Raw genomic sequence first — 72,089 nt, 5'->3', positions numbered from 1 at the left:
AACCACCCCCTTATTTTTTCATGTTTTGCCAGGTCAGTCTGTGTTAACGGTGTTATTAACTGCATTCTTCAACTAAAGAAGTGAGAACAAATGATGTGGGGTCTTGTTTTTTTGCAATAGGCTGCAAGTAAATGTGTAAAGATACAATTTCAAATTGGTTCTTTGTTAAGTTTTCTGGTCCTTTCCGTGACTTAGGTGTCTGTTTATGTTTGAATGTTTCAGAGATTAGTGTGAAGGGTCTTAACAGACAAAAACTGGTCAAATACAAGCCCTGGATTAAAAATCAGAAACACTTTAAAAAGCCTGGAGAGCTATTCCTTAATACCACTTTAAAGATTACAGGGAAGTCCGGATCCCTGGAAGCAAATGAGGGATGGCTCAAGACTTTTGCACAGTGCTGTACATGTCATGTTCCCTGTTTTATAGCTCAGCTCAAACTGACACGTTCTCACTAACTGCTTCTCATTTTCTCCACAGTAAACTTTGACCACTTCCAGATACTGCGGGCCATCGGGAAAGGAAGCTTTGGAAAGGTAATGCGGCCTCCATTTTTCACGCGACTTGTATATTGTTTGCCCTTAATTACCCACCACAGTCGTCATCTCTAAAGAATCGGTGCAAGCGAAGCGAAATGTGCTGGGATTACACTTTAGTTCTCGTGTGCTGCTGTTATTTAATAACAGTTATAAATGCAGCTTATGTAATTATTTCTATAAAGTCAGTTAGAGGAGAGCCGATTTATATTTCATCTCACTCAATCTAGGTGGGAATTTTGACCCCACGTCTCAATTTAATTACACAGCAGCAAAATTCTGCGGCTCTATTTGTCATCGCGCTCAACGGTTGGGCTGAAGGCAGGAGGAGAACTTAGTGTGTGTGTGTGTGTGTGTGTGCGCGCTGCATTTTGTGAGACCAAATTACCCACAGCTCTTTTCAACCTTGTCACAGGTGCCAAAATCACCGCTGGTGGCCATTGTTGATAAAACCGTCATTTTGGATTAACTTGTGGGCCATTTTCTTTCACCTCCTGCCGAAGAATTCCTTTATGTACACATTGAACGTCTGGATGAGACTTCAGTAATGAATTCAGGACTGTGTGTGTGTGAGATACACAATTGGGGCTCCAGAGATTGGAATAGTTTACCTTCATTTTAAATATCACTGCCCTGTGCACATTGTCGGCTTTAAAATTCAAACTTAAAGAGTTTGTAAGTAAACTGGCTGAGATGAGACAGACGATGCACCGGGTCCTCGTCTGAGTGCTGGCTTTCAGTTGTGCTGTCTCTCTTCCCCAGCCATGCACACACAGACACTGTGCTACACTTACACAGTGAGACAGATGCTCACAGAGACGTCCAGATACATTTTGTCCTTGCTGGAGGTCATCTTGTGTGTGTTTTTTGGCCCACTGTGGCCTCACACCGAGCTCCTGCTGTTTTTTGAACACTTTAACAGCACCAGTCTTTAGCTTCCTGTTGAACACACAGTGTGGGGTGGGGGGGGTAGGAGGTAATAAATCAAGTTTGATTATCCTAATGTATAGCTGTCTTTATGTTAAGGATTAAAATGAAATTCACAAGAGGAAGGTGTTGGTGTGTGTGGTTGGGAAGAGAAGGGAGAAGCTAGAATGAAGCACAAACAGAGGGAGGTGTTTGCCTCTCGCTGTAGCGCTGTGAAACATGATCTGTATATTGCAGCTTGTGTAGGTGCTCCAAGAAAATGGGTTCATCGGCATGCAGCACTGTAGATGTGCACGTATGCACTCGCGAAAGAGAGAGGATGCTTGTGTTGCTGAGCTCGTTCTTGCACAGCGGGGAGATGTGGGTGTGGCGGAGGTGTGGTCCCGGGCGCGGCTGCAGGGGAGGAGTGGTGTGGTGAGCTCAACGGGGCCGTGCTGGAGACGCAGGTGAGAACAGCTGATGGCGTTTTGGACTGATGATGGTTTCCTTCCCTTTTATAGTGAGACGGGAGAGGAGCGGGAAATCAGCTGAGACCGACAGCTGTCAGACTGTGGTCGGTCATAACACAGGAAACTATAAATAAACGTGGCATCTGGAGACAAAGACCTGTGCGTGTGTGTACCTGTGTGTAGTGCATTTCACAGTGAGGTAGGTTGGGGCTACCTCATAACTCCCCACTGTGAGGCTGCCAGATGGGAAAAAGAGGAAACCGCCTCGTTCTCCTGAAACGCTCATTTTCCTCTGCTCACTTTTCATCTTTACAATCTCAGCACTTGGGTGTGTATCTTCTTGCAGTGGGCCTCTCAGTTTCATTCTTATTCATAAGAGCTCCTCTTTGTGTTATTTAGTTTGTACCTGAAAAGTCTAATTTATGCCTGAGTACACAAGTACAAATAAAAGGAGTACCACGTAATTTAATGGGTCAGCTTGGGTCCAGAACTGAATTAGAGATAATGTAGGGCTGTTTTAGGTCTGAGCCACTAACCTGACGAAAACGCAACACAACTGCTGGTAAGTGCGTGTTGTTTAAAACAGATAGTTGGAGAGGCAGGTCAGTGCTTTTAAAGGTTTATCAGGTGCCAAATCATTTTATAGATGTGAAATGTAGGACTGTGCAAAAGTTGGAGCCACACCTTAATTCTAACATATAACTTGCTGGGTAATGGGAAACGGGTGCAACAGTTTAAATTTGAAAAGTTTACATGAAAATACAGTATAAAAGGCGTCATATAGAGTTGATATAATGAGCTTGAGCATCTTTATCTTCAGCACGCCCTGAACTCTCTTAGGCACATTTCTTTGGAATTCCTTTAAGTAGTCTTCAGGAATAGTTCTCCGGGCTTCTTTAAGGACATTCAGAGCTCTTCTTTCGATATTAGCTGCCTTTTTGTTCCATTCTCTGCCGAGATGATCCCACACGGCTCAGGTCAGTCCATGAATGATGGTGTTTCGATGTGTTTAGTAAGCTGCTGCCGATCAGACGCTTTCCAGATGGTATTGCATGGTGCATCAAAGTCTGGTGGTACTTTTCATAATTCCATCAATTTTGACGAAATCCCCAACACCCTGGCTGAAATGCAGACCCAAACTATGACAGAGCTGTACAGTAGTTTACAGGTGGTTGTAGACATATTACCAGCAATTTCAACCAGAAATGTCAGATTTTGGTTCATCACTCCACCAGACCTGCTGCCACTGATTTTCAGTCCAGTTCTTGTGTAATTTGGCATCCCTCAGCCTTTTCTCCCTGTTCCCTTCCTTAATAATGGCTTCTTGACAGCCACCCTTCACTGACACCATGAGATGAGGCTTTGGGTAACACTAGATGGATCAACTGAAGGACCAAGTGCATCTTTCAGGTCCTGTGTCAGGTGTTTGCTGAATTTTTTTTGACATGACTTTCAGGTACTGTTCCTCCACTGTAGATAGATTTTTCAGCCTGTCCCCTTTTTTTCTGTCTCCTACTTTCCCAATCCAAAGAAATCAAATGGTGTGTTTCTGTGACAGGTTGCTAGTAACAAAGTACCTAAAGATAATATTTAAAATTGGTTCTTTACTAAATTGTGTGTTTTGTATTGTATTTGACAACTCGGGTTTGTCCCCTTGAGTTAGGTTAAGTGGTTTAACCCCCCAAACAACAAAAATATCGCTCTGAAAGTGATCAGGTACAAGGACTGGACTGAAAATGGGTGAAAAAGCAGTTAATGTCCAAAGAAAAACTCTAAATGACCTTCAGAAAGTCTAAAGAAAGGAAGAAGAAGAACATCTGGCTCAGTACAGGCAAAATATAAAGAACCGAGGAGAGGCTCAAGACTTATTCACAGATAATCAATCAAATTAATCAAGCGTCATCTGGAAGCAGCCTCCTGGCTGTAAGAGCGTCTCGTTTTTGTCTCATTAACTGTCTGGTGGCGCTCACAGTAGTCTGCTGTGACGGGGTCCTCGAGGACTAATGTTACAGGGAAATCATTAGGAAAGTGCTTTGGACTGAGCTTTACTGAAATCTCAGTTTTCCCCCTGTCGGAGAGCTCCACCACCTCCACCCCCCTCCTCCTCCTCCTCCTATTCCTTCTTTTTAAACGTCAGTACAGGTACCGTCTCCCTCCCATCCCTGTATTTTTGTTACATAGTACTTAGTGGCTGTGCTCACTGTTCAATTCAAGTTGGTTTAAGAGAGATGGTAGTTTAAAAAACACAAAAACAAGCTGTTTTGGTAAAGCAATATATATGATTATTAAAGATAAAATATAGTGTTAATTTTGTTTGAGTTCCTGCCGTCTCTCTTTACTTCTCACTCTGTTTTGAAGCATCTGCCTTCCAGCAGATGGGGGAGACTGTAATGGCAGCTGCTTTCCAGGAGGATGTAGCTCATCTGTACCATTTCCTGCTCTCTCTTTTCCTCTCTAACTTTTCCCTGTGTGCATCAGACTTTTGCCCCCCTCTTCTTTGTCACTCCAATGTTCTCAGCTCAGGCTGCATAGGAAGCTGGCATTTCTCTTTCCGGGCTTATTAAAGCCTGTGCTTTAGAGCTCTGGAGGGGGGCTAACACTCGAGGGGGACATGACAGTCATTGGCAGTGACAGCAGTTTAGTGACAGCTTCCTAATGTCAACAGTCACATGGACAGGTAAACATCTAAACGGATAGAAGAGAGGTGGATGGAGAGAGACAGGGAAGGTCAGAAGTTGTGGATGACTCAGCGTGCGGTTCCTGCGTCTTCTTTCCCTGCGCCGTGCAGCTGCTTCAGTGGGAATAAAGCCTCATTAGGATGGAAATGGGAAGGCAGACTAACAGAGACGGCTGCTGGAAATGAGTGGGAGTAAAAACGAGATGGAGATGAGGGAGTAGATGATCAAGCCTTCTACGTTTTCAACTTTTTTTTCTTTTTTTTAACATCCGTTGGGCTCCCAGACGGCCAATCAGTCCTTCTGTCTCTAAAGACTGACAGTAGCTGCTTTTTACTTCTCATCCCTCCCTTCTTTGCACCTCTCAAAACCAACTCTCGTCTTTACTTGATGAAAGTTGGTTTTGCAGAGTTAATCTTGCAGCTCAGCCACAGCATAGCCCTCGGCAACCAAGAGCATGCTAGCGGGCCGTTGTTATTATGTTATTACTGTGTTTTTCGGAAAATAAGGCACTCTAAAAATCAGTCCTTTGATTTTTCTGGAAATCGACAGTGCTCCTTATAATCCGGTTCGCCTTATGTCTCTACCAGCTTTGCACATCTACAGACTGAAATCTTTGCCCATTCTTCCTTCCAAAACAGCTCCAGCTCAGTCAGATTAGATGGGCAGCGTTTGTGAACAGCAGTTTTCAGATCTTGCCACAGATTCTCGATTGGATTTAGATCTGGACTTTGACTGGGCCATTCTAACACATGGATATGTTTTGTTTTAAACCACTCCATTGTTGCCCTGGCTTTATGTTTAGGGTCGTTGTCCTGCTGGAAGGTGAACCTCCGCCCCAGTCTCAAGTCTTTTGCAGACTCCAAGAGGTTTTCTTCCAAGGTTGCCCTCTATTTGGCTCCATCCATCTTCCCATCAACTCTGACCAGCTTCCCTGTCCCTGCTGAAGAGAAGCCCCCCCAGAGCATGATGCTGCCACCACCATATTTGACAGTGGGGATGGTGTGTTCAGAGTGATGTGCAGTGTTAGTTTTCCACACATAGCGTTTTGCATTTTGTCCAAAAAGTTCCATTTTGGTCTCATCTGACCAGAGCAGCTTCTTCCACATGTTTGCTGTGTCCCCCACATGGCTTGTGGCAAACTGCAAACGGGACTTCTTATGGTTTTCTGTTAACAATGGCTTTCTTCTTGCCACTCTTCCATAAAGGCCAACTTTGTGCAGTGCACGACTAATAGTTGTCCTATGGACAGATTCCCCCACCTGAGCTGTAGATCTCTGCAGCTCGTCCAGAGTCACCGTGGGCCTCTTGGCTGCATTTCTGATCAGCGCTCTCCTTGTTCGGCCTGTGAGTTTAGGTGGACGGCCTTGTCTTGGTAGGTTTACAGTTGTGCCATACTCCTTCCATTTCTGAATGATGGCTTGAACAGTGCTCCGTGGGATGTTCAAGGCTTGGGAAATCTTTTTGTAGCCTAAGCCTGCTTTACATTTCTCAGTAACTTTATCCCTGACCTGTCTGGTGTGTTCTTTGGACTTCATGGTGTTGTTGCTCCCAATATTCTCTTAGACAACCTCTGAGGCGTCACAGAGCAGCTGTATTTGTACTGACATTAGATTACACACAGGTGCACTCTGTTTAGTCATTAGCACTCATCAGGCAACGTCTATGGGCAACTGACTGCACTCAGACCAAAGGGGGCTGAATAATTACGCACACCCCACTTTGCAGTTATTTATTTGTACAAAATGTTTGGAATCATGTATGATCTTCGTTCCACTTCTCACGTGTGCACCACTTTGTGTTGGTCTTTCACGTGGAATTCCAATAAAATTGATTCATGTTTGTGGCTGTAATGTGACAAAATGTGGAAAAGTTCAAGGGGGCCGAATACTTTTGCAAGCCACTGTATGAATTCTGGTTGTGTTTACTGACCTCGAAACGATTTTATGTACACGGCGCTCGAAAATCTGTCAAATGTTTTAGTACGACTTTGCTAAGCTACAAACCCGCACCGTTTAATGGATTGTCGGAGCATTACGGCTATCGTAGTCAGGAGCCTCGCGGAGTGATACGTACTGTGCTTCAACATAATATTACCGTATTGTGTGTTTGTTTAACCTCTTTTTAAGTTTTGTGGATATTTACATGGTTATGCTGAGGATATGTCGGCCAATTTCCACTGGAAATGCCTTTTGGTTAAACTGTCAGCAAGGAATTTGCATTTGCACCGTTACATTTTTATATAACTTTAATGCACATGAAAAACAGCTGCTTGTTTAAGTGAAAATACATTGATGGGTTTTTTTGCACAAATGAAGTGGAGTTGTAAAGTATTTTGTCTCGTGTCAGTTATATCGTTATCACACATTTTCAAATTTATATCGTGATGAATATTTTTGGCCATATCGCCCTGCTCTACTTCTACAACACGCCTTGTGTAGATGAGTTAGTGAGGCAAACTGACCAGCTGTCTTATTGTGTCTGTTGAGTGTTTGGTTTTGTGAACGGCCTCTTTAATGCACGAGGGTGTGACCATCCACATCCTTGTATCTGTCCACTGTCAGCCATTTCACTTTGTGCAAATTTGGCCAAGTCTTCCAAGTGTGCGTGTTTTTTTCCTTCTGACCAGATGCAGCTTTCTGCAACATCACTTTCATGTCCTTATACTGATCACCACACAGTGTATGTGCGCTAAAACAGAAATCATTTCACTGCTCCTTCGTAGTGGCAGGTTACAAAACGTCATTAGATGCTGCGTGGCCGTACAAGATAGACTTTGGTTAGCAACAACTCTCTGAGGCCTTTACTGTGAAACAGAACGCTGTCTTATCCGGCTAACTTCAAGGTTTAATGTGGGATTTTTTTATAATCCAAGACATAATGCCAGGTCAACTCATGCTTTGAACCTAATCTGCTCCAGAGCAAATCATGTTCAAATGTGAGATCAACAGGTAGAAAATCACAACCTACTAACCAGGAAGACCAAAAAGAACAAAATAAATAAAATCCCCGATCCTGGAAGATCCCTCAGACCGCTGTGTGCAGAGAGTAGGAGGGTGTAAAATTTTTCAGCAGAGTCTGATGTCTTTGTCTTTCCATGATGAGCAACAATAATGAATATAGATTCTCTACAACAACTTTATTGTTTTGGAAGTATTAATATATGATCCTAAAACTTCTACATTTAACCTTTTAATCAGACCAGCAAAAATCTAGTATTGAATTTTAGCGCAGTCATAAAAAATTGTTTGCTAAAAGCATTTTTGTAGCTGAATATTTTAAATTACAATTAACTTTACTTTTTGGCTGTTTCACCTGTAAGACATTAAAATAACATGCTAAGGTTTAATAGTCTATAAGGAATACACTCTGAGCCCTGGGCAGTGTTGTGCTAATAAGAGAAGGTTTGTGTGTGCAGTGAAACAGTAATTTTTGTATTTCACAATTTATTGATATGTTTGATCCTTTCTGACCTGCGTTAATGAAGCAGCCATTAGAGCACCATGTCCGCTACAATAGTTCTGTAGTTTGATGCTTGAGTCGTTGCAGACTTGTTGAAACTCCCTCACCCGTCAAAGCAGCGTCTGTGTTATTCGAGTCCAGCAGATGGCAGTGTTTCACTGTCATATGACGGCTGTCTGAAGCTTCAGCTGGATTATTCGTTTAAATTAGATCGTTTTATAAAAATTACAACAACAGGCCTGAACCTGCTTAGCTCCAAAGAGCTGGCTAAACAATGGGGCGTGTTCAGAATCTTCCTGAAGTTTAACAATTCCCCAAAAAGCTACACAAAGTGAATTTCCATATAAGACAAGAAAGAAAGAACAGGGTGTGACGTGGAAGGGGCACTCTGGCAAACAAATTACTGCTTTTATTAAGTTACAAAACTCGCAGTCTTGTTCACGAGTGATCGGAGAAGGGAACAGGAGATCGACAGATGGATTGGTGCTGCGGCTGCAGACTCTTTACCAGTCCGTCTTTACCAGTCGATTTACGTCCTTACCCTCTGTCACAACGGGACTGAACGGACTCACGCGTAGGCTCTGAGTAGGGAACAATAAAGGGTTTTTATTTACAGAAGCACCAGGTGATCTATTTACAAAGTGGGGAAAAGACGGGTTCTGGGACTCCACACACGAACAGGAGGGGGGAAAGACACTTGCAGTCCACACACGCTCCAAAGTCCTCACTCCATCCACGCTCCACGCTCGGCTTCACACTCCACAAGAAACACAAAAGCTCGCTCCAATCCTCACACACTTGATCGCTCAGGTAACACAGGGGCAGGTCCAGGGAAATCTATTCACAGAGATGCAAAAGGTTACTGTAAGAAGATCGCTAGGGAAACACGAGAATGAACTGAGCTGGGGTTAACACTGACGAGAGTCGGCAACGGTCCAGCGACGAGAAATACAGGGCTGCCATCTTATAAGGGGACAGGAACACTGTTGGGTGATGAGCCACAGGTGTGACCAGGTGCGTGGGCCAAGGGCAGGAGCCCACAGATGAGCTCCGCCCAGGCAGTGAGAGAAGGAGGGACAGAGAGGGAGGGAGAGAGCGGGGACAAAATCAAAACAAAAAAACACATGTAGCCACACTGAGGCGACCGGGTATACACAGGGACCCTGACACCTCCACAGGACAAGACTCAGCAGTCCATCTTGTCAGATTATAATATTATTTTATGCCATGTTAGACCCTTAATTAAAGATGGTGAATTATTATGTAGTTTTAGTTTGCATTATTCTCCTGAATTAGAAGAAGGTGATAACTATTGCATTTGTTAAGCTGAGTTGCATTACATTAGACTGCTGGTTTATTGTGAATGAATGATATTGTTTTATGATGCATTATACTGCTGAGTTATGAGAAATACTGTTTGCAGAAAGTCATCGCCTTATTTGTCTGATTAGAAGAGAACAGAACATACTGGAGTTTTCTGCCCCATCTCAGCAGGAGCAGATAAACAGGGAGCCAAGGTCGTAGCTTAGGCACTGTGTGAGAGAAAGAATGTGAATGTTTAGGCTTTTATGATTAGGTGGGGGCCACTAGAGGCTATAAGAGTTTGATCAATGCTCCACCATTTTGAGATCTGATGCTGTCTGCGTACGGTGTCCATCTCCCACGCGTGTGATCATTAAAATCATCGTTTGACTCAACCCGGCCGGACCAGTGTTGTTATTGTGGTTTTTCCTCTTGTATCCATCCCCAATATTTGAATCCGTAACAGTTTGGGGGCTCGTCCTGTGGTATTGGGGTGGAATTTTGGAGGTTTGGACGGTCCGAGGTTGTCGAACGGACAGGCACAAGCCAGTGGTCTGACGTGAGTGGGCATAAGCCGGCTTAAACAAAGGTAAGGCACTACCTGTTGAATTATTTCCAAAGTGTGCCAAATTGGACATGACAAAATTGAAGTCTACTCACTGAAAGTACTGGTAAATGTCTGTTTTGATTTTGATGAAAAAATCTCATGAAGCAGTTAGAGGCTGCTAAGAAATTAAATGCAGTTAGAGGCTGCTAAGAAATTAAATGCAGTTAGAGGCTGCTAAGAAATTAATGCAGTTAGAAATTGAGTTAGAGGCTCAAGTAGTTTGATAGGGAATTGGTCATTTAGTGAGTTAGAGGCTCCGTTGGTTATATGGTGGACCTGAGTTGGTCATGTTGTGAGTTAGAGGCTCCATTGACCACTAGGTTGCACCTGCCTCAGTCAGACTCTTGTTTTGGGGTGCTGACTGTTGTTTCAAAGTGTTATAAATTATTATAGGACGGCAGTTAGAGGCTGCTAAGAAGCGCATAGCTCGGAGTTTACGCTCCCTCCTGGCCGTGGACGCGCGACCTTGACCTGTCGGCGAACAGGGTTAGTTCAGTTTGGCTTAACTGTGGGGTACGGGGCATCCTGGAATAAGCTAGGAGTTAGAGGCTCCTTACCGTGTTAAACGGTATCTGCGCTTTTTTGGACACTGTTAAATTGAGTTAGGGACTTTAGAGATGAGGCCAGATACAGTTAGAGGCAGATACCGGTTAATTGATCACAAAAAAGTTGGACTTTCTTCGGTTGGACCCGTTAACTTAAATTTGTCAAAATTGTGTAGGCGCTAAATCTGCCAGGCCTGACAGTGGTTGTAAATATAAGACGTCTTTGTAATATAAAATAATAGAGCTGTGTGTGAGACGAGACTGTGTGTGACGAGAGCGCGCTGCAGCGCTGCGAGCTATTTTTAGACGGTGTGTGAACATGCAAATGAGGTGGCTGCTGTGAAGCGCACAGAGGACTTTTGCTTCCGGTTTAGCGTGTTTTTTGAGTTTTATAATTATGATTTGCAAATACTGTTAAAGACCTGTAAATAAGACGCTGATTTTGCTGATTATAATATTACAAATAAGGTTTTGAATGACTAGGGTGAATGTTTGATGTTTGGCTGGGTTTTGATATAGAAAAGACAAATCGTGCATGATTTAGACCGACACTTCAGTCGGCAGAGTAAGACTGAGTGATAAATACAGCTGTGATTTGTTTCAGTTTTATGGTGTGAAGCAGGATTTATAAGATTTTTAAAGTGACTCTTGGTTCAGCCCAATAATATAAGCGGTTACATTTGATTTACTGTTGGTTTGATCATAATATAGGGTGTGATCAAGCACGAATTTCAGCTGTGTGTGTGACAGGAACTCTGCATGCCCATAAAAGGCAACGGCCAGACTGTGAGAAGTATGCATGGTTTTCAGAAAAGAAATAGTAAGTGAATGTTTTCAGAAAAGAAATACTAAGTAAATGTTTTAGTGTGTTAATACAGGTGGATTTCTCCCAACCTGGAAACCTGAGTACAGCAGCAAAAGCATAAACAGAATTGGGACGACAGACAGGCCAAGCTTTGGCTCAAAAGTTTACAGCTTGACCTCACTTTGTCCCCACCCTGAAAAGAAACTTAAAGGACATCTTCTCCTCCAGTTATCGGTTACCATCACTGGAAATTTGCAGGCAAGTTTTTGACTGAATTGTTATTGGCACCATGTGTCCCTGAATCTCACAAGCAAGCTCTAACTCCTGGCTGAAGACATGGAAAGCTGTTATTTAAGGTGGGGAATCAAAATTTGGGAAACAAAATAAAAACACACACACAACCAGAGAAATGTATGAGAAAGGCACGTGTTAGAGAAATGCCTCGTTTGAGAAAAAGTTAAATTAACCCACCTACAAACGCACACACACGCAATGAAGAAACAGCTTACATTCATGAACACGTGAAGATTTTCCAGCAAGGTTAAAGCAGCGAAATTTAACATACACCTGTTGTTGAATGATAAAGTTTATCCACTACTAACAAATAAACTCTCTGGGTTGCAGGACAACAACTTATCTTCAAAAAAAAAAGACACTGGTCTGACCAACCAGTGATGACACGACAAATTTAGTGGTTAGAAGATTCAAATTGTGACATGTTTTCTGCTGATTGATTAATACAAGTGATTACTGAATGAAAGAAAATTCTTTTTTGGGCTTTTAAACATGATCTTAACAATTTTAACATGTACCTGTGTTGTCCTGTCAGCTTGGTGGGTTATGAGTTGATTATATAGTGAGAAAAAAAAACAAAAAAGGGGGAGAGAAGGCTGACACAGGGCCTGGCCCCGTTGTTTCTCCCCTCTCTGAATAACACAGCCAACACAACATCATTTTCCTGTTCGTCTGTTTTTGTTTTGTTTTTGTTTTTTCTCTTTATGCTTGATTACAGGCTGCTTTGCCGAGGCTGACCTGGACTCCTGCTCTCCCCTCTACCATCTTTGCTCTCTCCTCTACCATCTTTGATGTGACCCTGACCAAATGCTACAGCAGCTGGACCCACAACAACAACCTGAAAATGTCAACAGAGCTGCAGGAAAACGATCTCATGCAGCGGAGACGGAGAGCATTAAATCCAAGGCCCGTTTCACTACACGGGGGAGATTTCCAGACAGCTTCAGCTAACAGAGCTCTGACGAGACGCCCATTAAGCCCAGAGGAAAAGTGAGGCCGAGCAAAAGAATGCTGACCTTAACAACTCTGCATTAAAACTGTGCAGGACAGTGACTGACCAACACGGATGATCGGGCAGCAAAAAGGGCGTGCCAGAGACAGGAGGAGTAACTGAGGTCAGGAGGCACCTCAGAATGGACAAAAGCACCAGAAGAAAATAAGCTGAAGGCACAGGTGTCGGGGCTCGGCCAGGAGCTGACCTCTGAGAAGAGCCGGACAGCAGAGCTGCAGAAGGCCGTGGAGCAAAGCAAGGAAAACATCAATAAACTTCAATCTGACGTGTATGGAAAAGACTCTGAGGTTTCTGCCCTCAGTAAGAGCTCAAGGCATCAGAGCAGAAACTGAGCATGGCTCAGGAGGAGCTGGCTGATAATCGAACCCATCAGTCAGGCTTGGAGTCCCAGACACAGGACTTGAAACCAGGCTGGAGCTTGCTGGAGCAGGAGGTCGCCAAACCTGACAAGAAGCTCCTACAGCAGGAGCAAGCCCTGAGGGAGCTACAGAAGCAAAAGGGTCAAGTTAAGGAGGAGCTGGACAAGGAGAAGATGCAGGACACTGGAGAAAAGGACTGCCTCAATTGGGGCCAGAACCAGTATGGACAGAACTTTGAGCAGCAGCACCAATGGATGCAAACAGACTGAAATGGAGGAGGGCAGGACCCCAGGGCACGCCTCAGGCCGTGGTTTACCCAGAACACCAGAACAGGAAAGTGATGAACACAAACACACACAAACACACACACATCTACATGCACTGACTCAGAATGAAGAGAAACACACATATGAACACATATGCACTCGTTGATTCACTGCACACACACACACACACACACGCGCTGAGTCAATTGAGTGAGAAATGACACACACACATGCACACGCTTGTGCAATGAAGAGTGATACACACACACGCTGCTGCAATGAAGAATGCTTTACTAACAAATGCTTATGCTGACACGCAAAATGCTGCACACAAACATCCAAATACAGAATCTGTTACAACAACAAGAAGCCATTGATTGTTTATTGGTTAAATGCATTTCATGTCACCCAGAGGGCGTTTGTGTAGATTTAGGGGACAGGGTCTAAGGCAGTTTGGTTATGAAAACAATGTCTGTGCGTGATGTCTGTTTATGGCTCAAGGCCTCGACTGAATTGTTTACTGTGCTTCACACAGCCTGATAAGGAGCAGTGGTACAGAGTGAAAATGATGAATTAACGGAGTGAGATTTATATCGGAGCGCCACATTTTTTGTGATTGAGACTTAATTGAAGGAGGAACACACTGAAAAAAAAATAAATAAATAAATAAAATCCAACAACTCAATTTGTTCTCATTGAGATGACACGATACAATCTAATAAGAGTGGTTAGCTGCTGAACTCACGGAATCCACAACACCGCATAAGATTTCAAACTACAGGAAAATCACTGGAGTTATAAGAGGCAGACAGCGACACACACACCACATGCATGCTATTGCTATTTATTGTGGATTAACCTGTCAAGGACAAGAACAAAATAATTCTGCATCAAATACAGGAAATCATAGCTTTCCTGTATTTCCTACATTGTTGGCATGCTGGTTGGTGCTGTTGCTCCACAGTAAGAAGGTCCTGGGTGCAAATCCACAGTCTGGCTAGTTTGCAGTGGTTTCTCTCTGGGTGTTCTGGTTTCCTGCCACAGTGAAAAGTCATGCAGCTATTAGAGCTAGGTTAATTGATGATTCTAAATTATCCATGAATGTGAGTGTGAATGGCTGTTTGTTTCTATCTGATAGACTGGTCAGCTGTCCGGGGTGTACCCTGCCTGATAACCTATCACTTCAGGGTTATTTCCCGGCCCTGCTGCAACCAGGATAAAGATAGGAGGATGGTAGTTGTTGTAGACCCATTCAATTTTTATGGTAACCAGGATCTAGACTTTGTTGAACCGCATGCAATATGAAGACAACATGTAGTATTTAAGTGAGCAAGTAGAATTTGAATAAAAGTTATTGAATAGTGTTGAAATAAACTGACAGAATTGAAGGATCAAAATATTCCAGGATCTCAACTTACTCCATCTGAACATGTTTCAATCGTGTTTTATGAACACAAAATGCAGGTTTACTGAATATGAAAAGGTTGTGTTGATTTAACTCAGTTGTTTAAGTTTCTGTCGGAGCAAAACATTTGTGTGCAACCAGTGTCCACTATTGAATCAAGTAAATCCAACACGTTTTTTGTCAGGGCAAAAAGGAGTTACGGTCCCTGTATTCCTACACAATATTGTCCCAGGAGGGAGAAAAACCTTCTGGCGAAGTTTTGGTTGATTTTTGGGTTTTGCTTAACACTAGGTTGATTTCATCAGTGAGGTTTGGATTGTTTTCTTTCTCTAAGAGAGAGAAAGATGGTTTTATGCTTGGACATGTTTGCAATGGGCCCCAGTATTTGTTATTATATGAGTATTTTATTGGTTACGTTTGTTTTTGCTTTTGTTACAGTGCACTGAAATAAGAACATCTGAGAGGTGTGATCCACCGGTGGCGATATTTTGGTATTTTGTGAGTTCCTGATTTAACAAATCAGCTCTTTAATCCAGGCCTGAGAGATTGAACTTTAAAGCGCTATAAAATATTCTTACTGAAGACAGTCGCAAAGTGTTTTTCTCCATGATTATAATGGGCTGGGGAGAAATTCACTTATATGGGACACTGATCACATGAGAAGTCCTGAGCCTAAAAGGATTGCAGCGAGTCAATCCAGTCAAAAAACAAGGAACTGTTTTCCTTTAAAATGATGACGTCATCTTGCTGGTGAGGGAGGCTTGAATAGGTTGCGCGTGAGACTCCATTATCAGCAACTTCTGGTATGAATGTGTGTGGATGTATGCATGTGGTTGGACTGTGATGGACTGACGACTAAAAGTTCTAATGGACTTGATACTGAGACAAAAACGGTGCCGACTTTAGGATTAGTAAATGTCCACAAACAATTCACCCAGCCTATAAAAAAAGGGTGGATGTTTTGTCTTGCTTTGTTTTGTTTTTACAGGAACAGAAGGATGACAGAGACTAAAGGGGGAGGCTGTAGCTTCACATGAGCGTGAACTGCAGACTTAACCCTTTGGTGGCTAATTTTGAGTTACTGATGTTTGCATTAAGAAAATTGTGTTTTAGTAGCTGTGTTTCGATTAATGTATCACATTATATTGTTGGGAAGGTTAAATGCTAAATTGAAGAAAAGGTTTGATTTCACTCATGACTGAACATGTTATTATTAACCATAGCAGCCCACTGTAAAAAGTCAATTAACTTTTATAGAGGAAAAAAAGAAAAGAAAAAAGCCAAAAAAAAAAAAAAAACCCACTCTATTGAGGTCTGTGAATAACAGGGGAATGATAGACTTGTCACATTCAAAATGGAGATATGTAAGGATAAACACTGGTCCCCATCTTTTAGGTCCTTTCATTGAAATAGTCAATAATTCAGAAAAGTAGAGATATAACCGACAGGGGCATGTGCTGAGAGGTGGTGCTGCACAGGAACAAGAGCAAAATAAAGAAAATTTTTGTGTTTAGCTTTGAGAAATTCAAATTAAAATGTACCATTACACTCAGAGGATCAATATGAAATCAAATATATGCTAATTTTGTATGAAGTACATGACTGGTGACTGTTCTGTCCTGGGCTTTTGTTTTTACAGCACCCACTTGACCACACCAACAGTTTCTCGCCACCAAAAGGGGGTACTTGCAAAGAATAGGGAGGAATATCATCAAAACTGGGAAAGGTAAGCCCCAAAAGGGGGTGATAACATCATAACTTTCACTTATGGTCAAATTCTCAAAATTTGACCACGGCTTGAAAAATTCTTCAAAACATTTAGAGACGGAGTGGAGTTTTAGATAAATATAATGTGCCAAACCACATGCGGATGGAGAGTTGGAATCGATACCATGGTGAAATAACACGCAGGAAAATATTGACCATGTTGATTATGTTTATTCAAGTGTGCAGAGATTGGCTAATCTGACCAGGAAATGTTATAAAATGAATTGTCGGAACAGTCAGCGTTAAAGTCACCTTTGACAGTCCAGAGCAAGGTTATTATCGTTAATAATTCGGTCTAAACTGCTGCAAGTGAATTGGAAACAAAATTTGAATGAATTTAGGACACTTCATACTTATAACACAAGTGATGGTAAGCCATAACTTGATTAGGTAAAGCTATTAAGATAATTATGAGCTGCCTTGACACAAAGAAAGTGGAGTCCTTCACCCTGAAAGGATGGAATGATGCTCTGCCTCTGTAGTCAAGTTCAGACATAGGCCTTAAGCAATCATGAGCCACTAATAAGCATGACAGAATTAATAAGCTTAAATAAAGCACATTGGGTGAGCGACCCTGACAAGAGAAAATCTATGAGCACGCAATGAAGTGGATTTGTTAGAGCCCGTTTAACATCTGTCTTTCAGAAAGATAAATAAATAAATTGATTTGCATTAACAGACACACATTAAAAAAAAAAAAAAAAAATCCCATTTGACACTGATCAATCCCTGTTCAAATAGAGTACATGTAAACGAAATATCGAAAACTAGAAGTGAAAAGAAAAAAAAACATTTTCATTAACAGAAATAAAAATAAGAACAAAAAAGGAAAACTAACTAAAACTGTAATGAGCGTTCACAAAACTAACTAAAATTAACTGAAGTTATAGCAAAGTGTGTTTAGTTTTCATTGAGGTGTGCGTGTCCTACCATAGTCAAGGGTGAAAATGAAGTTTAGTTTCCAGATTTTTTCTTGCCGTCTCATTATGCCAGCAGGTGGCAGCACGTTAGGCGAGTCGTCTGTGTTGCTGCTCCGTCCACGCGCAGAATCATGTCAGGAAAAGTCAGGAGAAAGCGCCAGAGTCCAATTTGGGATTACTTTGAATATGACTGTGTTTTGGATAAAGTAAGTGTCTTGTAGTGAAAAGAGACAAATTATGAGGGACACTTCTAAGGGGAAAAATCCCACTTTACAAACCTTAAAGTGCACTTGAGAAGCTCACACAAGAAGGCTGACCTGGCTTACCTTGAAAAGGTAAGGGGGAGCACACTCCCCCTTTTGTTTTTTGACTCCCCCTCCTCAGAGAGCTCCCCCCACTCAACCCTCATCCCCAGAAAACAGAAGCTAACCCCATGCAAGGCAGCGTGATGCATCCCGAGACAACAGGACTGGGACATCTACATAACTGTGTGAGTCAGTTGCCTTCTAAAAGTTTATCAATTCACTTGAACCAAAATTACGAACACCGGCGCTGCAAGAGTTTATAGTTTCAATACCCAAGGATAAGCAGAAGAGCATGACTGATATGATGAAACTGGGATTTTGTTACACTTAATTATTGCAAACACAACTAAAACTATAACTGAAACTGATCAAAACTAAACTGAAACTAAGGATTTTCAAAAAATAAAAACTAGACTGAACTAGCAAACAATTGGTAAAAACTAATTACAACTGATATAAAATTGAAAATCTGAAGTCGAAACTAAATCATAGTCAAAACTAATGAAAATTGCAAATCTATTAGAACCCTGATCCAGACTAAGATGGCATTGGACATCTTCAGGGCGGAAAAGGGTTGGTGTGACCAAGGTGTGGGTTGGCTTGGTGTATGTATATTTCGAGATGATATGGCTCTGGATGGACCAGTTACCAGGGCATGGAAGGAGGACTGACTTATTAAATGAGGAGAAGGAATTTTCTGGGATTGAAGATCCTCTGGGTGAGTGGTTGACTAAAAGCATGCATAACATAAAAGCTATTTTTCGTTATTGCTTGGTTATAGATTGATAATTGGCCACATTTACAGCTGTATTGACTTGTTGTGGACATAGTCTACTTCATGTTTAAGCACTCTAATTAACAGATTGAAAATAGAGACATTGAAGGAAGAGTATGCAGCGCCACCCTGTCAGACGCCAGTGACGATGGGGCTCAGTGATGAATCAGGTGAGCTGGATTCATGGCTGAATCAAAACATAGGTTCCCCTGCTGTGGTCAGTGAGGGAAAAACAGGGGGACATAAAATTAAAAGAGGCATGGATAAACGTTTATTTGTGAAGTTTGTAAACGGGATAAAAGGGGGTGTTTTACTGTTATTTTAGCATCAGCATTATTATTGCATCAGTATCATATAACAAGCATTGCATTAATGATTTATTGAAGCTTTTGACATTATATTAACATTTGTGTTCCGGTGATTGTCATAACCTCAGGTTAATCTTCTATTTACAGGTGTCAGGATAATCGTATGATCTTTCATTGCAGGTGTAACCATGATCATTTTTATACATATTGCAGTTTGTTGCTCATTATAGAGTTGTGCTCGAGTTAATAAGGGTTAAAAGCTACAGTCAGCGCGATGTCTGGCTGATCTATGGACTGGAGTGACTTTGAGCATAGAAGGCCGCACGCGCTTACACAACACAAATATCATGCTTTTCTTGGCTCCGGGCGGAGCCTACTGGAGCTACGACACTGGATAGGAGAAAGTCTGATACTTTCTGAGAGATGAGGTCACTGACCTTTTCTTTTAATTTTCTAGCTCCGTTGATTTGACACATTGGAATGTGTCAAAAAAGGGGGGGAAGTTGGGTTTTAACATCAAACAAGGGTTATATGAACATTTTTATGACTACATTTGTTTTAATAACTTAGGTATGGTAAAGCTTGGGCTAATAGTGACCCAAAAGGTTTCCGGACCTTTTTTAGAGAACCAGTGAGAAGCATAAATCATTTTTCCATGTTTAAGCATTAATCACTGAAATGAATTGAATAGTGTTTAGAAGATAAAATGCCTGTGTTCACGAGAAGCTGAGCACCACACTGGAGAGGAAACCGTGGGACAGTAGGCGGAAGGAAACACATGAGTGGTTTTAATAATTTTCTTACACACCTTGCAAATGTGCTTATAATGAGTTGGCACTTGGTCTTTTGAAGGTCATAAGCTTCGTCCGGCGTGATGGTCCGGACTGATATATTGCAGGTATTGACTTTGAGTGCAGAGGGCTAAATGCAAACACACTTACACACACATAGGATATGATTAGAATAAGTCCCTGGGACATTCTGAATATTCTAAACCAATTCTGAATCACCAGAAGGTCAGTAGATAACAACAGTAGATTATTAGGGCTAGGCAGAGAGGTGTTTTGGTTTTCTGTCTCTTACAGAGAAAGGAACAGACACCAGACGAGGTCACAGATATACGAGGATCCTTCGCAGCAGAGGCAGACACAGTGACTGCCGAGACACCAACTGGGTCCAAGTGTCATGGCGTTTGGGCTCTGATAAGTCACCTCAAAAGGATGGATCCCATAAACACAGCAATAACCATGAATGGGTTGGCGGAGATCCAGGAACACCAGACCAACGAGGTTCGAGAGGCTCTTGGGCAAAAGGGGGACACGTTCCTGTTCCTTTTTCTGGGGAATACACGGGATACACAGGACCCGAGGATACAGATTGTTGTTTGACATCGGGGCAGAATAATCCCCTGATCTGTGCAACGACTGAAGGGTTGTCTAACCCCTGAGGTTAAAGAAAGAAGAGCAGTGGATCACCCAACTGGAAGACACTGGTGGCTGCAGCAATAAAATAAAGGCTAAAAGCTCCTCGGACAGAGGTTCTAGTCTGAGTACGTCTGAAGGGTATAAGGTAGCACCAAAATAAAGCTGTGGGAGAACTGGGGAGTGTCATCTGTACCTGCTACTGTTGGAATAATAGTTCTTCTTGCACCTGGACTGCGCAAACACAGAGGTCATCTCACATATGGTTCGCCCAACAGGGGGACAAAGGGCCTCAGGGGTAAGAAGAAATGAACCCGGCCGCATTGGACTACAGGGTGTAGGTGTGCTCTTTATTCTAAAGAGCACAAAAGGGGGAGTGTCAGATTATAATATTATTTTATGCCATGTTAGACCCTTAATTAAAGATGGTGAATTATTATGTAGTTTTAGTTTGCATTATTCTCCCGAATTAGAAGAAGGTGATAACTATTGCATTTGTTAAGCTGATTTGCATTACATTAGACTGCTGGTTTATTGTGAATGAATGATATTGTTTTATGATGCATTATACTGCTGAGTTATGAGAAATACTGTTTGCAGAAAGTCATCGCCTTATTTGTCTGATTAGAAGAGAACAGAACATACTGGAGTTTTCTGCCCCATCTCAGCAGGAGCAGATAAACAGGGAGCCAAGGTCGTAGCTTAGGCACTGTGTGAGAGAAAGAATGTGAATGTTTAGGCTTTTATGATTAGGTGGGGGCCACTAGAGGCTATAAGAGTTTGATCAATGCTCCACCATTTTGAGATCTGATGCTGTCTGCGTACGGTGTCCATCTCCCACGCGTGTGATCATTAAAATCATCGTTTGACTCAACCCGGCCGGACCAGTGTTGTTATTGTGGTTTTTCCTCTTGTATCCATCCCCAATATTTGAATCCGTAACACTCTCCTGTTACACTTTATGGACACCTGAGCTTCACCATGAGGGCCTGTCTTTATTCACTGAAATGCACTTTTATAATGAATTCACAGTAATCACTGACACCTTCAGAGCATTACATTCATTAAAGACGTCTTCTACACCTACTCTTCCAGACGACCGACACATACTTCAACCACTGCAGGTTAACCAGCCACTCATCAGTAAAGCAAAAACTAAATGTAAATGTCCTCATGTGGAAAAGACTGAAACACAACTCCCATATATCACTAATGTAACAGATCCATTTAGGGAGAGTGAGAACACTAGGCTGGATGTGTTTTAATGCAGGAACATTCATCATGTCTTGAGTTCAACAAATCATTTACATTTAATATGTGAGCTGGATGGTTACACGATACAATATGATTGTCAACAATAACTGCAATGAACGCTGGTTTGAGGGCGGAGTCAAGGAGGCCATTTACGTGAAAAGGGAAAGACCCTCTCTGAATCGAGGAGGGGGCCTAAGGGTACATCTGTCACCATCTTACAATGCTGTGATTGCAGCTGTTCTCCAACTCTCTGTGAATGGTACTCAAGACCATTGATCAGTGGTTGTTGATCAATGGTCATGAGAATTTGCATAATCATGATTAAGGAACTGACCTCCCAGCCCATTGTTCCTTCAGTCGGCTGGTTTCTCTGACTGAAAACGCTACGTCCAGAAGAACAGAATCAACTTTTGGAGAGTTACTTCCCTGGATGATTGAGCACGCATCAAGACCTTTTAATCAGGCCAACAAATATCTTGTACTCAATTTTAGCAGCAGCCATTGTGACACTGATGATAAAACTTGTGTAAAAGTGCGAAGCTGTAAAAAAGTAATGATAAAAAAGCATTTTTGTAGCTGAATGTTACTGGATAGCTGTTTCATCTGTAACACATCAAAATAACCTGCTAAGGTTTAATAGGCTATAAGGAACACACTCACTTCCTGAGCCCTGGGCAATAAGAGACGTTTTGTGTTTTATAATTTATTGATATGTTTGATCCTTTCTGACCTGCGTTAATGGAGCCATTAGAGCACCATGTCCGCTACAATAGTTCTGTAGTTTGATGCTTGAGTCGTTGCAGACTTGTTGAAACTCCCTCACCCGTCAAAGCAGCGTCTTTGTTATTCGAGTCCATCAGATGGCAGTGTTTCACTGTCTGACGGCTGTCTGAAGCTTCAGCTGGATTATCCGTTTGCTATGTTTGCCATGTTACAGTGGGGAGGAAAAACTCCCTTTTAACAGGAATATCTAGACATGAGTGATTACTGCAGTGGGGCACTATCTGTGCTATCTATAAGAAATGTTAGGAACAATAAAACTATGAGGATCAGGGCTCCATTTCACTCCAGTGTTCAGTGGCATTTTAAGAGAGTGAATACCGACGCTAAATGTCTTTGTAAAGCAAAAGCACGTTGTTAGCCTTTACAGAGCAAAGCTATGGATCAATGTGCAGTGAAGAAAAATCGAGGTGGCCAGTCTGTCCTTTCCTAACCAATCACAGAGCTCCTTACATTGTTGCGCTGGAGAATAACTAAATATAATATAAATATAATATAAAGATGATATTGAAAATAATCTTTTGTAGAGTCACTACTTAGTGGGCAGAGGACAGTTATCACTTTGCTGGATGCTTTAAAGTCGCATGTTCTGTATTTGCTGTATGCAGATTAACAGGATATTAACAGATTAACAGCTTTCATTAGACTTCATATGATAATCAACAGTGAAGTGTTTCTCTTTCAGTGTTTATTCTTGCTCATTGAATGATCTCTGTTCAGATAATATGCTGCACTCATCTCATGTTTCTTTAAATACGGCATCACTTGTCCAGCTGTCAAACTCTGAAAGAGTTACAGTTTCACCACTGAGCACTTTGAACGGTTATTCTTTTATTTAAAAGTATTTATTTGAGCTGCATTATCATCAATACGACAAAAACAGTGACTTCAACAAAAATGTATCTAAAAATATTTAGGGGGAAATGTTCCTACACCCCTCATGTAAATGTTACACCTCCAAAAGGGAGAAATAATCAGAATAAGGCGTAATCATTATCTTGATAATAATGACCATGAAAATGAAACTAGGCCTACCTTTAGTTCAGCACACTCAGTGTTACATAAAGACATGCGAACATCCCATCATCCATTCTGGAGCCTACTTTTAAAAGAGCGAGCTGTTTATTCTGGCTGAGTAGCAAACAGAACCAACCATGAAAACCTAAACTGGGAAAACACTCGGAAACCTTGAACACTGGGAATATGGAGACACAGGGGGTAGGTGAACAGACACTCTGACAAAGGACAGAGGAAAACAGAGACAATATATATAAGACAAGAAGTAACACAGACACCCTTTTCGGTGACAAAAAAGAGAAAATATCCAGTGAAAGGCAGTTCTCTTGGAAAAACTGCCTCATTGATGTCAACGGTCAGAGAAAAATGTCTGATAGGAAGGCAACCGTAGCTCATACAACCATTTGTTCCAACCAAAGAATGCAGAAGAGCGTTTTGGTCAGCTAAGAACAGGAAATTGAAGCTACAGTTCTCAAAATTTGACATGAGTAGATTGGATAAATGTTGCCTGGTCTGATGAGTTTGATTTCTGCTCTGACATGCAGATGGTCGGGTCAGAATTTGGCATAAATAGCATGAAAGGATGGATCCATGCTGCCTCATGTCAGCTGTGCAGACTAGTGGTGGTGGTGTCACTGTGGGGGGGAGGGGGGGTATTTTCTTGCTGAAACGTTACATAGTGTGTGTGTGTGTGTGTGTGTGTGTGTGTGTGTGTGTGTGAGAGAGAGAGAGAGAGAGAGAGTGAGAGATAGTAAGAGAGAGCTTGAGAGAAGCTGAGCTTTATTCAAAGTGATTTGAAACAAACTGCAGCAATAAGGGCAAACTAGTGCACAGTTATGTTTACGTGAGCGTTATTTTGTATGCATTTGACAGTTCCATAACTGTGAGAATACATTGATAGCATTTAACTCTAGTAACAGGCATTTGTACCAGTAAGCATGAAAAAGTAGGGAAAAGAACTAGTATGTAAGCACTGACTAGTACTGTAAAGTATATGTGTATATAGGGCAATCGTGGCTCAAGAGTTCGCAGTTCATCCTGTAATTGGAAGGTTGCCAGATTGAGCCCCGCCTCCGACAGTCTCGGTCGTTGTGTCCCTGGGCAAGACACTTCACCCGTTGCCTACTGGTGGTGGTCAGAGGGCCCGGTGGCGCCAGTGTCCGGCAGCCTCGCCTCTGTCAGTGCGCCCCAGGGCAGCTGTGGCTACAATGTAGCTGCCATCACCAGTGTGTGAATGTGTGAATGACTGAATGTAGTGTAAAGCTCTTTGGGGTCCTTGGGGACTAAGTAAAGCGCTGTACAAATACAGGCCATTTACTGTGCGTGTGTTTATGCTCAAGTGTATGAATAAATTAGTCAGTATTAAACAGTTGCAATTTAAACAGTAGAAGAGTGGCACTATATTTATATATTTATAAAGAATTTCAAACAACAATTAATTGATGCTCAAAGCAGGTTTATTTAATTAATATTCAGATTTCCAATTAGTTCCGAATTCATTCAGCAGCAAATCACATCACCAGTCACTTCAAGGCTGTATGTATTATTGTAAGGTAGACCCTACAATAATACATACAGAGAACCCAACAATCATATGACCCCCTATGAGCAAGCACTTTGGCGACAGTGGGAAGGAAAAACTCCCTTTTTACAGGAAGAAACCTCCAGCAGAACCAGGCTCAGGTTGGGGCGGCCATCTGCTGCGACCGGTTGGGGTGAGAGAAGGAAGACGTTTGTTGTAGGTCTGATTGAAGGACTGATGTGATGGTAAGTTGTCTGCTGCTCCGCTTTGAATATTGAGAGATTAGTTGATGGATTTCAAGCCAAATTGTGCCCAAGTTTAAGACCATATTCATTGGTTGTTTTTGTTGATGTTATTGTTTTGGGCTTTTTTTCCACAAGAATTTCTAGCTCCCCTAGAATTCTGGCCACCCAAATGATGATTGCTGCTGAGAGAGCACAAGGTTTTGTCCCCCTGTGTTATTCATATCAGTGCAGGGGGTTCTCCTTGAGAGGCGAGGGTCGAAAAAGGGATGCTTCAGAACCTCCGAGGGTGTTATGCGCTGATTTGCATCCAAGGCCAACATTTCTTTGATTAGCCTTACAAATAATGATTGGCCGTTTTCCGGTCCTCGCCTAACCTTCAGCAGTTGTTCGAGGTCATCGAGACGCTTAAGTTTTATCCATCGAGTTTCCTTGGATCGATAATCTGTCTCGTATTGAAATTGTTCTTGGGTCTTAAATGTCCAGCGCTGTTCGTTGTAGTTATCCTCGATGAAATAGCAGTCAGTGTAGAAGCCAGACTTTAGAAGATGATCTGGTAGCTGACCCTGAGTTTCAATTATGAATTTCAAAACATCATAATCGTCTTCCCCAGGATAGAGAGGCACCCCTGTAGCAAGCTCCACAGCTACCAGCCCCAGAGACCACATGTCAATTGCTTCATCGTATGGAATGCCAAGCATAACCTCAGGTGCACAATAACCAACCGTCCCCACACGGTCACCAGGAATCACTGCAGAAGCAGGACATGCGAGGCCAAAGTCTATGAGTTTGACTTTGACGGGAGACTCACTGCGGTTCACAACCATGATGTTTCCAGGTTTGAGGTCAGCATGCACTATTCCCACAGAACCCAGGTGGAACAGAGCATTTGCGAGCTGATGCAAAATTGGCCTGAGTTCTCTCATTGGGAGACCTCGGTTATTCCGGTCCCCAATGTAGTCCCACAGGCTTTGGTCGAGGAGTTCGAAATTCAAGCAAATGCGCTCTCCATCGAGGAAATAGCCGTTCCATTCGACAATGTTGCACCTGTCTGGATCCAAGCGTCGTAGCTGCTCCAGGATGAAAATTTCCAGTTTTGCCTGGAGCAGAATTTCAGGGTCGCTCTTGTTGACTTTAATAGCAACAGTTTGGTTCTTTTTTGTATCGCGACATCTGGTTACCAAACCAAAGCCTCCTTCTCCAAGGAAGGCCTCTACCACGTGGTGATCTCCTAAAATGGTCCCTTCCGTTATTTGAAGATCATCTTCAGAGGCAGATGGGTTGGCTGAGGTGTTGATGTCTCCTTTTTGAGGAAATTCAACTGAGTTTTGGAAACTGCAGCTGAATTTTTGCGATCCCTGACTTTTCCAGCTTGAAGGCTGCTGAGAGAGCACAAGGAGTTCTCCCCCTGTGCTATTCATGTCAGTGCAGGGGGTTCTCCTTGAGAGGCGAGGGTCGAAAAAGGGATGCTTCAGAACCTCCGAGGGTGTTATGCGCCGATTTGCATCCAAGGCCAACATTTCTTTGATTAGCCTTACAAATAATGTTTGGCCATTTTCCGGTCCTCGCCTAACTTTCAGCAGTTGTTCGAGGTCATCGAGACACTTAAGTTTTATCGATCGAGTTTCCTTGGATCGATAATCTGTCTCGTATTGAAATTGTTCTGGGGTCTTAAATGTCCAGCGCTGTTTGTTGTAGTTATCCTCGATGAAATAGCAGTCAGTGTACAAGCCAGACTCTAGAAGATGATCTGGTAGCTGACCCTGAGTTTCAATTATGAATTTCAAAACATCATAATCGTCTTCCCCAGGATAGAGAGGCACCCCTGTAGCAAGCTCCACAGCTACCAGCCCCAGAGACCACATGTCAATTGCTTCATCATATGAAGTGCCAAGCATAATCTCAGGGGCACAATAACCAATTGTCCCCACAGCACCACCAGGAATCACTGCAGAAGCAGGACATGCGATGCCAAAGTCTATAAGTTTGACTTTGACAGGAGACTCACTGCGGTTCACAACCATGATGTTGACAGGTTTGAGGTCAGCATGAACTATTCCCACAGAACCCAGGTGGAACAGAGCATTTGCGAGCTGATGCAAAATTGGCCTGATTTCTCTCATTGGGAGACCTTGGTTATTCCGGTCCCCTATGTAGTCTGACAGGCTTTGGTCGAGGAGTTCGAAATTCAAGCAAATGCGCTCTCCATCGAGGAAATAGCCGTTCCATTCGACAATGTTGCACCTGTCTGGATCCAAGCGTCGTAGCTGCTCCAGGATGAAAAGTTCCAGTTTTGCCTGGAGCAGAATTTCAGGGTCGCTTTTGTTGACTTTGATAGCAACAGTTTGGTTCTTTTTTGTATCGCGACATTTCGTTACGACACCAAAGCTTCCTTCTCCAAGGAAAGCCTCCACCACGTGGTGATCTCCCAAAATGGTCCCTTTAGATATTTCAAGCTCATCTGAGCCGAAGGATGGGTTGACTGACATGGTGTAATGTGTCTGTTTGCGCTGTAAATTGGTGAGAAACAAAACTGAACTTGTTTTGGTTTCTCCTGTAAATTGCTCTCAAAACTTCTCGAAAGGGTTTTAGTTGCTGCAGGTCAACGTCCGTTAAGCATAAAGTAACAGGTGAGCGCTCCTATTTATGGGTTTTGGGATCAAAGCAAAGTTATGACGTCAGAAAAGATCGAAGCAAAGTTACCACTCAAAAGCGATCGAAGCATTCTAATATGTGCGCATGCGCACATATTAGAAGCGATCGAAGCGATTCTAATATGTGCGCATGCGCACACACGTGCTTGTTTGTGTAATATTGTTCACACTAAATTTGACCCTAATCAATTTAATATCAGTCAATCAAAGAAAATGTCAGTTTTGGAAAATTTTAAAATGACATAACTGACAGTTAAAACATTTTTTGTTCATGTATTTGTATTGTTTTCGGGGTTTTTTGCATACCATGTCAAGCTTTTCTGTATATAGTCATGTCGTAGATTTCGGAGCAAACAAGAAATTGAATTGGATTTTAATATTGCAGTGCTTGGATTTCGGATTTGGTGCTTAAAACTTCTTGAAACTGTAACCGTATTTCATTCACCACAAATAACTATCTGATTGAATAGTTTCTTATCAGATAGAGAAATAAAATGAGTCGCAAAGTCTAAAAGCAACATTTCTCTGCCTGGGCTGTACCTCTGCACGTTAGTCCGTTTCAATGTGTGACCCCCCCACCCCCTCCCTGATCAGTCGGGGGTGAGTGCACTAATGTGCCTGGAGGCCGTTTTAATGAGTGTTTGCTGGAAAACGAAAAATACAAGAAGGATTTGTACGTTTTCACAACGGGGGAGTTGCGTAAGTACTAGTAAATAAATTTCTCGAGTGTGTACGTTACACATGTTATTTTTAAAAAATTGGTATTATTATTTTGCTAGCTAGCAAACTCGCGGGATAAAGGATTGAAGTGCACTCAGTGCGATACAATACGGTGCCGCTATTCTAACAGTTAGTTATTGCAGGGTAACTTGTAGAATATGCTGTGAATTTAACCAAGATTACACAGCAGTAGCAGTAATACGAGTTACTTCCCTCAAGTGAAAGCGTTAAACGTTAGCCCGATGCTTAACTAGCCAACGTCAGGCTTTCTGATTGAAGGCTAAAAGCGACGTTGTCACCAAGTAAACAGAATATTGATGATATTTTTGTGTATTGCTGCAGCTTTTTCAAGTATTAACCTGGTGTCTTTGGGAACACCTTAGGGGGAAATGACGGTAATATGACTGAACCATATGGGAACAAAGAATAGGCACTTTTTTGTGCTACCGAAGTTTCCTCCTTTCATTCAAAATCTGTTTATCATTAAACAATTTAAACATAATGGCTTCAAGCTCACATTGAGGCCTGTGGGGCACTATCAGCCACTGAGACAGTAGACAAGTGACTATTTCACACTTTAAGGCTGCCTGTTTATTTAAGGGAGATGAACAGTACATTATAACTGTACATAATAATATCAATGATGATAGATTAAATAAATAGGTTTTTGAAAGACGCTTGTGCATTTTTAAAGTCTAAAGTGTTGAATTGATCTGAGTATGTCATCTGTTCAAAGCCTCTCCCAGTCAGTGCTGTTCTCTATGCCTGTCTTACTCTACATGATGTTATTAGCACAAACACTTTAAAGGTGATAATTAGGTCTACAACAATAACACAGACTGCAATGTAGTTAAGCGTCTTACAGTTAGTTTTGAATGAATGAACTTAAAAAACAACACAAGCAAAGATCTGTCTCCTCCTGTTTTTTGTGTCACATAAGAAAGAAGCATCAATATCTGATGAGAAGACTTATTCATTTGGCCTTTCACGTGGTCTTACTCAGGTGATGCGAAGTGAAATATGCATCCTTTTTATGGTAATGTGCTGGAAAAGTTTGAAAATGGACATTAAACGTGCTTACAAAGTGCTTGAATTTGACCCTGAAAGGTGTATGAACCCAGAAAAAGTCACACTTGGAGTAAAAAACTCTCATAGCAAGTTAATCATATTCAATTGATTTGATGCTTTCAGCACAAAATTTAGCCACACAGTCAGGACAGCGTCTGATTTGCCTTCATCGGTAAACGTGTTTATGCAGTACATAGTAACAGTGTGGCTGAGTCCTCTGGTTCAAATCAGTTCCAGTACATTTGGAGATGTAAGTCTTAACCTTTCACATGCATCGGGAAGGAAAATACAACCAACATTTAAATGTCTTAATTCAATTTATTTTAAGTGTCTTAATGAGCTGCTGCATGTGAAAGTTAGCAACCGTTGATTTTACTGGCCAACAGTTACTCAGTGTTAGCTCATTACTCTTTACTCTGAGTTGTTGGAAGAAAGCTTGTCTGTTGTTGGTTAATCTGATTCCTGAGCGCTTGTGTTTGTGCTCAGCCAAAGACGTTGTTTTTTTAAAATGATGAAGCAGCTCCGCTCTCTATAGTATTTATTTGTTGGAGGGAATGTGTTTTGATCATCCTCATGTTCATTTCCAACATGATATTCTTATTCTTGGACTCTACTAGAGTAGCTTTGCATGCTTCTTTATCTTAAACGAAGCTCCTCTTTTTCTCCTCTGCCTGAAAAACAGGGGTTGTGGCTTTAAGCTAACTTTACTCTTATTGGTTGATATTAAAAAGACTTGCTATTAATGATCAAGGCTTTTTTAATATCATGGATCGGGTGTTCTTTTTATTCATGCTTTTTTCTGGGGTCTATGATGGATATTTTTGCATAAATTAAGATCTGATTAAAAATATTAGTCTCACACGTTGCATTAATTTCATTCAAAAGTGAGTCAGGTAGGTGTTAAGTAGAAATACAGCAGAATAGTGAAATTAATCTTGTATTTATCGTCTAATCTTGATCACATGTTCAGCGCTCGTAAAAATATATTTGGAAAACAAAAATATTTGTGCTTATTATTTAGTTTATTTATTACAGAGGAAAAAAACATGACACTCTTCCTCACCACTTCCATTCAACCTTTTTCCTCAGGACTCATTTTAAGCTGCGTACAGAAGGATTCAATCAGTCTGCAGAACACACACATGCATCTGCTTCAGTGGCAATGAATGAAAACATCTGGCTGTGTTATCATGCATACTGAAATAGGAAAATAAAGTAAGATGAATGAGTTGAGCGCTCTGAGCTGGATGTCTTTCTGAAGTACAACTCTCCTGCCTCTGAGCTTCATGTGAAATGTCTTTACTTGCTCAAATTTAATCTCGTAAAAGTCGATCAGAAAACTTATGAAAGCGTGTCTAACTTCCTGGGATCTAACTCATTTTAGATATTTGTTTCTATGTGCTGCGTGTGTTATTTGTTATTCAGATGTGAAGTTTAAAAAGGTTTAGCTGAGTCTTCATTTAATAAATGTTATTTCTGGGGTTTTGTTTTGCTTGCTAATCGTCGATACTGTGACGGTGTGTCACTGTACAGATCCTCCAGGGAAAATGTTTTTGTTTTTTCACATTTTGACTGTTGTGATTCATTATTTCCACCTTTCAATCTTTCCCGTTTCATTATCTAACACACACATTATTCTCTCCCACTGCGCTCCGACTTTTTAATTCTTTCAAAAAAACATTTGATCTGCACAGTACTGCCGAAGTGCAGCGATACATTGTGAAGTGCACATTTCCATTTCTCATACAGTACCGAGCAAAAGTCTTGAACCACCCCCTTATTTTTTCATGTTTTGCCAGGTCAGTCTGTGTTAACGGTGTTATTAACTGCATTCTTCAACTAAAGAAGTGAGAACAAATGATGTGGGGTCTTGTTTTTTTGCAATAGGCTGCAAGTAAATGTGTAAAGATACAATTTCAAATTGGTTCTTTGTTAAGTTTTCTGGTCCTTTCCGTGACTTAGGTGTCTGTTTATGTTTGAATGTTTCAGAGATTAGTGTGAAGGGTCTTAACAGAGAAAAACTGGTCAAATCCAAGCCCTGGATTAAAAATCAGAAACACTTTAAAAAGCCTGGAGAGCTATTCCTTAATACCACTTTAAAGATTACAGGGAAGTCCGGATCCCTGGAAGCAAATGAGGGATGGCTCAAGACTTTTGCACAGTGCTGTACATGTCATGTTCCCTGTTTTATAGCTCAGCTCAAACTGACACGTTCTCACTAACTGCTTCTCATTTTCTCCACAGTAAACTTTGACCACTTCCAGATACTGCGGGCCATCGGGAAAGGAAGCTTTGGAAAGGTAATGCGGCCTCCATTTTTCACGCGACTTGTATATTGTTTGCCCTTAATTACCCACCACAGTCGTCATCTCTAAAGAATCGGTGCAAGCGAAGCGAAATGTGCTGGGATTACACTTTAGTTCTCGTGTGCTGCTGTTATTTAATAACAGTTATAAATGCAGCTTATGTAATTATTTCTATAAAGTCAGTTAGAGGAGAGCCGATTTATATTTCATCTCACTCAATCTAGGTGGGAATTTTGACCCCACGTCTCAATTTAATTACACAGCAGCAAAATTCTGCGGCTCTATTTGTCATCGCGCTCAACGGTTGGGCTGAAGGCAGGAGGAGAACTTAGTGAGTGTGTGTGTGTGTGTGTGCGCTGCATTTTGTGAGACCAAATTACCCACAGCTCTTTTCAACCTTGTCACAGGTGCCAAAATCACCGCTGGTGGCCATTGTTGATAAAACCGTCATTTTGGATTAACTTGTGGGCCATTTTCTTTCACCTCCTGCCGAAGAATTCCTTTGTGTACACATTGAACGTCTGGATGAGACTTCAGTAATGAATTCAGGACTGTGTGTGTGTGAGATACACAATTGGGGCTCCAGAGATTGGAATAGTTTACCTTCATTTTAAATATCACTGCCCTGTGCACATTGTCGGCTTTAAAATTCAAACTTAAAGAGTTTGTAAGTAAACTGGCTGAGATGAGACAGACGATGCACCGGGTCCTCGTCTGAGTGCTGGCTTTCAGTTGTGCTGTCTCTCTTCCCCAGCCATGCACACACAGACACTGTGCTACACTTACACAGTGAGACAGATGCTCACAGAGACGTCCAGATACATTTTGTCCTTGCTGGAGGTCATCTTGTGTGTGTTTTTTGGCCCACTGTGGCCTCACACCGAGCTCCTGCTGTTTTTTGAACACTTTAACAGCACCAGTCTTTAGCTTCCTGTTGAACACACAGTGGGGGGGGGGTAGGAGGTAATAAATCAAGTTTGATTATCCTAATGTATAGCTGTCTTTATGTTAAGGATTAAAATGAAATTCACAAGAGGAAGGTGTTGGTGTGTGTGGTTGGGAAGAGAAGGGAGAAGCTAGAATGAAGCACAAACAGAGGGAGGTGTTTGCCTCTCGCTGTAGCGCTGTGAAACATGATCTGTATATTGCAGCTTGTGTAGGTGCTCCAAGAAAATGGGTTCATCGGCATGCAGCACTGTAGATGTGCACGTATGCACTCGCGAAAGAGAGAGGATGCTTGTGTTGCTGAGCTCGTTCTTGCACAGCGGGGAGATGTGGGTGTGGCGGAGGTGTGGTCCCGGGCGCGGCTGCAGGGGAGGAGTGGTGTGGTGAGCTCAACGGGGCCGTGCTGGAGACGCAGGTGAGAACAGCTGATGGCGTTTTGGACTGATGATGGTTTCCTTCCCTTTTATAGTGAGACGGGAGAGGAGCGGGAAATCAGCTGAGACCGACAGCTGTCAGACTGTGGTCGGTCATAACACAGGAAACTATAAATAAACGTGGCATCTGGAGACAAAGACCTGTGCGTGTGTGTACCTGTGTGTAGTGCATTTCACAGTGAGGTAGGTTGGGGCTACCTCATAACTCCCCGCTGTGAGGCTGCCAGATGGGAAAAAGAGGAAACCGCCTCGTTCTCCTGAAACGCTCATTTTCCTCTGCTCACTTTTCATCTTTACAATCTCAGCACTTGGGTGTGTATCTTCTTGCAGTGGGCCTCTCAGTTTCATTCTTATTCATAAGAGCTCCTCTTTGTGTTATTTAGTTTGTACCTGAAAAGTCTAATTTATGCCTGAGTACACAAGTACAAATAAAAGGAGTACCACGTAATTTAATGGGTCAGCTTGGATCCAGAACTGAATTAGAGATAATGTAGGGCTGTTTTAGGTCTGAGCCACTAACCTGACGAAAACGCAACACAACTGCTGGTAAGTGCGTGTTGTTTAAAACAGATAGTTGGAGAGGCAGGTCAGTGCTTTTAAAGGTTTATCAGGTGCCAAATCATTTTATAGATGTGAAATGTAGGACTGTGCAAAAGTTTGAGCCACACCTTAATTCTAACATATAACTTGCTGGGTAATGGGAAACGGGTGCAACAGTTTAAATTTGAAAAGTTTACATGAAAATACAGTATAAAAGGCGTCATACAGAGTTGATATAATGAGCTAATGAGCTTGAGCATCTTTATCTTCAGCACGCCCTGAACTCTCTTAGGCACATTTCTTTGGAATTCCTTTAAGTAGTCTTCAGGAATAGTTCTCCGAGCTTCTTTAAGGACATTCAGAGCTCTTCTTTCGATATTAGCTGCCTTTTTGTTCCATTCTCTGCCGAGATGATCCCACACGGCTCAGGTCAGTCCATGAATGATGGTGTTTCGATGTGTTTAGTAAGCTGCTGCCGATCAGACGCTTTCCAGATGGTATTGCATGGGGCATCAAAGTCTGGTGGTACTTTTCATAATTCCATCAATTTTGACGAAATCCCCAACACCCTGGCTGAAATGCAGACCCAAACTATGACAGAGCTGTACAGTAGTTTACAGGTGGTTGTAGACATATTACCAGCAATTTCAACCAGAAATGTCAAATTTTGGTTCATCACTCCACCAGACCTGCTGCCACTGATTTTCAGTCCAGTTCTTGTGTAATTTGGCATCCCTCAGCCTTTTCTCCCTGTTCCCTTCCTTAATAATGGCTTCTTGACAGCCACCCTTCACTGACACCATGAGATGAGGCTTTGGGTAACACTAGATGGATCAACTGAAGGACCAAGTGCATCTTTCAGGTCCTGTGTCAGGTGTTTGCTGAATTTTTTTTGACATGACTTTCAGGTACTGTTCCTCCACTGTAGATAGATTTTTCAGCCTGTCCCCTTTTGTTCTGTCTCCTACTTTCCCAATCCAAAGAAATTAAATGGTGTGTTTCTGTGACAGGTTGCTAGTAACAAAGTACCTAAAGATAATATTTAAAATTGGTTCTTTGCTAAATTGTGTGTTTTGTATTGTATTTGACAACTCGGGTTTGTCCCCTTGAGTTAGGTTAAGTGGTTTAACCCCCCCAAAAAACAAAAATATCGCTCTGAAAGTGATCAGGTACAAGGACTGGACTGAAAATGGGTGAAAAAGCAGTTAATGTCCAAAGAAAAACTCTAAATGACCTTCAGAAAGTCTAAAGAAAGGAAGAAGAAGAACATCTGGCTCAGTACAGGCAAAATATAAAGAACCGAGGAGAGGCTCAAGACTTATTCACAGATAATCAATCAAATTAATCAAGCGTCATCTGGAAGCAGCCTCCTGGCTGTAAGAGCGTCTCGTTTTTGTCTCATTAACTGTCTGGTGGCGCTCACAGTAGTCTGCTGTGACGGGGTCCTCGAGGACTAATGTTACAGGGAAATCATTAGGAAAGTGCTTTGGACTGAGCTTTACTGAAATCTCAGTTTTCCCCCTGTCGGAGAGCTCCACCACCTCCACCCCCCTCCTCCTCCTCCTCCTATTCCTTCTTTTTAAACGTCAGTACAGGTACCGTCTCCCTCCCATCCCTGTATTTTTGTTACATAGTACTTAGTGGCTGTGCTCACTGTTCAATTCAAGTTGGTTTAAGAGAGATGGTAGTTTAAAAAACACAAAAACAAGCTGTTTTGGTAAAGCAATATATATGATTATTAAAGATAAAATATAGTGTTAATTTTGTTTGAGTTCCTGCCGTCTCTCTTTACTTCTCACTCTGTTTTGAAGCATCTGCCTTCCAGCAGATGGGGGAGACTGTAATGGCAGCTGCTTTCCAGGAGGATGTAGCTCATCTGTATCATTTCCTGCTCTCTCTTTTCCTCTCTAACTTTTCCCTGTGTGCATCAGACTTTCGCCCCCCTCTTCTTTGTCACTCCAATGTTCTCAGCTCAGGCTGCATAGGAAGCTGGCATTTCTCTTGCCGGGCTTATTAAAGCCTGTGCTTTAGAGCTTTGGAGGGGGGCTAACACTCGAGGGGGACATGACAGTCATTGGCAGTGACAGCAGTTTAGTGACAGCTTCCTAATGTCAACAGTCACATGGACAGGTAAACATCTAAACGGATAGAAGAGAGGTGGATGGAGAGAGACAGGGAAGGTCAGAAGTTGTGGATGACTCAGCGTGCGGTTCCTGCGTCTTCTTTCCCTGCGCCGTGCAGCTGCTTCAGTGGGAATAAAGCCTCATTAGGATGGAAATGGGAAGGCAGACTAACAGAGACGGCTGCTGGAAATGAGTGGGAGTAAAAACGAGATGGAGATGAGGGAGTAGATGATCAAGCCTTCAGCGTTTTCAACTTTTTTTTCTTTTTTTTTAACATCCGTTGGGCTCCCAGACGGCCAATCAGTCCTTCTGTCTCTAAAGACTGACAGTAGCTGCTTTTTACTTCTCATCCCTCCCTTCTTTGCACCTCTCAAAACCAACTCTCGTCTTTACTTAGATGAAAGTTGGTTTTGCAGAGTTAATCTTGCAGCTCAGCCACAGCATAGCCCTCGGCAACCAAGAGCATGCTAGCAGGCCGTTGTTATTATGTTATTACTGTGTTTTTCGGAAAATAAGGCACTCTAAAAATCAGTCCTTTGATTTTTCTGGAAATCGACAGTGCTCCTTATAATCCGGTTCGCCTTATGTCTCTACCAGCTTTGCACATCTACAGACTGAAATCTTTGCCCATTCTTCCTTCCAAAACAGCTCCAGCTCAGTCAGATTAGATGGGCAGCGTTTGTGAACAGCAGTTTTCAGATCTTGCCACAGATTCTCGATTGGATTTAGATCTGGACTTTGACTGGGCCATTCTAACACATGGATATGTTTTGTTTTAAACCACTCCATTGTTGCCCTGGCTTTATGTTTAGGGTCGTTGTCCTGCTGGAAGGTGAACCTCCGCCCCAGTCTCAAGTCTTTTGCAGACTCCAAGAGGTTTTCTTCCAAGGTTGCCCTCTATTTGGCTCCATCCATCTTCCCATCAACTCTGACCAGCTTCCCTGTCCCTGCTGAAGAGAAGCCCCCCCAGAGCACGATGCTGCCACCACCATATCTGACAGTGGGGATGGTGTGTTCAGAGTGATGTGCAGTGTTAGTTTTCCACACATAGCGTTTTGCATTTTGTCCAAAAAGTTCCATTTTGGTCTCATCTGACCAGAGCAGCTTCTTCCACATGTTTGCTGTGTCCCCCACATGGCTTGTGGCAAACTGCAAACGGGACTTCTTATGGTTTTCTGTTAACAATGGCTTTCTTCTTGCCACTCTTCCATAAAGGCCAACTTTGTGCAGTGCACGACTAATAGTTGTCCTATGGACAGATTCCCCCACCTGAGCTGTAGATCTCTGCAGCTCGTCCAGAGTCACCGTGGGCCTCTTGGCTGCATTTCTGATCAGCGCTCTCCTTGTTCGGCCTGTGAGTTTAGGTGGACGGCCTTGTCTTGGTAGGTTTACAGTTGTGCCATACTCCTTCCATTTCTGAATGATGGCTTGAACAGTGCTCCGTGGGATGTTCAAGGCTTGGGAAATCTTTTTGTAGCCTAAGCCTGCTTTACATTTCTCAGTAACTTTATCCCTGACCTGTCTGGTGTGTTCTTTGGACTTCATGGTGTTGTTGCTCCCAATATTCTCTTAGACAACCTCTGAGGCCGTCACAGAGCAGCTGTATTTGTACTGACATTAGATTACACACAGGTGCACTCTGTTTAGTCATTAGCACTCATCAGGCAACGTCTATGGGCAACTGACTGCACTCAGACCAAAGGGGCCTGAATAATTACACACACCCCACTTTGCAGTTATTTATTTGTAAAATTGTTTGGAATCATGTATGATCTTCGTTCCACTTCTCACGTGTGCACCACTTTGTGTTGGTCTTTCACGTGGAATTCCAATAAAATTGATTCATGTTTGTGGCTGTAATGTGACAAAATGTGGGAAAGTTCAAGGGGGCCGAATACTTTTGCAAGCCACTGTATGAATTCTGGTTGTGTTTACTGACCTCGAAACGATTTTATGTACACGGCGCTCGAAAATCTGTCAAATGTTTTAGTACGACTTTGCTAAGCTACGAACCCGCACCGTTTAATGGATTGTCGGAGCATTACGGCTATCGTAGTCAGGAGCCTCGCGGAGTGATACGTACTGTGCTTCAACATAATATTACCGTATTGTGTATTTGCTTAACCTCTTTAAGTTTTGTGGATATTTACATGGTTATGCTGAGGATATGTCGGCCAATTTCCACTGGAAATGCCTTTTGGTTAAACTGTCAGCAAGGAATTTGCATTTGCACCGTTACATTTTTACATAACTTTAATGCACATGAAAAACAGCTGCTTATTTAAGTGAAAATACATTGATGGGTTTTTTTGCACAAATGAAGTGGAGTTGTAAAGTATTTTGTCTCGTGTCAGTTATATCGTTATCGCACATTTTCAAATTTATATCGTGATGAATATTTTTGGCCGTATCGCCCTGCTCTACTTCTACAACACGCCTTGTGTAGATGAGTTAGTGAGGCAAACTGACCAGCCGTCTTATTGTGTCTGTTGAGTGTTTGGTTTTGTGAACGGCCTCTTTAATGCACGAGGGTGTGACCATCCACATCCTTGTATCTGTCCACTGTCAGCCATTTCACTTTGTGCAAATCTGGCCAAGTCTTCCAAGTGTGCGTGTTTTTTTTCCTTCTGACCAGATGCAGCTTTCTGCAACATCACTTTCATGTCCTTATACTGATCACCACACTGTGTATGTGCGCTAAAACAGAAATCATTTCACTGCTCCTTCGTAGTGGCAGGTTACAAAATGTCATTAGATGCTGCGTGGCCGTACAAGATAGACTTTGGTTAGCAACAACTCTCTGAGGCCTTTACTGTGAAACAGAACGCTGTCTTATCCGGCTAACTTCAAGGTTTAATGTGGGATTTTTTTGTAATCCAAGACATAATGCCAGGTCAACTCATGCTTTGAACCTAATCTGCTCCAGAGCAAATCATGTTCAGATGTGAGATCAACAGGTAGAAAATCACAACCTACTAACCAGGAAGACCAAAAAAGAACAAAATAAATAAAATCCCCGATCCTGGAAGATCCCTCAGACCGCTGTGTGCAGAGAGTAGGAGGGTGTAAAATCTTTTAGCAGAGTCTGATGTCTTTGTCTTTCCATGATGAGCAACAATAATGAATATAGATTCTCTACAACAACTTTATTGTTTTGGAAGTATTAATATATGATCCTAAAACTTCTACATTTAACCTTTTAATCAGACCAGCAAAAATCTAGTATTGAATTTTAGCGCAGTCATAAAAAATTGTTTGCTAAAAGCATTTTTGCAGCTGAATATTTTAAATTACAGTTAACTTTACTTTTTGGCTGTTTCACCTGTAAGACATTAAAATAACATGCTAAGGTTTAATAGTCTATAAGGAATACACTCTGAGCCCTGGGCAGTGTTGTGCTAATAAGAGAAGGTTTGTGTGTGCAGTGAAACAGTAATTTTTGTATTTCACAATTTATTGATATGTTTGATCCTTTCTGACCTGCGTTAATGAAGCAGCCATTAGAGCACCATGTCCGCTACAATAGTTCTGTAGTTTGATGCTTGAGTCGTTGCAGACTTGTTGAAACTCCTTCACCCGTCAAAGCAGCGTCTGTGTTATTCGAGTCCAGCAGATGGCAGTGTTTCACTGTCATATGACGGCTGTCTGAAGCTTCAGCTGGATTATTCGTTTAAATTAGATCGTTTTATAAAAATTACAACAACAGGCCTGAACCTGCTTAGCTCCAAAGAGCTGGCTAAACAATGGGGCGTGTTCAGAATCTTCCTGAAGTTTAACAATTTCCCAAAAAGCTACACAAAGTGAATTTCCATATAAGACAAGAAAGAAAGAACAGGGTGTGACGTGGAAGGGGCACTCTGGCAAACAAATTACTGCTTTTATTAAGTTACAAAACTCGCAGTCTTGTTCACGAGTGATCGGAGAAGGGAACAGGAGATCGACAGATGGATTGGTGCTGCGGCTGCAGACTCTTTACCAGTCCGTCTTTACCAGTCGATTTACGTCCGTACCCTCTGTCACAACGGGACTGAACGGACTCACGCGTAGGCTCTGAGTAGGGAACAATAAAGGGTTTTTATTTACAGAAGCACCAGGTGATCTATTTACAAAGTGGGGAAAAGACGGGTTCTGGGACTCCACACACGAACAGGAGGGGGGAAAGACACTTGCAGTCCACACACGCTCCAAAGTCCTCACTCCATCCACGCTCCACGCTCGGCTTCACACTCCACAAGAAACACAAAAGCTCGCTCCAATCCTCACACACTTGATCGCTCAGGTAACACAGGGGCAGGTCCAGGGAAATCTATTCACAGAGATGCAAAAGGTTACTGTAAGAAGATCGCTAGGGAAACACGAGAATGAACTGAGCTGGGGTTAACACTGACGAGAGTCGGCAACGGTCCAGCGACGAGAAATACAGGGCTGCCATCTTATAAGGGGACAGGAACACTGTTGGGTGATGAGCCACAGGTGTGACCAGGTGCGTGGGCCAAGGGCAGGAGCCCACAGATGAGCTCCGCCCAGGCAGTGAGAGAAGGAGGGACAGAGAGGGAGGGAGAGAGCGGGAACAAAATCAAAACAAAAAAACACATGTAGCCACACTGAGGCGACCGGGTATACACAGGGACCCTGACACCTCCACAGGACAAGACTCAGCTGTCCATCTGCATCTTAAGGATAAAGGACACTCTTTCGAGGATGCCAATGTTCACATTTTGGACCGAGAGGACAGATGGTTTGAAAGAGGAGTGAAAGAAGCCATCTATGTGCACTGTGAGCGACCATCTTTGAACAGAGGCGGTGGTTTACGACACCAACTGTCTGCCATCTATAATCCAGTTTTGAGTTCCCTCCCCAGACGCCTTAACGCCCACTCACATCCTGGGCCATCTGACCTCAGGAATTCGCATGATAAGGTGGGGCCAGGTTTCACAATGAACTCACCCGAAACTCTGGCTGATTGGGACCCACACCCACTTTCACACCTTGGCTCAGGCGATTAGAGGATCATCAGGGGGTCCTTTTGTCCCTCTGTGGGGGGAAACTCCCACTAGGTTTATATCTGGGACTCTCCACCATTTGACCTTAGAACTGAAGAAGCTTCTCGGATGAGAGGTGAAACGTCTTCAAGTAACTTAAAGAAGTCCAGACGCTTTTCTTTGCAAGCTCCTTTGACTGACACCCTCACCTTTTTCAGAAATGTCATGTATGAAAATCTATAATAACTCCAGTTATACGGTTATCAATATCCTCATATACTGAAGACTTCATAATTTACCACATATGGACATGACTAACGGACGTGTTCAGAAATTCGAAAACCAGCATATCAACATGATCCCACAAGGGGGATGTGATGATCTGATAGCAAACGGAGATAATAATGGTAACTGTAAGCGCAAGAATACCTTTATCATTGGTGACTTTAATCAAGTTAGAACAATTTGTGATCCAAGCAATCGTATCAATGCAAATAGAAATCTTTATGAAAGCCCCACAGACATGCACATTCTGTATTGTAAACTGCTGGGACAAACAACCGATACACATTGTACATACAAACAGATACAGATGAAAAGGCGTATTGTAATTGCATGTGATAAAATCAATAATTTCCTTCAGTCTGTACGCTTTGAATGTTGCTCTTGAGTTGAGAGATGCTGTAAGCTTGCTGCTATCTTTAAACATCACTTCATGATTCTGGTGTAGATGCTTTATAAGACTTTGTTACGTTTCTTAAACAGTGATGAAAATAATAAAGAGGAAATATGAGAGAAGTGATTTTCAGTGAATGTTGAAAAAAATACCACAATAACAAAAATTATGGCAACATTGCTACACTTTGCTTTCTTAGCTTGCATATTGTACATTTTCACAGTTGTTTCTAATTGGCTACATCTTCTCTCGTTGTCACAGCTATTGCTCAACTTTCAGCACTCATTAAATTAAAAAAACAACAAAAAAAACCAAGTTGCTGCTGGTAAGGTTGGCATTCTTGCAAGACTCAGTAACACATCTAGAACTACATAAAAAAATAAATTAAAAAAATGCACATCCCATGTTTATCCCGTGTTATTCCAGGCTGAGTTTATGCATTTATGCTTATTTGTTTGTAAAATATTATAAGCTGGTCTGAGGTCATTTGTTACTAAAGAAAAACAAACAAACAAACACTGTGTCATTATTTAATCCACTAAAACTAAGACACAATGCAGAAGCAGTGTGTGAAAACTAAGTGCACCTTCACTGGTGTAGCATCTGCCTTAGAAATAATGAACTCAAATTAAACTGTTTAATCATCTCTATGTGCTAAAGGCTCATTTTAATGCAGCATTAATCACGTTGCTTTAACAGTGCTGCATTTTAATAATGTTTATCATGTTCTTTGTAGATTTTAATCATCACCATCGTCGCTGTGATAACATGTCTGGTTGGAGCAGGCGGCACTCAGGGATCATGTTGTGTGGAAGAAGAGTCATGTGATTGTTTTTTTTAAAGATTTTTTTATATGAGTGCACAGAGTGTGAAACAGAAAGATAGGATTGACAGAGAAAGCTGATCATGTCTGTTGTGACACCTGCAATCCCTGACTAGAGTTTTAGGTTTTGTCAGGCAGCTAACACAAAGAAAGCCTGGCTTCATTGTACAAATACAACTTACATATACAATACATGACATATTACACAGAGTCGTTATTTATTCAACAAAAACTAAGCCAGATGCAGTTTTTGGATTTTATTTAAAAATGTTCTTATTCTGATTGTTTACTTAATATATTTAGACACATTTGGTTTATTTATATAAAAATGATATTTTACACAAAACTTCAAATAGCTGCCTGCAAACATGGCTCTTTATTGTAAAGCCAGGTATGAACAACAACCTGCAGCTGCATGCTGTTGTGGTCATTGGTGTCACATTAAGTTCTGAACCACAAACAGAGAAGTTTCTTAGAACTGCTGGGCTAGTGATGTAGGTGTTGATGCAAATGATTGCTTAGGGTGGTGCTACAGCAATGTATAAAAACTGAAGCTCCCAGAGCCAAGTTTTATTTGTTCTTCCGTAACTGAGGTGAACTATAACCTGCTCAGGTAGAATTTAATAACAGCGAGTCTGAACTGCTCATCTCCAGGCTTCACGTCTCATTCTGTAAGAACTTGTTGTTTGTTTATTAACTTTTTATAAACAACAGGCTTTTGTATACTTCCAAGAAAGAGGGAGAACTTACTCTTCTGCCACTCTCACATTCATCTTTATCTGTCATCAGTTCAGATAAAAGCATCACTGATTATTCTGAACACTGTTTTAAAGCGTCTGCGTCACTCTAATTTCTTCTTAAAGTTGGCAGACAGGATTGTGAAGAAGGACATAGTGGATCCCCCCTTTAATGAGCATATTATCAGTGAACACTGAATACAAACAACCCAAATGCTCATTAAAGAAGCAGGTTGGCTCATAAAGTGCTCTGTACTTATTTTATGCAAGTGCTGTTTGTTTCTGGAAACAACCACCATCTGTAATCAACACAGGACTTATTGAACTGTCAGGTGTGCAGACAACATGGCACATTTTGGGAACACCTATAGTTGATGTCTTAATTATGAAAATAGCTACTATGTAGTTGATGCTTCCTGTTCTGCCAGAGCAGGTGCAGCCTTTGTGGAAGTGGGTTCCACTGGACCTGCGTCTGTGAACGATCCATTGTGGGTGATTTTTTTTTGGCCTTGCATCTGTGTGTAAGGACCAACCACAACCATCTAAAATCTTTGCATGTTATTTTATCTTCTGTGTAAGAACATACACAGCATACCCCGATGATCAGCTTCAAGGGTTCTCAGCGTAGGATGCATACAGTATGTCATGCTGAAATATAGAGCACTTACAATAGAACCCACTAGAAACCAATTATTTTAGCCTAGTTCCTTAAATCTATGGCATTTTTCCATGCTGACTGATATGCTGCTCAGTGTCTTTTGCTGTCTGTGTCATGATCCTGGGCCATGTTGGCCCAGCATTCTTAGTTTCCGTATGTTTTGTGTGTTGTTCTTTATTTATGCCATGGTTTCTGTTAAGATGTTCCTTATTTGATTACCCCCTGTGTGCCCCTCTGTATATCTGTGAGCCCTCGTTTCCCCTCCTTGTGTTTTATTCCATGTTTTCCCCAGCCCGTTATGTCCGTGCTCTCCCCGTGCTGTCTCTCCTCCTCTCTGAACCTCCGTGTACTTCCTGTTTTACTTTGACAGTCTCCCGTCAGTTTTGCGTTTACTCCTGCCATGTCTCGTTATGATTATCAGTGTCACCTGTGTTCCCCGTGTGCTCCCACTTCCCTCGTTGACCCTCTGTGTATTTATGTCTGCGTCTCCCTCAGTTCTGTGTCGCGTTCTCCCTCATTCATGGCCGTGTGGTTCTCTGTGTATTACGTTATAGTTTCCCAGTTTAGGTTGTATGATTTTTCTCTCCAGCAATAAAGCTGTGTTTTGAGTTCATTCCTGCCTCCGTGAGCTTGCGTTTGGGTCCTCATCCTGCCTGCACACAGCCGCAACCATGACAGTCTGCTTTTAAATCAGATGTCACTCTGAACATAAACACAAGCTACAGCAGCCCAGCTGTCTTAGCTGAGTACAAGGATACATTTACTCTCTTTGTGTAAAATATTGTGATGATTTTACATTATATTAGGCAGGCAGCTGCCCAAATTAAACCGTGACTATTAGCAGTTTGGTTATTTTGAACGCCTCGGCTGGAAAAAATTCAAAATGGTTTGTAAGGTTGGCCACAGCTCTGTATGTAAAGGGGAGTTAGAAGATTGCTTCATATTTTAAGATTGATTAATATTTTTAATTGTTTTATTTTACATCTCACCTTTTACACTGCATTGAGTTGCTGCCATGTGATTGGCTGAGTGTGCATCGTTCTTTGTTTCAAAATGGACTTAATGCTTGGTTGAACATACAGTCATGTTTGTCTAGTTGTGATGTTTATCTCTAGATTCATTTTTTATTTTCATGATGAAAAATGGTTTGTTGGTTCATACTTGTTACCAAAGTAAACTTCAAAACAGACTTTATTATATGATATAGTTTTAAAATTGGATAAAAATTGACTTCAATTCAATTCAATTTTATTTATATAGCGCCAAATCACAACAAAAGTCGCCTCAAGGCGCTTCATAGATGCAGAGAAAAACCCAACAATCATATGACCCCCTATGAGCAAGCACTTTGGCGACAGTGGGAAGGAAAAACTCCCTTTTAACAGGAAGAAACCTCCGGCAGAACCAGGCTCAGGGAGGGGCGGCCATCTGCTGGGACCGGTTGGGGTGAGAGAAGGAAGACAGGATAAAAGACATGCTGTGGAAGAGAGACAGAGGTTAATAACAGATATGATTCAATGCAGAGAGGTCTGTTAATACATAGTGAGTGAGAAAGGTGACTGGAAAGGAAAAACTCAATGCATCTTGGGAATCCCCCGGCAGCCTACGTCTATTGCAGCATAACTAAGGGAGGATTCAGGGTCACCTGGTCCAGCCCTAACTATATGCTTTAGCAAAAAGGAAAGTTTTAAGCCTAATCTTAAAAGTAGAGAGAGTTTCTGTCTCCCGAATCCAAACTGGAAGCTGGTTCCACAGAAGAGGGGCCTGAAAACTGAAGGCTCTGCCTCCCATTCTACTTTTAAATACTCTAGGAACAACAAGTAGGCCTGCAGAGCGAGAGCGAAGTGCTCTAATAGGGTGATATGGTACTACAAGGTCATTAAGATAAGATGGGGCCTGATTATTTAAGACCTCGTATGTGAGGAGCAGGATTTTGAATTCAATTCTGGATTTAACAGGAAGCCAATGAAGGGAAGCCAAAACAGGAGAAATATGCTCTCTCCTTCTAGTCCCTGTCAGTACTCTTGCTGCAGCATTTTGGATTAGCTGAAGGCTTTTCAGTGAGTTTTTTGGACTTCCTGATAATAATGAATTACAGTAGTCCAGCCTGGAAGTAATAAATGCATGAACTAGTTTTTCAGCGTCACTCTGAGACAGGATATTTCTAATTTTAGAGATGTTGCGCAAATGGAAGAAAGCAGTCTTACATATTTGTTTAATATGTGCGTTGAAGGACATGTCCTGGTCAAAAATGACTCCAAGGTTCCTCACAGCGTTACTGGAGGCCAAGGTAATGCCATCCAGAGTATGAATCTGGTTAGATACCATATTTCTAAGATTTTCAGGGCCGAGTACAATAACCTCAGTTTTATCTGAATTAAGAAGCAGAAAGTTAGCGGCCATCCAGGTCTTTATGTCTTTAAGACATTCCTGCAGTTTAACTAATTGGTGTGTGTTATCTGGCTTCATGGACAGATAGAGCTGGGTGTCATCTGCATAGCAGTGAAAATGTATGCTATGTCTTCTAATGATGCTGCCTAAGGGAAGCATGTATAATGTAAACAGAATTGGTCCTAGCACTGAACCCTGTGGAACTCCATAATTAACCTCAGTGTGTGAAGAGGACTCTCCATTTACATGCACAAATTGGAGTCTATTAGATAGATATGATACAAACCACTGCAGCACAGTACCTGTAATACCTACAGCATGTTCTAATCGCTCTAATAGGATATTATGGTCGACAGTATCGAACGCTGCACTGAGGTCTAGCAGGACAAGCACAGAGATGAGTCCACTGTCAGAGGCCATAAGAAGATCATTTGTAACCTTCACTAAAGCTGTTTCTGTGCTGTGATGAGCTCTGAAACCTGACTGAAACTCTTCAAATAAACCATTCCTCTGCAGATGATCTGTTAGCTGTTTGACAACTACTCTTTCAAGGATTTTTGATATGAAAGGAAGGTTGGAGATTGGCCTATAATTAGCTAAGACTGCTGGGTCTAGAGATGGCTTTTTGAGTAAAGGTTTAACCACAGCCAGCTTGAAGGCCTGTGGTACATAGCCGACCATTAGAGATAGGTTGATCATATTTAAGATCGAAGAATTAATCAATGGCAGGACTTCTTTGAGCAGTTTTGTAGGAATGGGGTCTAAAAGACACGTTGATGGTTTGGAGGAAGTAATTATTGAAGTTAACTCAGAAAGATCAATTGGAGAAAAAGAGTCTAACTTAACATCAATGGTACTAAGAGTAGCTGTAGATAATATTACATCTGTGGGATGATTACTGGTAATTTTTTCTCTAATGATAAAAATTTTATTTGTGAAGAAGTTCATGAAGTCATTACTAGTTAACGTTAAAGGGTTGGTTGGCTCAACAGAGCTCTGACTCTTTGTCAGCCTGGCTACAGTGCTGAAGAGAAACCTGGGGTTGTTCTTATTTTCTTCAATCAGTGATGAATAGTAAGATGTTCTGGCTTTGCGGAGGGCTTTCTTATAAAGCAGCAAACTATTTCTCCAGGCTAAATGATGATCCTCTAAATTTGTGACACGCCATTTCCTCTCCAGATTACGAGTCATCTGCTTTAGGGTACGTGTTTGAGAATTATACCACGGAGTCAGGTACTTCTGATTAGAGACCTTAGTTTTCACTGGAGCTACAGTATCCAGAGTCGTACGTAGTGAGGAGGTGAAATTATTAACAAGATAATCAACCTCTGTTGGGGTAGCGTTCAGATAGCTGCTCTGCTCTGTGTTGGTACAGGGCATTGAAGATGATAACAGTGGGTGGATTATATTCTTAAACTTAGTTACAGCGCTTTCAGAAAGACATCTACTTTGATAAAATCTACTCTCCACCGCTGTGTAATCAATTATTGTAAATGTAAATGTTATCAGGAAATGATCAGACAGGAGAGGGTTTTCAGGAAACACTGTTAAATGTTCAGTTTCTATGCCATATCTTAAAACAAGATCTAGAGTGTGATTAAAGTGGTGGGTGGGTTCTTTTACATTTTGAGAGAAGCCAATTGAGTCTAATAACAGACTAAATGCCATGTTGAGGCTGTCATTTTTAGCATCTACATGGATGTTAAAATCACCCACAATAATTATTTTATTTGAGCTCAGAACTAAATTAGATATAAAGTCTGAGAAATCAGACAGAAACTCTGTGTAAGGCCCAGGTGGACGATAGATGATAACAAGTAAGACTGGTTTCTGAGTTTCACAGCTGGGGTGGACAATGTTAAGCATCAGGCTTTCAAATGAATTAAAAGTCTGTCTTGGTCTTTCATTAATTAATAGGCTGGTGTGAAAAATTGCTGCCACACCGCCCCCTCGGCCTGTGCTTCGAGGTTTCTGGTAGTTAGAATGACTCGGGGGTGTTGATTCATTTAAACTAACATAATCATCCTGCTGCAACCAGGTTTCTGTAAGGCAGAGTAAATCAATTTGTTGGTCAATTATTAAGTCATGTACTAACAGAGACTTGGAGGAGAGAGACCTAATATTTAATAATCCACATTTCACTGTTTTACTCTTTGGTTCAGATGTGGATACTGTACTGTTCTTTCTTTTTGATTGTTTATGTTTAAGTTGTTTGTTGCTGGTTTTTAGTTTGTTTTTTGTCTTTTTGGAAGCTGACACAGTCTCTATGGAGATGGGTTTTTGGGGGGGTAGCAGGAGGAGAGAAGCTGCAGAGAGGCGTGTAAGACTGCAACTCTGCTTCCTGGTCCCAACTCTGGATAGTCATATTTTGGGGGGTTTAATAAATTTGTCCATATTTCTAGAAATGAGAGCTGCTCCATCCAAAGTGGGATGGATGCCGTCTCTCCTAACAAGACCAGGTTTCCTCCAGAAGGTTTGCCAATTATCTATGAAGCCCACATCGTTTCTGGGACACCACTCAGACAGCCAGCAATTTAAGGAGAGTATAGTCTGTTATTATAGTCCTGTTTGAGTGGGACCGGTTAAAATAACAAAAAACTAATTGCATGTTGTAAAAGTCAAATTCTGTGACTGAGTTAGAAAATTCAAAAGTTATGAGACATATGAGATTTGAGAATTGTTTAACACATAACTGCAGTACATACATCTCTATCCTACAATCACTGCTATCAATATATCAGCAATCATGACATAAACAAATAACAAAATTAAGCAGTTTTTTTTTAACAGACTAAAATCTTGCGGCACTTCCAAGGTCCACCTGTTCAAGGAGAAACATGTATAGGCCCATCTCAAGTGCCAGTGAACATCTAAATGATTCAGGGAAGACTTTGGAGAAAGTGCTGTGGGGAGATGAAACGAAATTCCAATTATGTGGCTTTAACTGACCTTTTGAAATAGGAGTGTGATGCAAAAAATAGCATCCCCGCAGTCAAGCAGAGAGATGGAAACATTATGATGTGGGCTACAGGACGACTTAGTCGGGGTTCCAAGCAGTCAGGAAATGTGACATCGTCAGACTGCATGCCACGGATTGGCTTGTCAGTCGCGGCACTTAATGAGTCATGAGACGGTGTCTTTCACTAAAATGAAAACTGCAGTTTTTTTCAAACCCTGCAACAAGGCAAATAGCTGCACAACACCGTGGTTTCCAAGTGTGACAAAAAGCCACAGATACATCATCGCTGCGACGTCTTCCTTTGTTGTGGCATTCGTGTTGCTTATAAATGACAACATGGACATCGGGCCGCTTTGCTGTAATGACCCCACGCACATTAGGTGGTACTTGATTGTAATGGAAAATGAGTTGAGTCACAGCAAGCTGATCTGAGTATGTACTAATGGAGAAGTGCTATAAGATCACGCAGTGGTCTAGTCAGTCTCCAATTCAATTCAATTTCTTTATTGTCCCACAAGGGGAAATTAGTTTAGCAGCAGGAGGATAAAAATAAACAGAACAATACAATAAAATAATAATGACAATAATAATGATAGAAAGTTCAAGGACAGTTATTTGCCATTTAGGAGACAAGACGCAGTAGGGATAAAAGAGACCTGGAGTCTTTTAGTCCTCCTCACAGGTACTCTAAAACGGCGGCCGGAAGGCAACAACTCAAACTCACTGTGAAGTGGATGGTTCACACAATTAATAATAGAATGAGACTTTTTAAGCACATTTCTATTGTAAATGGCTATAAGTCCATCTTGCCAGCGCCCTGAAATTTTGCTAGCAGTTTTTACCAGAAGTCCCAACCGATTCTTATTCTTCACCGTCAGGTTACCAAACCAGGCAGCGATACAAAAGGACATCACAGATTCGATAAAACTTCTATAAAACAAGGACAACATCTCAGATGAGACATTAAAAGATCTCATTTTCCTTAAAAAGAACAGTCTTTGTTGAACTGTTTTAGTAGTGGCATCAGCATGAGATTCAAAACACAGTTTATGGTCAAGTACCACACCTAGATATTTATAACGCTCAACGATCCCAATATCGGCAGTTTTAATGATAGTAGGTGATGAGCTATAAGAGGACTTCCTAAAATCAATAATCATGTCTTTAGTTTTTGACACATTAAGTGAAAGGAAGGACTCATCACACCAATTCACAAAATCATCTACAACCTGTCCATGGCCTGACTCGTCCCCCACTAGAAGACTGACGATTACTGTGTCGTCAGCAAACTTCAGGATGTGTCTGTTCGTGAATTTGCTGCAACACTCATTTGTGTACAGAATGAACAGAAGGGGAGAGAGGCAGCAACCCTGGGGTGATCCAGTAGAGGAGGAGAGCACATCAGAAAATACATGATTCACCCTCACACATTGTGACCTATTGATCAGAAAGTCTGTCACCCAGCCGACCAGACTAGTGTCAAGCTTGAAATGATTGTAAAGCCTGTCAGCAAGTAAGAAGGGTTGAATTGTATTAAATGCAGATGAAAAGTCAGCAAATAATAATCTTGCATGGGTGTGGGGGGCCTCAAGATGCTTATACAAAAGATGCAGGAGTGTGACAGCAGCATCCTCCACACCTCTCCCTGCTCTATAGGCGAACTGGAAGGGGTCAAGATGGTGTTCAACCTGCATTAAAATCTCCTTCTTAATTATCTTCTCAAATGTCTTCATCACTAAAGAAGTCAGAGCCACAGGCCTAAAATCATTCAGCACCTTAGGAGAACTGCCCTTAGCAACAGGAACAATGACAGCTTGTTTCCCAATCTTAGGTACCGTCTGTAGCTCTAAAGAAAGTGAGAAGATATAGTGAAAAATCCCACTCAGCTGATCAGCACAAGTTCTCAGTACCTGTCCACAGATGTTGTCAGGTCCAGGACTCTTGCTTTTGGTGTGTCTAAAAAGATTAGCTACCCCCGTCTCATCAATACAAATTGATGGGGGAGTGATAGTCTTTTCCCTCAGTGTGCTGGTCTGCCTAGAACAGTCAAAGTTCTCAAAACGAAGGTAAAAACTGTTAAGACTGTCTGCCAGATGTTTGTCAGAGGTAAACCCTTCTAAGGTAATGCTACTTTTACCTTTCGTGTGTAGCCCTGCCATTGTTTTCATACCAAGCCAAGCTCTTTGGAGGTTGTTACTGCTGAGTTCTGCCTCAATCTTATTTCTGTACCTCATCTTGGCGATCTTTATTGCAGCCCTCACCTCCTTCCTCAATATTCTCATAGTGGGAACGTCTCCCTCGTTAAAAGCAATTTTCCTTTTAAGAATCAGATCCTTAATATCTTTAGAGAGCCACGGTTTGTTATTAGGGAAAGTCTTAAATTCTCTGACTGGAACCACAGAGTCTTTGCAAAAAGAGATGTAGCTACACACCACATCAGTGAGTTCATCCAAATCAGAAGTGCTCTCTTGAAACAAGGACCAGTCAGTGCAATCAAAACACCCCTGAAGGGCAACACAACTGTCTTTTGTCCAGACATGAGTCCGCTTCACACAGGCCTTCTCCCTCCTAATCACAGATCTGTAAGCAGGGAGGAGATGAATAACATTGTGATCCGAAGAACCTAGCGCAGGTCCGGCCACAGACTTATATGCCCCCTTAATCGGTCCATAACACAAATCCAGCGTTTTGTTATTCCTTGTAGGACAAGTGACATATTGAAAGAAATTGTTCAGTGATTTCTTAAGATTACATTGTTAAAATCACCAAGAATAAAATTAGGAGCATCCGGTGAGAGAGTCTGCAGATTGTGTACCACTTTAAAAATGGCGTCGGCAGCAACTTTAACGTCAGCTTTAGGATGAATGTAAACAACAGTGACAAAAATTTGAGGGAACTCCCTCGGTAAGTAAAAAGGCCTGACAGATACTGAAAGGAGCTCGATGTCAGGAAGACACAACCGCTCCCGCACAGTAAAGTTATTACACCAGCCCTGGTTGATATACAAACATACCCCTCCTCCGTGAGATTTGCGTGTTACTCCACAGTTCCGATCCAATCTGACAGGGGTCCCAAAGCCGCTGATTTGCAGTGAAGTGTCACTGTCCATATCGGTCAGCCACGTCTCGGTAAGCGCCATCAGACAAGCCTCCCTGTATTCCCGTAGATGAAGCACATTTCCTTGTAATTCATCCGTTTTGTTCCTAAGAGATTGGACATTGGCCAGAATCATAGAAGGCAGAGGAACACGACTCTTCCTCCGAAGTTTTCTTACACGCTGACGCACGCCGCCTTTCTTTCCGCGTTTTCTCAAGTGGCGGGGCTTTCCAAAATTAGTCTTTGACCGGGAAAATAAATCCTCACCAAGAATCACATCTGTCCGAGCATTAGAAGAGTCGTACATAGACAAACAGGACCACCGTAATCCAAGTAGTTCCTCGCGTGTATAAGTGATTGTCAGTGAGAGTGAATGACTCCAGGTGAATATCGCCAACAACAATAAAACTAAGGTGTAGAAGATCTCCATCTCGGCAAAATAAACGTCATAAAAAGTTAAAACCACGGTTAAGAACAGAGTTAAAACAAAGGTAAAAACAAAAAGAAAAAGAGAAAGAAAATGCCAATAAACACCTGCTGCAGGTCGCCACAAGAGCAGCGCCCTCTCACAGCTGATCCACCTCCAGACATCAGTAATGTAGAAAATCTGTGGAGGGAGCTGAAGTTTCAACTTTCCAAGTGGCAGTCAAGAAACTTAAAGGATTTAGAGAGTTTCTGTAAGGAGCAGAGGGTTAATGTTTGTGTGTCCTCACTGTAAAGACTGCAGGTTACTGGAGCGTGTCGTGTCATGTTTCCTGTTGCTCTGAGGTGCATCCAACAAATACACAAATCATTTACCACTAATAATAACACCTCCCCCACTTAAGTGTGTTCAACAGGAAGCTAAAAGTTGTTAGCTGTTAAAGTGTTCAAAAAACAGCAGGAGCTCGGTGTGAGGCCACAGTGGGCCAAAAAACACACACAAGATGACCTCCAGCAAGGACAAAATGTATCTGGACGTCTCTGTGAGCATCTGTCTCACTGTGTAAGTGTAGCACAGTGTCTGTGTGTGCATGGCTGGGGAAGAGAGACAGCACAACTGAAAGCCAGCACTCAGACGAGGACCCGGTGCATCGTCTGTCTCATCTCAGCCAGTTTACTTACAAACTCTTTAAGTTTGAATTTTAAAGCCGACAATGTGCACAGGGCAGTGATATTTAAAATGAAGGTAAACTATTCCAATCTCTGGAGCCCCAATTGTGTATCTCACACACACACACACAGTCCTGAATTCATTACTGAAGTCTCATCCAGACGTTCAATGTGTACACAAAGGAATTCTTCGGCAGGAGGTGAAAGAAAATGGCCCACAAGTTAATCCAAAATGACGGTTTTATCAACAATGGCCACCAGCGGTGATTTTGGCACCTGTGACAAGGTTGAAAAGAGCTGTGGGTAATTTGGTCTCACAAAATGCAGCGCGCACACACACACACACACACACACACACACACACACTAAGTTCTCCTCCTGCCTTCAGCCCAACCGTTGAGCGCGATGACAAATAGAGCCGCAGAATTTTGCTGCTGTGTAATTAAATTGAGACGTGGGGTCAAAATTCCCACCTAGATTGAGTGAGATGAAATATAAATCGGCTCTCCTCTAACTGACTTTATAGAAATAATTACATAAGCTGCATTTATAACTGTTATTAAATAACAGCAGCACACGAGAACTAAAGTGTAATCCCAGCACATTTCGCTTCGCTTGCACCGATTCTTTAGAGATGACGACTGTGGTGGGTAATTAAGGGCAAACAATATACAAGTCGCGTGAAAAATGGAGGCCGCATTACCTTTCCAAAGCTTCCTTTCCCGATGGCCCGCAGTATCTGGAAGTGGTCAAAGTTTACTGTGGAGAAAATGAGAAGCAGTTAGTGAGAACGTGTCAGTTTGAGCTGAGCTATAAAACAGGGAACATGACATGTACAGCACTGTGCAAAAGTCTTGAGCCATCCCTCATTTGCTTCCAGGGATCCGGACTTCCCTGTAATCTTTAAAGTGGTATTAAGGAATAGCTCTCCAGGCTTTTTAAAGTGTTTCTGATTTTTAATCCAGGGCTTGTATTTGACCAGTTTTTGTCTGTTAAGACCCTTCACACTAATCTCTGAAACATTCAAACATAAACAGACACCTAAGTCACGGAAAGGACCAGAAAACTTAACAAAGAACCAATTTGAAATTGTATCTTTACACATTTACTTGCAGCCTATTGCAAAAAAACAAGACCCCACATCATTTGTTCTCACTTCTTTAGTTGAAGAATGCAGTTAATAACACCGTTAACACAGACTGACCTGGCAAAACATGAAAAAATAAGGGGGTGGTTCAAGACTTTTGCTAGGTACTGTATGAGAAATGGAAATGTGCACTTCACAATGTATCGCTGCACTTCGGCAGTACTGTGCAGATCAAATGTTTTTTTGAAAGAATTAAAAAGTCGGAGCGCAGTGGGAGAGAATAATGTGTGTGTTAGATAATGAAACGGGAAAGATTGAAAGGTGGAAATAATGAATCACAACAGTCAAAATGTGAAAAAACAAAAACATTTTCCCTGGAGGATCTGTACAGTGACACACCGTCACAGTATCGACGATTAGCAAGCAAAACAAAACCCCAGAAATAACATTTATTAAATGAAGACTCAGCTAAACCTTTTTAAACTTCACATCTGAATAACAAATAACACACGCAGCACATAGAAACAAATATCTAAAATGAGTTAGATCCCAGGAAGTTAGACACGCTTTCATAAGTTTTCTGATCGACTTTTACGAGATTAAATTTGAGCAAGTAAAGACATTTCACATGAAGCTCAGAGGCAGGAGAGTTGTACTTCAGAAAGACATCCAGCTCAGAGCGCTCAACTCATTCATCTTACTTTATTTTCCTATTTCAGTATGCATGATAACACAGCCAGATGTTTTCATTCATTGCCACTGAAGCAGATGCATGTGTGTGTTCTGCAGACTGATTGAATCCTTCTGTACGCAGCTTAAAATGAGTCCTGAGGAAAGAGGTTGAATGGAAGTGGTGAGGAAGAGTGTCATGTTTTTTTCCTCTGTAATAAATAAACTAAATAATAAGCACAAATATTTTTGTTTTCCAAATATATTTTTACGAGCGCTGAACATGTGATCAAGATTAGACGATAAATACAAGATTAATTTCACTATTCTGCTGTATTTCTACTTAACACCTACCTGACTCACTTTTGAATGAAATTAATGCAACGTGTGAGACTAATATTTTTAATCAGATCTTAATTTATGCAAAAATATCCATCATAGACCCCAGAAAAAAGCATGAAGAAAAAGAACACCCGATCCATGATATTAAAAAAGCCTTGATCATTAATAGCAAGTCTTTTTAATATCAACCAATAAGAGTAAAGTTAGCTTAAAGCCACAACCCCTGTTTTTCAGGCAGAGGAGAAAAAGAGGAGCTTCGTTTAAGATAAAGAAGCATGCAAAGCTACTCTAGTTAAAATGGAGAGAATGTTGTCTCCGGGAGTTTAGCTGATTTGATTTAGAGCGGCAGGGTATGGTGGGTGTGTTCCAGTTAAAGAACACGGAGGCAGCTTCCAGGTTTGGGAGATTTATTCAGCTGTGGTCTGTAGTAACGATACATAAAGCAACTATCAGTACAGCACACATAAAACATTCAACATGCCCAGACATTATTTTAGCACAGAGGTAGCACAAGGAACTGTATTCAACACTCACATCTATAACAACTTCAATAATTACACCAGATTTATAATTAGCATTAACTAGCTTAGTAGCTTACATAGCATATTAGCGTATTAGCATAGTCACGAGGGAACAAATACATACAATAGCATCTGACATACACAACATCATGTAAACAGAACCCACCTTCTGGCATTCACACACAGCAATAAACCAAAACCCACGAAATGCTGATGAGAGGACACAAGGAGCAATGCTGGCTATCAGCAGCTACAAAGGCAGGCTAGCAGCACACGGCACAGAGTGGTGCATTCAAGGAGCATCAGCATAGATATGGTGAGTTCAATGACGTAGGACATATCAATTTCCACAGTGCAAACACTATATAAACAAACCACAACACTTCAACCAAGCAAATAACGTGTAAACAGTGGGCTTTCTAACACAGCCGCCCCCGACTGTCTGCACAGACAGTCGAATCCAAGGTAGAAAGGCCACTCAGGTACGTGGATCCTTATCATCTTCAAGCATAGGGAGTGAGACCAAACGGGCTACTGGTCGAATATACGTTCGATCTTTGACCTTAACGGCAGCAGTCCGGATACGTCCATCAGCTCCAGGGTAAGTAGTCGTTACCTTACCAACAGGCCATAAAGCTCTTGGGAGCTGAGGATCAACTATGAGCACCACTTGGTCCGGTTTGAGGCACTCCGCCTCCTTCTGCCACTTCTGTCTCTCTGATACCGTCTGACTGCTTCCCTCCCCCGGAGGATCCAGAACCGGCGACGTAGTTCAGCCAACACTCTTTCTGGTCCAGGATGAAGGAGGGTCTCATCAAAATCCTGGATGATGAGCTTAGTCAGAGGATGTTTTGGGTCTAGTATGATCGGGTGGATGGTGTCTAGCTCCAGCTGCTCAACTCTTCGTAACCTTCCTCCAACTCTGATGAGTTCCATATCCTTATCATATTCGGGTGATAAGGAGTTCAAACGGCTGTTGGTTGGCAATGGTCTGCCAGACCTGAGTGCCTTAGCCTCATCTGGGAATGACTCTGACTGGGCCTTCATCAGGAGGAGTTTCTCGGCTTTGATGTAATCATCTGCTTCACTGTGCGAGCTTGAGTTTGGGTCAGCCGCCCCATGTAGGGACCGCGCTGTTGTCTTCATGAGATCCTTCCAGGTAGAGAACATGCTGATTTCAGGAAGTTGAGGGCAGGAGTTAACCCTAACCTGTCCACAGAAATATGATTTCTTCAGCTCACCATCCTCTGGCTCTGGATATGCTGGTGGGCTGGTCGGCCAATGCTCCTCGGATCGACGTAAAAACTCAGGGCCTTGGTGCCACCGATGTGGTCGTGACAGCTCCTTCAAGGTCTTGCCCCGGGTAATGTCATCAGCAGGGTTATTCGCGCTATCCACATATCTCCAGGTACTCCCATCTGTAAGACTCTGGATCTCTGCCACCCGTGTGCCCACAAAAACTTTATAGCTGCAAGATTCTGACTTGATCCAGTGGAGAACGGTAGTAGAGTCCGACCAGAGAATAACCCTTCGAATGAGCAGCGTGAGCTCAGCTTGAAGGAGACCAGCTAGTTGTGCACCAGTGAGAGCGGCACTTAGCTCCAACCGTGGCATGGACAACTGTTTCTTTGGAGCCACTCGGGATCTAGCCATTACAAAGGCAACATAGACTTCCTTCTGAGCAGTTTCTGTCCGCAGGTAAGCGACAGACCCATATGCTCTCTCGGAAGCGTCGCAAAAGATGTGAAGATCTCTGTTCGAAGCAGACAAATCAGCAGATGCTGGTGCATAACATCTGGGGATTTCCATTTGGATAAGATCAGGAATCTCCCTTTCCCAGGCAAGCCATCTGTCACGAAGGCTAGGTGGCTGGATCGGGTCGTCCCAGCCGAGCTGCTCCTTCCAAAGATCCTGTACCAGAATCTTGGCCCGTGTGGTGAACGGTACTATATAACCTAGCGGATCATACTGACACGCAAGTGTTTTGTAGACGTTCCTCAGTGTGGGTTCGGTTCTCTCCCCCAGTCGATGTCTGTATTTGAAGGAGTCACGAAGGCAATCCCATGTCAATCCCAGAGTTGGCTCCCAAAGGTCCGTGCTAGACTGAGAGAGCCATAGGTCACTACTCTCAGATCTGACATTGGATGGAAGATGTTCAATGACAGCAGGGATGTTGCTGGCCCATTGACGTATCTCAAACCCCCCGGTCTGGAGCAGCTGGCGCAGACTGTCGACTAGGGCCTTAGCTTCCTCTTGGGAGTGAGTGCTGCGGAGGCAGTTATCCACGTAGAACGACTGCTCTACACAATCGACGAGGTCATGATTGGACCTACAAGTGTCCCGGACGTGCTGCTGCAGTGCATAGATGGCACAGCATGGACTGCATGTAGTGCCAAATGGTAGCACTTGCCATTCATAGATCTTCGGCTCTTCATTCCTCTTCATGTCCCGCCAGAGGAAGCGCAGCACTGGTTTGTCTGCTGGCAAAAGGCGTATCTGGTGGAACATACCTTTGATGTCGCCACTCACAGCAACTGGATACTGTCGAAACCGAAGAAGAACTCCTAGCAAAGATGGACCTAGGGCAGGTCCAGGGAGGAGAATAGAGTTGAGGGACTTCCCTTCGTACTGGAAAGAGCAGTTAAAGACGATCCTGTCCTTGTCATTGTGTCGCACCATGTGGTGAGGTATAAACCAGGATTCTGCAGTGGTTCTAGCTATCTCATGTGGCACCACAGCTACATAGCCCAACTTCTCTAGATTCTGAATCTCCTGACAATATACTTCAGCGCGTTGTGGGTCTTTGACAAGTCTCCTCTCTGTACTGCGCAGACTTGGCAAAACTGCTTCCATAGGAGCTTGAAGCGTGGCGGAGTTGGCGCGACGAAGCAGTGGTGTGGCATACCTCTGTGTCCCATCGACCGTGACCCTGGTGGTGGATGTCTGGAGTAGGTTCAGAGCTTGCTGATCTTGCTTCGATCGGGTTACCTGCTTCTCGCTCACATAAGGCAGCGTATCAATCTGCCAGAGACGCTCAACATTCCTGAAAAGCTCACTGGTTGGCACAACGGGTGTTGTGAACAGGCACTTCTGCTCAGTTGCAGGAGTTTGGTCGATACTGATGGGACCTTGAAGCGACCAACCAAGCTTGGTGTGGACAGCGATGGGTCCCCCTGTCGGGCCCAGATGAACTGGTTCTGTAGGTGCCAGGAGATGAGGCATGTCAGAGCCGATAAGCAGCAGAGGTTGAACATGGTCTACCAAAGGTAGAGGTAAGTCACGCAGGTGTTTATAGCGGCGTTGGAGAATCCTCACCGGATAGGAATGTTCTGAGAGACCAAGAGCATCGGCGGTGAATGCCTTTAGTATATGATACTTCTCCCCAGGTTTGTAGGGGGAAGACACTTGGAAGGAGACTGAGGCGCCACGAAGCTGCACTACCTCTTGGTGGACAGTGCGCAGGGTGAGTGTCTCAGGCTCTGGGGTGAGGTTTAAGCGTCGAACAGCTTGTGGTAAAATGATGCTTCGTTCTGAGCCATCATCAAGTATTGCATGAGTCTCCAATGTTTGGTCCCTGTTGCACAGCAAGACCTTTACAACCTTCAGCATCACCTTGGGGGAACGGTTTGGCCTATCCAAGTACACTGTTGTAGTCGGAGCAGTCATCATGAGCACACTCTTCTGGATCTGCTGGGCCGCATCATGCAGTACAGTCAGGTGTTGCTCTCTGCAGGTATTACAAGGTCGTTTGAGGGTGCAAACCTCCGGCTGGTGAGTTCTTCCACATTTCCAGCACCGCTGTTCATCAGTTAACCACCTCACCATCTGATCGGTGGTCAGTTTCTTAAACTCTACACAAGCGTTCAGGAAATGCTCCTTATTCTCGCAGCGGGGACAGTATGGTTTTGGTCTGGATGAGGACTTTGGTCGGAAAGAACTCCCTTCTGCGCCGGGGTTTTCCCGGGAAGTCAGGAAGAAGGCTGTAGATTTCTCTTTTGGTTTATTGGGAAGACGCTGGTCTTTCTTTGTTGGCTTATAAGCTTCAGGACTATAGAGTGAAGCAGCTCTACCTGCGATGCGCTTCGCTTGGGATTTCATCTGCAGCCAGGAACTCAGATCAGGCAGGGTATAGGTTTGGTCAGTACCTGTCTGAAGAATGCCTTGGTTCAAGCAATGCTCTACAAACCCATCGCGATAACTGGGTGGCATCTTACTCAGTAGTCGGTCGACATGAGACCCACATCTTAGCTCAAAGCCGTTCTGGCCCTCCAGTGTCCTAAGCATCCCTACTAGGGATTGGATAGACAAGGCAAATGCGTCAAAGGCTTCTGCATCGCCGAATTTGATAGCTGGAGCATTCAGAATTGTGCTCAATTCACTTTGGACGAGCTGACGGGGTTGCCCATACTTGTCCTGCAGGGCGTGCATGGCCATGGTGTATGGCGTTGGGTCGTGCATGTATGCCTTAGCTAGCTGGATTGCACTAGGTAGCCGTAGGTGCCCAAGCAGCACTTGATATTTATACTGCTCATTCAGGTGTGGATGACTGTTCAAAAGGTTGTCAAGAGCCATTTTCAATAAGGCAAAGTCACTTTCACGGCCACTCTCAAAGGAGGGAATCATAGGTTTGGGAATGCCATAACCTGTGGCGAGGAAAGGGTACGCATTAGCTGTCGGTAGTTGATGTAGCTCGGACTTAGTCCGGGTGGGAGTGCAAAGTAACTCTGCTTCGGCCGGGTTGGTGCAGGCTGCACGAGCGTACTGCGATGGCTGAACTGAGAATGGAGTAGATGCCTGGTAAGAGATATCAGGTGCAAAGGTAGTAGACCGAGGTCCAGCTGGGACAGTTGGGTGCAGCACTTGAGGCATGCATTGAGAATGCAATCGATGCGAGGCCATGGTTACTGGCGGTGGAGCTACCACGGGCGCTGGAGGCTGGATCACGGTAAGTGCTGAGGGTGGAGCGACTAGCGGTACAGGAGGCTGACCCACGGGACCGACTGACGGTAGAGCTGCATGGGTGCTCGAATTACTATTCTCCGATGGGCATGGTGAGACTCTGGAACCACTGGGTTCTTGCGCTTTCTCTTTAAGGAGAGAAGTAACCATCTTGGCTATCTCCAACTCGTTTACCCTCTTCTTTAGCTGTCGTCGCCTCTCCAGCTGTCTGTTCAACGACTCTTGGGTTCTAATGGCTTCTTCCTGTAGCTGCTGGGCCTCTCTGGCTTGAGCTTGAAGTCGTTGACATTCATATTCGACTTGTTGATCCTCTTCTAGGTGCTGTTGGAATTCCTCAAGTTCCATCTGCTTTACTCGCTCTTCGAGCTGGGCTGTTTCCAGGTCTGATAATGCGTGGGAAGGGAATCTGCCTATCGACGAGCGTGATGCCCTTGTGGACCTGGAGCTGGAGCTCCTCTGGGATGAGCGTGTTTTACCACTATGTGAACACTGGGAAGCAGTAGCCGGTTGCTTGGTTTGAGTTTGTCCCTCAAGAGGGAGTGTTGAAACCTCATAATCGGTTAGGTAAGCAGGTGGCCGTCTCTCTCTCTGCGAAACACGTGGGGGTGCTGAGTCAGCCTGGACATCTGTCTGTTCCATACCTTAATCAGTACTCTAATCCGGCTCGAAGGACCATAAAATGGAGAGAATGTTGTCTCCGGGAGTTTAGCTGATTTGATTTAGAGCGGCAGGGTATGGTGGGTGTGTTCCAGTTAAAGAACACGGAGGCAGCTTCCAGGTTTGGGAGATTTATTCAGCTGTGGTCTGTAGTAACGATACATAAAGCAACTATCAGTACAGCACACATAAAACATTCAACATGCCCAGACATTATTTTAGCACAGAGGTAGCACAAGGAACTGTATTCAACACTCACATCTATAACAACTTCAATAATTACACCAGATTTATAATTAGCATTAACTAGCTTAGTAGCTTACATAGCATATTAGCGTATTAGCATAGTCACGAGGGAACAAATACTTACAATAGCATCTGACATACACAACATCATGTAAACAGAACCCACCTTCTGGCATTCACACACAGCAATAAACCAAAACCCACGAAATGCTGATGAGAGGACACAAGGAGCAATGCTGGCTATCAGCAGCTACAAAGGCAGGCTAGCAGCACACGGCACAGAGTGGTGCATTCAAGGAGCATCAGCATAGATATGGTGAGTTCAATGACGTAGGACATATCAATTTCCACAGTGCAAACACTATATAAACAAACCACAACACTTCAACCAAGCAAATAACGTGTAAACAGTGGGCTTTCTAACACTAGTAGAGTCCAAGAATAAGAATATCATGTTGGAAATGAACATGAGGATGATCAAAACACATTCCCTCCAACAAATAAATACTATAGAGAGCGGAGCTGCTTCATCATTTTAAAAAAACAACGTCTTTGGCTGAGCACAAACACAAGCGCTCAGGAATCAGATTAACCAACAACAGACAAGCTTTCTTCCAACAACTCAGAGTAAAGAGTAATGAGCTAACACTGAGTAACTGTTGGCCAGTAAAATCAACGGTTGCTAACTTTCACATGCAGCAGCTCATTAAGACACTTAAAATAAATTGAATTAAGACATTTAAATGTTGGTTGTATTTTCCTTCCCGATGCATGTGAAAGGTTAAGACTTACATCTCCAAATGTACTGGAACTGATTTGAACCAGAGGACTCAGCCACACTGTTACTATGTACTGCATAAACACGTTTACCGATGAAGGCAAATCAGACGCTGTCCTGACTGTGTGGCTAAATTTTGTGCTGAAAGCATCAAATCAATTGAATATGATTAACTTGCTATGAGAGTTTTTTAGTCCAAGTGTGACTTTTTCTGGGTTCATACACCTTTCAGAGTCAAATTCAAGCACTTTGTAAGCACGTTTAATGTCCATTTTCAAACTTTTCCAGCACATTACCATAAAAAGGATGCATATTTCACTTCGCATCACCTGAGTAAGACCACGTGAAAGGCCAAATGAATAAGTCTTCTCATCAGATATTGATGCTTCTTTCTTATGTGACACAAAAAACAGGAGGAGACAGATCTTTGCTTGTGTTGTTTTTTAAGTTCATTCATTCAAAACTAACTGTAAGACGCTTAACTACATTGCAGTCTGTGTTATTGTTGTAGACCTAATTATCACCTTTAAAGTGTTTGTGCTAATAACATCATGTAGAGTAAGACAGGCATAGAGAACAGCACTGACTGGGAGAGGCTTTGAACAGATGACATACTCAGATCAATTCAACACTTTAGACTTTAAAAATGCACAAGCGTCTTTCAAAAACCTATTTATTTAATCTATCATCATTGATATTATTATGTACAGTTATAATGTACTGTTCATCTCCCTTAAATAAACAGGCAGCCTTAAAGTGTGAAATAGTCACTTGTCTACTGTCTCAGTGGCTGATAGTGCCCCACAGGCCTCAATGTGAGCTTGAAGCCATTATGTTTAAATTGTTTAATGATAAACAGATTTTGAATGAAAGGAGGAAACTTCGGTAGCACAAAAAAGTGCCTATTCTTTGTTCCCATATGGTTCAGTCATATTACCGTCATTTCCCCCTAAGGTGTTCCCAAAGACACCAGGTTAATACTTGAAAAAGCTGCAGCAATACACAAAAATATCATCAATATTCTGTTTACTTGGTGACAACGTCGCTTTTAGCCTTCAATCAGAAAGCCTGACGTTGGCTAGTTAAGCATCGGGCTAACGTTTAACGCTTTCACTTGAGGGAAGTAACTCGTATTACTGCTACTGCTGTGTAATCTTGGTTAAATTCACAGCATATTCTACAAGTTACCCTGCAATAACTAACTGTTAGAATAGCGGCACCGTATTGTATCGCACTGAGTGCACTTCAATCCTTTATCCCGCGAGTTTGCTAGCTAGCAAAATAATAATACCAATATTTTAAAAAATAACATGTGTAACGTACACACTCGAGAAAATTATTTACTAGTACTTACGCAACTCCCCCGTTGTGAAAACGTACAAATCCTTCTTGTATTTTTCGTTTTCCAGCAAACACTCATTAAAACGGCCTCCAGGCACATTAGTGCACTCACCCCCGACTGATCAGGGAGGGGGTGGGGGGTCACACATTGAAACAGACTAACGTGCAGAGGTACAGCCCAGGCAGAGAAATGTTGCTTTTAGACTTTGCGACTCATTTTATTTCTCTATCTGATAAGAAACTATTCAATCAGATAGTTATTTGTGGTGAATGAAATACGGTTACAGTTTCAAGAAGTTTTAAGCACCAAATCCGAAATCCAAGCACTGCAATATTAAAATCCAATTCAATTTCTTGTTTGCTCCGAAATCTACGACATGACTATATACAGAAAAGCTTGACATGGTATGCAAAAAACCCCGAAAACAATACAAATACATGAACAAAAAATGTTTTAACTGTCAGTTATGTCATTTTAAAATTTTCCAAAACTGACATTTTCTTTGATTGACTGATATTAAATTGATTAGGGTCAAATTTAGTGTGAACAATATTACACAAACAAGCACGTGTGTGCGCATGCGCACATATTAGAATCGCTTCGATCGCTTCTAATATGTGCGCATGCGCACATATTAGAATGCTTCGATCGCTTTTGAGTGGTAACTTTGCTTCGATCTTTTCTGACGTCATAACTTTGCTTTGATCCCAAAACCCATAAATAGGAGCGCTCACCTGTTACTTTATGCTTAACGGACGTTGACCTGCAGCAACTAAAACCCTTTCGAGAAGTTTTGAGAGCAATTTACAGGAGAAACCAAAACAAGTTCAGTTTTGTTTCTCACCAATTTACAGCGCAAACAGACACATTACACCATGTCAGCCAACCCATCCTTCAGCTCAGATGAGCTTGAAATATCTAAAGGGACCATTTTGGGAGATCACCACGTGGTGGAGGCTTTCCTTGGAGAAGGAAGCTTTGGTGTCGTAACAAAATGTCGCGATACAAAAAAGAACCAAACTGTTGCTATCAAAGTCAACAAAAGCGACCCTGAAATTCTGCTCCAGGCAAAACTGGAACTTTTCATCCTGGAGCAGCTACGACGCTTGGATCCAGACAGGTGCAACATTGTCGAATGGAACGGCTATTTCCTCGATGGAGAGCGCATTTGCTTGAATTTCGAACTCCTCGACCAAAGCCTGTCAGACTACATAGGGGACCGGAATAACCAAGGTCTCCCAATGAGAGAAATCAGGCCAATTTTGCATCAGCTCGCAAATGCTCTGTTCCACCTGGGTTCTGTGGGAATAGTTCATGCTGACCTCAAACCTGTCAACATCATGGTTGTGAACCGCAGTGAGTCTCCTGTCAAAGTCAAACTTATAGACTTTGGCATCGCATGTCCTGCTTCTGCAGTGATTCCTGGTGGTGCTGTGGGGACAATTGGTTATTGTGCCCCTGAGATTATGCTTGGCACTTCATATGATGAAGCAATTGACATGTGGTCTCTGGGGCTGGTAGCTGTGGAGCTTGCTACAGGGGTGCCTCTCTATCCTGGGGAAGACGATTATGATGTTTTGAAATTCATAATTGAAACTCAGGGTCAGCTACCAGATCATCTTCTAGAGTCTGGCTTGTACACTGACTGCTATTTCATCGAGGATAACTACAACGAACAGCGCTGGACATTTAAGACCCCAGAACAATTTCAGTACGAGACAGATTATCGATCCAAGGAAACTCGATCGATAAAACTTAAGCGTCTCGATGACCTCGAACAACTGCTGAAAGTTAGGCGAGGACCGGAAAATGGCCAAACATTATTTGTAAGGCTAATCAAAGAAATGTTGGCCTTGGATGCAAATCGGCGCATAACACCCTCAGAGGTTCTGAAGCATCCCTTTTTCGACCCTCGCCTCTCAAGGAGAACCCCCTGCACTGACATGAATAGCACAGGGGGAGAACTCCTTGTGCTCTCTCAGCAGCCTTCAAGCTGGAAAAGTCATGGATCGCAAAAATTCAGCTGCAGTTTCCAAAACTCAGTTGAATTTCCTCAAAAAGGAGACATCAACACCTCAGCCAACCCATCTGCCTCTGAAGATGATCTTCAAATAACGGAAGGGACCATTTTAGGAGATCACCACGTGGTAGAGGCCTTCCTTGGAGAAGGAGGCTTTGGTTTGGTAACCAGATGTCGCGATACAAAAAACAAACAAACTGTTGCTATTAAAGTCAACAAGAGCGACCCTGAAATTCTGCTCCAGGCAAAACTGGAAATTTTCATCCTGGAGCAGCTACGACGCTTGGATCCAGACAGGTGCAACATTGTCGAATGGAACGGCTATTTCCTCGATGGAGAGCGCATTTGCTTGAATTTCGAACTCCTCGACCAAAGCCTGTGGGACTACATTGGGGACCGGAATAACCGAGGTCTCCCAATGAGAGAACTCAGGCCAATTTTGCATCAGCTCGCAAATGCTCTGTTCCACCTGGGTTCTGTGGGAATAGTGCATGCTGACCTCAAACCAGGAAACATCATGGTTGTGAACCGCAGTGAGTCTCCCGTCAAAGTCAAACTCATAGACTTTGGCCTCGCATGTCCTGCTTCTGCAGTGATTCCTGGTGACCGTGTGGGGACGGTTGGTTATTGTGCACCTGAGGTTATGCTTGGCATTCCATACGATGAAGCAATTGACATGTGGTCTCTGGGGCTGGTAGCTGTGGAGCTTGCTACAGGGGTGCCTCTCTATCCTGGGGAAGACGATTATGATGTTTTGAAATTCATAATTGAAACTCAGGGTCAGCTACCAGATCATCTTCTAAAGTCTGGCTTCTACACTGACTGCTATTTCATCGAGGATAACTACAACGAACAGCGCTGGACATTTAAGACCCAAGAACAATTTCAATACGAGACAGATTATCGATCCAAGGAAACTCGATGGATAAAACTTAAGCGTCTCGATGACCTCGAACAACTGCTGAAGGTTAGGCGAGGACCGGAAAATGGCCAATCATTATTTGTAAGGCTAATCAAAGAAATGTTGGCCTTGGATGCAAATCAGCGCATAACACCCTCGGAGGTTCTGAAGCATCCCTTTTTCGACCCTCGCCTCTCAAGGAGAACCCCCTGCACTGATATGAATAACACAGGGGGACAAAACCTTGTGCTCTCTCAGCAGCAATCATCGTTTGGGTGGCCAGAATTCTAGGGGAGCTAGAAATTCTTGTGGAAAAAAAGCCCAAAACAATAACATCAACAAAAACAACCAACGAATATGGTCTTAAACTTGGGCACAATTTGGCTTGAAATCCATCAACTAATCTCTCAATATTCAAAGCGGAGCAGCAGACAACTTACCATCACATCAGTCCTTCAATCAGACCTACAACAAACGTCTTCCTTCTCTCACCCCAACCGGTCGCAGCAGATGGCCGCCCCAACCTGAGCCTGGTTCTGCTGGAGGTTTCTTCCTGTAAAAAGGGAGTTTTTCCTTCCCACTGTCGCCAAAGTGCTTGCTCATAGGGGGTCATATGATTGTTGGGTTCTCTGTATGTATTATTGTAGGGTCTACCTTACAATAATACATACAGCCTTGAAGTGACTGGTGATGTGATTTGCTGCTGAATGAATTCGGAACTAATTGGAAATCTGAATATTAATTAAATAAACCTGCTTTGAGCATCAATTAATTGTTGTTTGAAATTCTTTATAAATATATAAATATAGTGCCACTCTTCTACTGTTTAAATTGCAACTGTTTAATACTGACTAATTTATTCATACACTTGAGCATAAACACACGCACAGTAAATGGCCTGTATTTGTACAGCGCTTTACTTAGTCCCCAAGGACCCCAAAGAGCTTTACACTACATTCAGTCATTCACACATTCACACACTGGTGATGGCAGCTACATTGTAGCCACAGCTGCCCTGGGGCGCACTGACAGAGGCGAGGCTGCCGGACACTGGCGCCACCGGGCCCTCTGACCACCACCAGTAGGCAACGGGTGAAGTGTCTTGCCCAGGGACACAACGACCGAGACTGTCGGAGGCGGGGCTCAATCTGGCAACCTTCCATTACAGGATGAACTGCGAACTCTTGAGCCACGATTGCCCTATATACACATATACTTTACAGTACTAGTCAGTGCTTACATACTAGTTCTTTTCCCTACTTTTTCATGCTTACTGGTACAAATGCCTGTTACTAGAGTTAAATGCTATCAATGTATTCTCACAGTTATGGAACTGTCAAATGCATACAAAATAACGCTCACGTAAACATAACTGTGCACTAGTTTGCCCTTATTGCTGCAGTTTGTTACAAATCACTTTGAATAAAGCTCAGCTTCTCTCAAGCTCTCTCTTACTATCTCTCACTCTCTCTCTCACTCTCTCTCTCTCTCTCTCTCTCTCTCTCTCTCACACACACACACACACACACACACACACACACACTATGTAACGTTTCAGCAAGAAAATACCCCCCCTGCCCCCCACAGTGACACCACCACCACTAGTCTGCACAGCTGACATGAGGCAGCATGGATCCATCCTTTCATGCTATTTATGCCAAATTCTGACCCGACCATCTGCATGTCAGAGCAGAAATCAAACTCATCAGACCAGGCAACATTTATCCAATCTACTCATGTCAAATTTTGAGAACTGTAGTGAAACACTGCCATCTGCTGGACTCGAATAACAAAGACGCTGCTTTGACGGGTGAGGGAGTTTCAACAAGTCTGCAACGACTCAAGCATCAAACTACAGAACTATTGTAGCGGACATGGAGCTCTAATGGCTCCATTAACGCAGGTCAGAAAGGATCAAACATATCAATAAATTATAAAACACAAAACGTGTTTCTCTGCATTCTTTGGTTGCAACAAATGGTTGTATGAGCTACGGTTGCCTTCCTATCAGACATTTTTCTCTGACCGTTGACATCAATAAGGCAGTTTTTCCAAGAGAACTGCCTTTCACTGGATATTTTCTCTTTTTTGTCACCGAAAAGGGTGTCTGTGTTACTTCTTGTCTTATATATATTGTCTCTGTTTTCCTCTGTCCTTTGTCAGAGTGTCTGTTCACCTACCCCCTGTGTCTCCATATTCCCAGTGTTCAAGGTTTCCAAGTGTTTTCCCAGTTTAGGTTTTCATGGTTGGTTCTGTTTGCTACTCAGCCAGAATAAACAGCTCGCTCTTTTAAAAGTAGGCTCCAGAATGGATGATGGGATGTTCGCATGTCTTTATGTAACACTGAGTGTGCTGAACTAAAGGTAGGCCTAGTTTCATTTTCATGGTCATTATTATCAAGACAATGATTACGCCTTATTCTGATTATTTCTCCCTTTTGGAGGTGTAACATTTACATGAGGGGTGTAGGAACATTTCCCCCTAAATATTTTTAGATACATTTTTGTTGAAGTCACTGTTTTTGTCGTATTGATGATAATGCAGCTCAAATAAATGCTTTTAAATAAAAGAATAACCGTTCAAAGTGCTCAGTGGTGAAACTGTAACTCTTTCAGAGTTTGACAGCTGGACAAGTGATGCCGTATTTAAAGAAACATGAGATGAGTGCAGCATATTATCTGAACAGAGATCATTCAATGAGCAAGAATAAACACTGAAAGAGAAACACTTCACTGTTGATTATCATATGAAGTCTAATGAAAGCTGTTAATCTGTTAATATCCTGTTAATCTGCATACAGCAAATACAGAACATGCGACTTTAAAGCATCCAGCAAAGTGATAACTGTCCTCTGCCCACTAAGTAGTGACTCTACAAAAGATTATTTTCAATATCATCTTTATATTATATTTATATTATATTTAGTTATTCTCCAGCGCAACAATGTAAGGAGCTCTGTGATTGGTTAGGAAAGGACAGACTGGCCACCTCGATTTTTCTTCACTGCACATTGATCCATAGCTTTGCTCTGTAAAGGCTAACAACGTGCTTTTGCTTTACAAAGACATTTAGCGTCGGTATTCACTCTCTTAAAATGCCACTGAACACTGGAGTGAAATGGAGCCCTGATCCTCAGAGTTTTATTGTTCCTAACATTTCTTATAGATAGCACAGATAGTGCCCCACTGCAGTAATCACTCATGTCTAGATATTCCTGTTAAAAGGGAGTTTTCCCTCCCCACTGTTGCATAGCAAACCTAGCAAACACAAACTATTCTATACAACGATCTAATTTAAACAAACAATCCAGCTGAAGCTTCAGACAGCCGTCATATGACAGTGAAACACTGCCATCTGCTGGACTCGAATAACAAAGACGCTGCTTTGACGGGTGAGGGAGTTTCAACAAGTCTGCAACGACTACAGGAACTATTAGAGCGGACATGGTGCTCTAATGGCTGCTTCATTAATGTAGGTCAGAAAGGATAAAACATATCAATAAATTGTGAAATACAAAAATTACTGTTTCACTGCACACACAAACCTTCTCTTATTAGCACAACACTGCCCAGGGCTCAGAGTGTATTCCGTATAGACTATTAAACCTTAGCATGTTATTTTAATGTCTTACAGGTGAAACAGCCAACCAGTAATCCTAACTGTAAGTTAAAATATTCAGCTGCAAAAATGCTTTTAGCAAATAATTTTTTATGACTGCGCTAAAATTCAATACTAGATTTTTGCTGGTCTGATTAAAAGGTTAAATGTAGAAGTTTTGGGATCATATATTAATACTTCCAAAACAATAAAGTTGTTGTAGAGAATCTATATTCATTATTGTTGCTCACCATGGAAAGACAAAGACATCAGATTCTGCTAAAAGATTTTACACCCTCCTACTCTCTGCACACAGCGGTCTGAGGGATCTTCCAGGATCGGGGATTTTATTTATTTTGTTCTTTTTGGTCTTCCTGGTTAGTAGGTTGTGATTTTCTACCTGTTGATCTCACATTTGAACATGATTTGCTCTGGAGCAGATTAGGTTCAAAGCATGAGTTGACCTGGCATTATGTCTTGGATTACAAAAAAATCCCACATTAAACCTTGAAGTTAGCCGGATAAGACAGCGTTCTGTTTCACAGTAAAGGCCTCAGAGAGTTGTTGCTAACCAAATTCTGTCTTGTATGGCCACTCAGCATCTTATGATGTTTTGTAACCTGCCACTACAAAGAAGCAGTGAAACAGTTTCTGTTTTAGCGCACATACACTGTGTGCTGAGCAGTATAAGGGCAATAAAGTGATGGTACAGAAATCTGCATCTGGTCAGAAGGAAAAGCACGTACACTTGGAAGACTTGGCCAGATTTTTACAAAATTATTGGCTGACAGTGGACAGATGAAAGGATGTGGATGGTCACACCCTTGTGCAGTAAAGACGGCGTTCGGTTCATTGAATACACAAAACCAAACACACAAAAGACACAATAAGACAGCTGATCAGTTTGCTTCACTGACTCATCTTTTTTTTTTTTTTTTGCCTGTCCCGTTTGGATCTTTAGCCATCAGAATTGTTGTCTGAAGGCTAAGAAAGATGCCAAGCGGCTTTACTTTACCAATTGGATCATCATGGTCTTGCATTTGGGCCATTTGATTGACCTTTATTATAATTATATATTTATTTGATTTGATTTTCGGTTGTTACAGACGGGACAGACATGACTGGGGGATAGGACAGGGAGAAAGAATGAAAGAAAGAGAGGGAGAGAAAGAAAAATAGATGGGAGAAGAGACGGTGAGAAAGGGGGGAAGAAAGAAAGAAAAACAAACAAAACACCTGGATCACCTGTATGGAGATAAGAAACAGAAGAGAAAACAAACAAGAAAGAGCAACATAATAAACACAACACCATCACAATAAAACAGCTAACAGTAGATAACAGTAGATACCAAGTATTAGATGTTATGTTACAGCACGCAAGATAGACAGCGCACAATGTGCTTTGAGGTAGCAGCCAAGAAAGGTGTAGTTTGTGTCTGTGAATACCCGTGTGTACACCTGTGTGCACACCTGTGTGCATACCTGTGTGGATCAGCACGCTTGTATTCAAAAGGTTTCTCCATGTAACGATCTGCTAGGGAGTGTGGGGAGCCATAGCCCCGTCCCCCAGGGCATGAAGCAGGTATGGAGGAGATCCAGGCCCCAGACATCCAGAGGCCCCAGAGTACGAGGACCCAAGGAGGACCACCAGGGGGCCAACGTGCCACCCTCCTGGGAAGAGCTGAGGAGAGCCCCAAATGAGAGGTCACCAAACAGCCACGGAGCAGAGGCCAGAGGGGGTTGCAGTGATGTGCCCGCGGGCTCTGCCAGCAGCCAGCTGTGCCAGAGAGGACCGGGCATCAGGCCGAGAGGCC

Source organism: Perissodus microlepis, chromosome 23 (assembly GCF_051167445.1).
Source record: "Perissodus microlepis isolate ML-2025 ecotype Zambia chromosome 23, ASM5116744v1, whole genome shotgun sequence".
NCBI lineage: Eukaryota > Metazoa > Chordata > Actinopteri > Cichliformes > Cichlidae > Perissodus > Perissodus microlepis.
This window is presented reverse-complemented; position numbering follows the sequence as displayed.